Below are 72089 nucleotides of genomic sequence, written 5' to 3' on the forward strand. Positions count from 1 at the left end.
ATTAACTAACATATCATATATACATTAGGCAGTAATAATGCTCAAAAGAATTTCAGTATTATACCAAATTGCTAGGGTAGCATAAATTATTTGTTTCCCCAAGCCGCATAAATAATATTCAAATTTTATAAAATTAAAACTGCAGTCATATAAAACTTTAGCATTGACAAAAAACTTCAAAAATATTTCTACATAATTGAAATTACCTCAAGAAGTACAGTATCTGAAACATAATCACAGAAATTTCTACAATCTTCCGTCTATTTCCCTTTTATATTTTTACACACTAGAGGTAAGACATGGATTTATAATACAAGAAAACAAATAAAAGGCCGAAAGGGATGATGAAAGAATAGTACCTAAACTAGCGTGTTCAAAGTTCATGCATTATTTTATCGAAAGAAAAATGTTACATCTGTCTTACCACATGCCTAGTCAAAAATATTTCTACATAATTGAAATTACCTCAAGAAATACAGTCTCTGAAGCATAATCAGAGAAATTTCTACAAGATTCTGTCTATTTCCCTTTTTTTTTTAACACGCTACAGGTAAGACATGGACTTATAGTAGAAAAAAACAAATAAAAGGCTGAAGCAAAGGGATGATGAAAGAATAGTACCTAAACTAGAGTGTTCAAAGTTCATGCGCTATTTTATTGAAAGAAAAACGTTGCATCCTTCTTACCACACGCCTAGTCACACAGAAAAGTACAAGCTAGAAATTGGCTAGATGTCCTAATTAAACCACACACCAATATACAAGGAAGAACACAAGCAAACCTATAAGAGATAGCAAACACCACAAATTTGATTGTAAGTGAAACAAGTGATTTGATTAAACTTTACGCAATATTCCAACACTGAATCATAACTAAAACAACCACATAAATTTGTCAAACCCCTAATTTTCCAAACTGCAAAATCTAGAAACTTATATCCATCATTGATTTAACATCCTCATCAGTTCTCCAACTAGGGTTTAAACGAAACCATTCTACAATATAGGAGGGTTCAAATTATATTTCAAATCAGAGTGAACATTTTGCCCCAAGGACTCCAGAATCTGGTTGGCCTTAACTTGTTGACACCACTCCCAAATATGATGATCTCTCAAAGGACTAGTTTAAAAATAACATAATCACGCAGCATTTTTACTTCCTACACTTCTGGGTATTAACAGTCTTTGTTGGATTTGCGTGTCCATAAGAGAACACCTAATAACATAGATTCACGCTTGTCTCCACAATGCTAACATTACCGGTTAGTTTTCAGGTTTTTACTGTGTCTAAGAAATTAGGACAGAACCTAACATTAGCACACAATTTTCGAATGCTTCTTGAATTTAGACAAACTATAGTACAACTGTACACAAGAACTTAATTAACTAAAGTAATTAACTCAAAATGCTGACATAGTTACACTCTAATCAAAATGTGAAACATAAAAAATACCTGTTACTAATAGGAGAGCTACTACGGCCAAAACCAGGCAACAAATCATCAAATACCGAAGCATCTTTCTCCTTCTTGACTCTCGATTCTGTCTCCTTTTTACCTAAATTCCCCAGAAGATCATCAAATGGTGAATTCTCTTTCGCTCTCCGTTGTTGTTTCGGCGGCGAACTGGATATCGACGCAAACACATCATCAACGTTGGCGCTCGATTGCGGCCACGTCCCCGCAGCAGAAGCCGACGAGCTCTTCAATCCAGGCAAACCTTCGAAAATATCATCATCGTACACCGGCTTATCCAACGACGGCATCGAATTCGCCTTCGAATTATTCGATTTCGCACTCTGGTCTTTAAAAATCGAATCATGGTCAAACGACGACGACATATTGCCTGCTCGAGAATCCACAGACGAAGTCGAACAGTACTTCGGTGGCCCCTTTTCTTAATTTCCTCTCTCTAAGAGGCCCTCAGTTGAGTGGGTTGGGTGACTACTTTCCGTTTTTGTTTTTTTTTAGTTTTTTTCTTTCAAATGATAGATTGTTTTTGAATCTTTGATCTAGGCCCCGCCGTGTTTCAATTTGGCGAAGTTGCTGACCATTTTCTTAAATTTATTGCATTAAAATTTATCTATTTATTTGTAAGTAAGTATTTAAATATATATAATTAAAAATAAAATAATAATTAATATACTATATAAATATTTAATTGAATAATTAAAATCAATTCTACATAATTTTTTTTTTATTACACTTAAAAATGAGATAATAACAGTTATAAATGTTATGAATTATATATTTTTATTAAAAAATAAATTTTATTTTTATTTTAAAATTAATTTTTTTAATTTTTAATTAAAAAAATAAACACATCAAACTTTTATCGCTGTTTCGAAAGAATTTTTATTTTATTTAAAAAAATGATGAATGAAATAATTACATTGAGAATTTTGGGAGCAAGCTAGACAATTTCAATAATCAGTAATTTTGAAATACTAAATTTTGTTTTCACCCAAAACTTAGAATAAGTTTTGTTTCTGGCAATATATTATCTTACTTATATTATTATATTTAATTTGCCATAAATAATAAAAAATTTTAATAATTATCGAAAATAATTTTAATTTTGTTATATTTTTATTCTTATTTATATGTTTCTTTGATTTAAAATGTTTTTATTTTTAATTAATATAATAAATAATATAAAATAATTACTAAAATAATTATTTATAAAGATATTTAAATAAAATAATATTTTTTATTTTTTTATTATATATAACCAAACATGACATTTAATTATATTTATCCATTTTTATTTTATATCCAATAATTTTAAAAGTAATGTATATTTCTAGTAATATTTTATATTTATCCAATACTTTATTTTTTATTTTTGGGATTATTTTGTTCGGTTTGTCAAATAATAAAAAGTTTTGATAATATTATATTATCAATAGTTATGTGATATGTAATATAAAAGAATTATCACATCAATTTTAAGTATTAAAAAATTACGAAGTTAAGCTTAATTTTATTATGAGTTTATCTTTACTTATTAATTTTTAAGATAAAAATATCTTTATTTTCAAATTATATAATAAATAATATAAAAAATATTTTAGTTTTTTGTTACTTTAAACTAAATACAATATTTATTTATATTATTGATCATTATTAAATGTACTTATTATATATAATTATAATTATATATAATATATAATTATATTAAAAATTATATTTACTTATTTAATATATAATTATATTTACTTATTTAATATGTAATTATATATTATATATAATTATATGGTTAATTTAGGTATTAAAAAATTATTAAAATAATTTTGATTTTATTACAATTTTATCTTTACTTATTAATTTATTAAGATAAAAATTCATTCATTTTTAATTCATATAACAAATAATATAAAAATATTTTAAAATAATTAAAATAAAAATATTAAAATAAAATAATATTTTAATTTTTTTAATACTTCAAACTAAAAATAATATTTATTTATATTATTAATCATTATTATTTTCATATAATCTTTCATTTTAAGAATCGAGCATATAAGATTACCCACCCAAACCCAGACCCAGAATTTTGTCATGTCTCACCCAAGTCCAAGAACCCAACATCATCACAACTTATCCAGCCGCTGAGCAGGGTCCCATCAAGCTTTCTCGATTTGGACTTTAGGAGAACCGATTTTTCTAGTCTGGAAATTAAGGTCTTCAGTGGCTTAAAAATCATTGGGGGAGAAATTGAAAGCAGTAGAGTCCGCCTCAGTTGATAGTAAGTCCTTACCTTCACCTGTTTGGGCCTCAGTTGATAGTAAGTCCTTACCTTTGCCTGTTTAGGCATTGTTGGATGGATTAACAGCTAGTGTATTGCCATCATCCTTTACAAGTTCACCACATCTGTAGAGCCAGACAATTTCAGATAATTTTTTTGTGTGCTCTTCAGCATTCATTCTTAATACTTACGTCCAATGATGTCTCCACCATCGGCTTTTCTTTTCAATTCAATGGTAACTAGGTTTATACATGTATTAAGTTTAGAGTTAAATTCAAATCGAACTAAACTCAAACAATTTTAAGTTGAACCCAAATAGTTTGAAATAAGTCGAGTTCAAGTTCGAGTTTGGCTTAAGTTTAAGTTCGATTCAAGCTTTAAACTCAACTCAGAGCTAAAATGATATCATTTCTATACATATTAGTTAAAATAATATCGTTTTAGTCGATTCATATTAAAATTTTTGAAAAGCACGTATAGTAAATTGAACACCTCTAAAACTCAAACTCAAATATATTTAACTCTCAAGTTCAACTTCGAATTTGAACAAGCTTGGTGAATCCAACCTTAATTAGATCATTTCAATTGAACAAGGCAATGCATTGGGAATATAGTTTTAGTGTGTGTTTTGCTTTTCCGTCGAGTTTTTGGGAAAATAGTATAATTTAAGGTATACATGGATTACAAATGTTTATATTAACATATAAATTATCTACGTTATTATACCAAAATGATTATGTATTTTTTTAAACCGAAAAAAAAAAACTATCGCATTATTTATATTTAAAGTTTTTGGAAGTCAAATGATAGCTTGATAATTTCAATTAAAATAATAAAAATTTATTTGTTTTAATAAAAAAGTATGAAAACTAAAGTTTATTTCCTTTAATAAAAAATAAAATGGTAGTTTGGTATTTTTAGATTTTATTTTCTTATCTCTTACAAAATAATTGGAATTATTTGAAATCATCCTAAACACCCAATAGTTTAATTAGTAAATGAATCTATGGTAACTATGTCAGAATTAATCAACAATACCTTAATTTTTAAAAACTCACATTAACCCCCTTTCACACTAATTTTATCTAATTATTTTATTTTAAAAATTGAATTGATAGATTATACACTTCTTTAAAGACGTATTCTTCTTCTTGACAAAACGAATTTGAGTTATTTAGGGAGAATGACTTAGTTTTTGATAAACTCATTGTCTAGGAACTCTTGGAGTTATTTCTTTAGTTTTTGTGAATTGGGGCCATCATTTATGAAGCTTTTTGAAATAAATATTATACCTGATGTCAGTTCTATGTTGAACTCAACCTTTCTCAAGAGTTAAACTTGGTAACTCATTTGAAAGCACATATAAAAACTTTCAAACCACTAGCATATTGTGTAACTCTGGGCTTGAACTTACTACTTTATTTACAACATGTGTTAAGTACCTTGTATATCCTTTGCCTTACATCTTTCTAGCCTTTATACAACTAACCATCATATTGTGAAAGCCTCTCACTAAAAGTAAACTTGTCTTTGTCATCTAAACTGGATCATGTTTTCTTCCTCCGATAATCAATATCAATTCCATATTTCCCCAAAAAGTCTATTTCCAAAATCATTACATAATTGGGCATGTTGAACTTTCAACTCTTTTGCCTTCATACTTACAATCTCACCCATCAATACATTATCACTAATCACACAATCTTCATCGATCAAATATATCTTTACTCTCTAAGCTACTTTGGTGGGAATCAACCTTAATCTCTCTATTATAACATAAGCTATAAAACAATGTATGACTCTTATCTTAATCAAAATGTATAAAGGGTTGTTATGGAAGAGTAATCAACCCATGACTGTTGATTAACTAGCCTCTGCCTAACCTTGGGCAATTGTGTATTTGACATTTGCACCCTCTTGTGACACCTCTTTCTAGAGACATATCATTACATGAAATATACCCCTAAAGAGATTTGCATGACTTAATTTCTTAATGAAACAATAGAATATGAGCATGTAATAAAATATTTCAACTAATCATGTGCGTGCACAAAGGTATAATAATAAAAATTCATAACTTTATAAATAGTCATAGTAATTCCATAAACAAAGTCTAAAATATAATCATAATAATAATGTCTCAAAGTCTCGAATACCTAAGATAGGTGTCTTATTAATGACTCATAAAATAATACCTAGATAACAATCTTGCCCCTTTGCCTCATGCAACAAATTGAGTTGGACCGTTGGATCCTCACATGTCTTGCTACTCATCCTTACCTACAAAACCACAAAAAATGAATGACTGAGTAATAAACACTCAGTAAATAGTGACTTCTCGATACTTTGTACTAAACATAAGACTAAACTGGCAATCCTTAGCTAAGGATCTAGGTGTCCTCATGCCCTAAACATAAGCTATTCACAAAGACAACTAAAGTCTAAGTTGACCTTAGTATATTTGATGTCTCATGAAAGCAACTAACATCTTGTGTGTCATTAAACTATTATGCCTCGCACACTTGTTAGTCGGACTATCAGACCAACTAGCTATGATACCCTAGTCACACGAAGAAATTGGTCACAATCTCTCCCTTACCATATACGTATAACTATAAGATTGTTAACTAAATTACTATCCTTATATGGCCTATTTTATAGGTACATATGTGATACATCTTGTTGACTTTGTGAAGAACTAAGTATACATCCCTTATCATGCACCCTTAAATTATACTATGTAGATAAGGCGCTTTAGTGTTGAGTTCATATATGCATCTTATGGGTCTATATCTCTCATATAGTCCTATTACTTTCACATCTCTCATCACTTATGCTTACATTTAGTGGTTACCTAGGTGTACACTACTTTTCTAACTTTTCCTATTTTTGACCCATATTTAACTCAATCGAGGTCTATGTTGTCTTTCACTCAATTTGATACTTTTACTATGGCTAGTTATCTTTACTAGATTTGCTAAAACCTCTCTAGTCTCTTTCTTTTCTCTTCCCCTCATTGCATATAACCTAAGGGTAAAATAATCATTTCATTACTTTTGGGTACCTACACGGGCCTATCTTACCTTTCCATCCCTATGTTCCTCATGTCACATGCACATGGTCATGTTGTGATCTTGCATCCCCATGTGTCCCATAATAATCATACACAAGTGTGTTTCTTAACTTAACATAGGCATGCACTTTTAGGGAAACCATAAACGGGCATGTATCCCATACCACACGACCATGTAGGCTTCTCTTTAGGAAAAACGCATTGTTGTGTTTAATTTTTCTCTTATGAGAAGGATACATGGGAGTGTAGGCTATCACACATGACCGTGTAACATAGTCTAGAATTTGTTCCTTATTAGTTTCTTCGTTCTCTCTAGCCAACAATCCATGAATGTTCAATCTTTAATTCATATGAAATAATTCCTAGATGTTTATATCATGGTTCCAATAACAATCAACAACCAACATGCTTATACAAATCAAGTCATAACATCAAATTCTATTAATCATGCTTTATAAAGCTCTTCTCTCATAAACATGCCTCTAAGTTGATATTCTAAGCACTTTCATACACAAACATCGTGATATAATCCATTATATTTCAATGATATCATGACTCCATACATATATGACCATTGCACAAAGTCACAATAATCTAAACATCATCAAACCAATGGAGAAGAGGGTAAAAAAGGCCAACTACTTATTTTCCCTTTGACAATATGATAATCTTCACGTGGCCGTGATGATTTTGGTGTCTAAACTTTGTTCATGCTCCTTTGATCACTCCTTCCTTCTTGATGGCTATTACTTTTGACTTTGAAAAGAATAAGGTTGCAAAAATATGCATATCAAGTCTTACACTTTTTTTATTTTGCCTACGGGACATAACACATGGGTGTGTACTTACTATACATAGGCGTGTGTCACTTTTCTCACTTTAGAAATTTCCGAAATGACCGTGAAATGAATCTTTTCTACAATTCAAATTTTATAACAACACATGGTCATGTGCTCTAGCATACATGGGTGTGTGCCCCTTTTATACTTAGCCAATTTCACCTACTCTACATGAAATGACCTTCCTGTCATGCTAAGGTACGAATGAGTGTCACTCTTGTATCAATTCATGTATTCCATAGAAAACTCATCTTAGTAAAAAAAAAAAAATTAATAATTATTTTAATACCTTAAGATTTCACCATCGAAGTACAAGACTTGACTATACACATTAATCCAACGAACATATTTAAGATTTGAAATCAATCCTTTTGAAATCAATCCTTGCATGTGACTTGGCCCATGAAATTAATCAAGTACTAAATGGAGTTTTGATTTTATATACAATATAATGCCAATGCTGACATGCTTTTGATCTCAAATTTGGGTGAGTTTTTATAAAAAAATTATATACAGTATATATTTTATTAAAAGTATATTTCTCAATTATGGCAAACTACTTTTTGTTATGGCCTATACAATAACAAGCCTTTAGACTGAACTGACCTATTAACTTTAATTAAAAAAAATTATTAAAATATTATTTTAATTATGTTTTCTAATTAGAAAACATGTTAGGAAATCAGTTTGTAATTAAAAAAAACACAAACTTATTTATAATAAGTGAGTTGAGTTCTCATGAGCAATCTTATCAATGTGGGATATAAAATATAAGTTTGGTGGAACCTTATTTATAGTGCGTGAAGATTGTATTCTTTTATATGTGAGACTTTTAACACTTACACTTTTGCACTTTGCAAAGTGCACATATCTAAAAGAATAAAACATTTCACTTTCTTCATCAATTATAAATAAAGGTTAAATAATATGTTCTAACCAAAATAAAATTTTGGGTATCTTATACATTTGAGATTGATTCAAAGAACTTAAACTCATTATTTTAAGTCTAAAATTTTTATTTTTATAAATATTTATAATTTTTATATTATAATTATTAATTAATTAATTATAATTTAAAAAAATTATGAATAGTAAAGGGTGAGCTTAGTCGACCCATGGGCCTAACACTTAGGCCTATGACCAAGCTTGGAAAGCCTATGAGTCGGGCTTGACATGCTGTAGTGTTAGGTTTAGCCCTTGACGCCTTTAGTTAGGGAGAATAAGATAATACTTTGATATTTTTTTTTTATTATTAATATAATCTTGTTTGGTTTATTAGATAATAAAGTATTATGATAATTTTTTCTTACCATACTGACAAAAAGTAATTTGATTATCATTTTAAATTTAAGTATTAAAAAGTTACCAAGATAATCTTATTTTTGTTTCAAGTTTATCTTTATTTTATAAATTAAATATAACATATTGACTACATTTAAGTAAAATATTATCTCAGTAACTAGTTATACATATTAATTTATCTAAACACATTATTTACTAATACTCATCAATCTTTTAAGTTAATCTATCTTTATTATAAATTTTTAATTTTGGTAATAAAATATTTTTTAAGTAGAACACAAATTATAATAGAAAGTTTACCATATAATAGTTTAAAGAGTAGTGTTATGTATATAAATAATATGCACAAACAATAAAATGTCATCATGTGATTGAATAGTTTTAAATTAAAGATAAAATAATATTTAATCATACGGTGATATATCATTATTTGTGTACAAAATTGTGTATATTGTTTATATATATAGTTTTATTGATAGTTTAAATATGTAAAGACTTACCACTATGGATCAATTGGGATTGGTTGGCCCACGACCTTACTTGAAGCACAAGAAAATGGTCTGACCTTAAAGGATTCGATCTGCTACTATAACATGTCAGACCTGACTTATGGGCTTTCTAAGTCAGGTCATGGGCTTAGACATTAGGCCTATGGGCTAGCCCGACCTAGTCGGTTATTGTTGTAGCATTTAAAAAAGATTAAACAAAGCTTCTAACACACAAGCAGAAGCAAGAAAGGCTACTGGCCTCTAGCTAGTAGTTGTTGAACTTTATTTTTTTCTATTATACATCTTATATAAACAACATAAATTTCAATCTCTCAATCTTTCATTATTCTAAACCTCATTTTCTCTCGTCAACTTTTATTTTGAAATAGTCTGAATTCATAAATAATAATCCTCTATGTTTATAATTTCGTTTTCATTTCAGTTTTGCTAATAAAAAATGTTTAACAAATGGATCCATAGTCATATGAATTCAATCAATTTGAATATTATCATACTGACATTGGATCCATAGTCATATGAATTCAATCAATTTGAATATTATCATGCTGACACTGATGACATTATTAATAATACACAATATGAAATAGGTCGAACACCAATTGGTGAAAGTGGTACAACCATAGGTTCGACAAAGAGAAAAAGAAAGCAAAAATCAATGGTGTGGGATCACTTTAGTCAAATACAAGAAACGATCAAAGGAAAAGTAATTCACCGAGCAATATGTAAACATTGCGAGTCATGTTTGACATGTGCAAATATGAGTGGCACGAGACATCTTTATTGACATATTACTGATTATTGAAAAAGAATTTCACATGACCTCAGAGGGTAAAAATAAATTATCTTCACTTGAACGTGATCCATTGGTCCCGATGCTAATTCAGTAGGAGGTTCAAATGATTTCAGGTGTATGAGAGAAATGTCAATTTTTGCATACAATCAAGTGAAGATGTGAGACTATATGGTCAGATATGTTGTTGCTTCTGATTAACTTTTTAGTTATGCGAAAGATGAAATCTTAGAATGAATGATGCAAAATAGCGTTCAACCTACATTTAGAAGAATTTCTAGATTAACTCTTAGGTCAAACATCCTTATAATTTATGAATTAATGAAATTAAAAATGATTGGAGAATTAAGTAATTCTAATGGTGTTATTTCAATAACTTTTGATTTATGAATAATTATAAGTCAATATATATATGTTACATTTAGGCAATTGCCAATTTCATTAATTCTGATTGGCAATTGTGCAAAAAAATTATTTTATTTAGAAATTTAGAATATTTGCATGATGGTGTTACAATTTATCGTTCATTAGCAAAAAAATTTTAAGAATATAAAATTAATAATTCTATTTTTACAATTATTTTAGATAATGTTAAAAATAACAATAGATTTATTGAATTGATGTATAATCATTTATCTCTTATATTTAATGAAAAATTATTTAATATTAGGTATGTATGTCATGTTATTAATTTAATAGATCAAGATAGTTTGAGCATGAGTAAAGAGCATATATAAATAATTAGACATGTCATTGTATACATTTCATCATTCTCATCACATGTATATACATATAATATATTATGTAAATTAATGAGGTTAAGACAAAAAAATTAAAAGTAGATGTTAAAATTAGGTGGAATTCAACATACCTCATGTTGAAAGCACTTGATGAGTGTGAAGTTTCTATAATTCTTCAATACCCAACTAAAAGATTCGTGAAATACTATTTTTTTGACAGATTATAATTGAGAGATTGCTATGGGTCTAATGAATATATTAAAGCCATTGAAGATAACCACAGACCATTACTCAATTATCTAATAATTTGTTCAATTTTGTATAGTATGGTATAAATTAGTGATGCTTATAAAGAATTTAGGTATCATAATACTTTTAAAAATATATTTAGGTAAATGGAATAAAAATTTAAAAAATATTTAAATGAAATTCTTTTACTTTATGTCACCACTACTATCTTTGATCCTAGGGCAAAAATATTAGGATTGAAAAATTTATTTGATGTTATTAATGATAATTTGTTAATTACCAATGCTAATTGCATTGATGATATTACACAATTTATAATGGAAATGTATAGTGTTTACGAACAAAAATATGAAAAAGGTTGGACAAAGTTCAGAAACAAAGGTAAGTTCCGATAGTTCAGACAAAATAAAGTCACGCATATGATTATTCCTACGCAAAAGTAAATAGATTACGGGTCATAGTACAAATTATGATGAATTTTATAATTATATCAATATTGATCATTATCTAGAAATTATTCAACGACATGGTCCTGAGAAATTAGATGTTTTGACATGATGGAAAAGAAAGACAAAAACTTTTCTTGTGCTCGCTGCCATGACTCAAGATCTATTAACCCCTTTGGTGTTGACTATAACAATATAATTCGTTTTTAGTGCAAGTGGATGCATGCTAAATAATAGACAATCCAATTTACACACAAATATAGTCAAAACAATCATATGTACGAAGGACTGGGTCAAAATTGAATTTAAATTACAAAATCAGGTTGCTGAAGATATTTTTGAAGAATTCAAAAATTTTGACGTTAAAGATGAGTGGATAGATGATATATATATATATATATATATATATATATATATATATATATATATATATATATATATATCATGAGATATAAATTAATTTATTTGTATTATATTATAACATTTTTCATAATGTAATTACGGTATTCCTCTGTCACAAGTGATGAATTATCAATAAAATATTCGAGGTACTGTCATTAGTTTTAATAATTGAAAAATGGTTTAAAAAACATAATTTAAAAAATATATATTTTTTAAAATATCAGGTTGGCCCAATAGTATAGGGCCTGACTCGATCTAATACTGTAGAGCCCAACCGGGTTATGGCCTTATATTTTTTATGGGTTGGCCTGGCCTGTAAAGCTTGTTATTGTGTAGGCCTTAGGCTGGCCTTAGTGAGCCTGGCTAAAACCGGCTTGGTCCGTCGCTACCTTTACATGATAGCTTTTATTTTTCAAAACTTGTGAGTTAAGAGCAAGATACTTATTTTGATTGTGTTGTAAATTCACTTTCATTTATATATATATATTTTACCAAGTAGTAATTTTAAACCCGATCTAATTCATCAGTATTTTCAATAATTTTACACAAAAATAAAATCTTTTTATAAAACATTTATTATGGAAAATAAACAACTAACTGTAAGCTTAATTAAGTCTTATGCTTATATTTATATAAAATTTCACTATTTTCGAATTTAAAACTTACCTATTAGAAATATAATTGCATATAATAAACAGACACTTGAAATAAAATAAAATAAAATAATTATTCAAATTTAGCTTAAAAGATTAAAACAAAAATTAATTGTCTTTTATATTACTAATTTTCGATAAAGTTAAACTTAAGAATATATATATACATTGGGGAAACCGATAAATTAGTAGGAGAGCGAAACTTACTTCCCTTATTTATAAAGACCACGAGGGTTGAATTTGAATAGAGCTAAGTTCGAGTTCGCTTGAACTCTAATTCGAACTCGATTCAAATTTGATTCGATTCGTTTTTTATTATTAAAATGTTTGAGTTCGACCGAGTTCGTATAAGATTGACTCGTTTCAGACTCGTTCGAATCCAACCCTAAAGACCACCATTAAGAATGTAATTAACAAATATTTCATACTTATTTTAAGTCCGGCCCTTTGATTCTTTGCTACAATTAGAATGTTTAAGATTCCATTACAGAGTGAATTACAGTTTTCCCACAGAAGTTTAGCGTTAAAACATTTTTCTATCCGATTGATATAAATAATATTTTTTCAATCCAAAAATCAAGTATAAAAAGTAATTTCTCATCTAAAATTACATTCTATTAATGAAACAATAATATCAAAGAGTAAAATTATTATTTTATTCTTATTATTTTATTTTTTAAAATTATCATATTATCTTAAATTAACAAAAATAAAAAATAACCTATTAAATATCTAAATTATATAAAAAACACTTAATTTCATTTCATTTCTTCTCATTTTTTCCCTTTTTTTAATAGATAATGGCATTTTTGTCATATAATCATAAGTTAAGAGGTAAATTATAATTTCTTAACAAATTTTTGAGGGGGTTATTTAAAATTCAAATACAGTTTGGGTGTTTTTTAGAAAATTTTGAAATATTATTTACCCTTTAATTGTTTAAAAAATAACAATTATATTCTCAAATAATTTAATAAAATACAACAATATTTTTTAAAGGTCAAATTATCATATTTAAAATATTTAGGTTTGGTAAAAAGTTATTGTTTTTTTATTTTTAAAATTACTATTTTACCCTTATATTATTTGTTTTTTCAACTGATTTTGAATTTGGGTAAAAAAATGTTATTTAGAAAAATTAGGGTTGAAAAGTGTTTTTAGACCCACCTTTGGTGGAAAAATGTCAATAATTACTCTTCCATTATATTAAATTCCACTGGTTTTCAACAAATTTTGTGACAATTAGCAACAACTAAACTTAAGGTCAGCTTTTTGAATTTTGAATGATTAAACAAGCTTTATTTCAGAATTGGATTCATTTTCAAGATGCTGCCGACCGAATTTTACCCTTCTAGTTGGACTTACAGATTATCGCCATGTGTCACCCAATTATTTAAACTTGTTTTTATTTATAACTTAACGTCAAAGGCCGGACTGGCTTAAACTTGCCTAATATTTTATATACCAATTGCTTTGAGCAGACATCGTTATTGTCAGACAACCTTTAGATTCCGTCAATTGGACTATTATGAAAGATCAAAAGAAAAAAAAAAATATATATAGAACCCTTTTTCTAATTTTGTTATATAACTATTTATAATAAATGGATGAAATGATATTTTTATTTTTGTATGAAATGATATTTTTTATTTAATCAAACCCACAGAAAATTATATTAAAAATGATATTAAAGAGACAATTAATCGTTATTAATTAGCTAAATGTGTCTCAATACAAGTAAATCAATTTAACATATAAATTAAAGTCATTTCATTTAGAAACAATGAGGGGAGTACTTGGCAATGTTAGCTTTATCTCATGATCCCCTCGACTTGTCAAATTTAATCTGACAATCATAAGATTTGCATTTCATTTTTATCTCTAGTAAAATGAGATAGTGATTACAAAATCATTATTGCCAATTTCAACAAGATAATGATCTCTATTTTTCATTTTACATATGTATTAATATCTAGACATATCTCTTATGTAATTTTATTTAATGAACTTTTTTTCTTTTCTTATAAATGAAGGATTGTATAGAGGTAAGAGGGGAGGAGATTCTTTTCGGGTGATTACTGTTCACTTTACTACAATTTCCTAAGATGTAAATAACATAATAATAAATGTACGTTTTTAAATAGTAAATCAAAACCACTTTTAAAACATCTTATCCACTATCTTTTTACTATTATACTAGGAGGGCGGGGCGGGGCGGGGCGGGGCGGGGCGGTGGTTTCAACGAGCTCTATCGAACTTTCTAGTATAATATCTTTTTTTGATAAATCAACACTTTCAATAACCCCTTCACAAAAAAAAAGTGCAAAAAAGCTCTTTTTTGTTTCTCCATCTGTCTCGATCAAAACACTCTTTTTATGACTTCAATTAGAGGGAAATTAAAGATTGCCTTAACTAATCAAACTACTGAAACAAAACACAACATCTCTCTCAAATGGGAATTCAAACTTGTCACCAAAACCCTGTCCCAATAGTTGGAGAACAATTGATCACATCTAACAAAATGTCACAATTACATGACACCATTTGTGGTCTTATCTATACCATCAACACACTAATCCAATGATTGGATAACACTTCTCTCAATCTCCTTCAACCATTGACTATTATCATAAGATCTTGAAGCTACCACGTAGCCACCACTCTGTTTAGCTAAAAAGGTAACAACATGGTGGTTTTGAGTAGCGGATTCAAAATCCTCCCTTACATGTAAAACTTCTCTCGAAATGGTTGTCCTCAAAGGAGAATGCATGCTTGAAGAGAAAGTGTTATTTTCTTAAACTTATCTCATACATATACTTGAGAAGAATATTAATGTGAACATCATAAACATCAACATAAAAGAAATCTCCAACATTCATCATTAAAAACAAAAAACATCATATATTAGCTTGCAAAAAGTGTTATAAAATAATCAAAATAAAATAAATTATCCTAAGAATATATGTGTAGTACGTCAATATATAAACAGGAGGGTTATAACATAACCCCTTTACTGATTAAGCTCCTTTGCAACCACTACTCATCTTCAACATGTAAAACTTAGAGAAGAAAAAATAGGTGATAAATACTGAGTAAATATCCGATCATCTAAGTATCTTTACTTTTTTCTCGTTATATTTAGCTTTCCTTTTCCTTTGGCATATGTAACTCTTGTCATCTAAGATAATCACTAATATCCCTAACTCTAATGACGTGACATATAGTTCATGCTAAAAATCTCTTTAAAACTTGTGAAAACACTTATAAAACATTTTATAGAAAACCTTTTTTCACTTGGATTATGATATGACAACGATCAAGTTAATACTTAGGAGAAAATTAGAAATGATAAGAATAAAGGTAGAACAATTTACCTTGACACTATATTCTATAAGTTTCTTAATCTTGGAAGGTGTGAAAAGGTCTCAAAACTCATCCATACTCTGTCTATCATCTTGAACTAAGTAGAAGAAGGAAGAGGAACTTGCACCTTTTATGAGGTATGGATAGCCTACATGAAGCTACCGTTAATTAATTTAGGAGGAAGGTCATTAAGATTAACCTTTCTTCTAGATGAATCTCTTTCCCTTTATTTGCACCACAATGAAAGGGTCGTTTGTCCCTTAACCATTGAGAATTCAAAAACGAATGAGTAAGAACGTCATTAGTAGTTTTTCCTTTAAGTGAAGGCCTAGAGTTGGTCTCTTTATTTCTACCTTTTTAGTTAGTCAGTTGGAGAAGGCGTGGAGGTAGTGGCTAGTGAGAATATACAAAGGTTAGTGAATTCACAAAAAAATTACACCAAGGGATGAAAACTTTAAAAATAATTCCTATAAGCTTTTTTTTTAGTACCAAAATTAAATGGAAACACATAAAACATTACAAAAATGAGTTGCCCTAATGATATGTTTATACTATAAAGCACATAAAAAAAAAAATACATGGAATTTGGAAAAACTTACCTTTTGCGTAGTTAGTGGAAAAAACATTTTGGTACTATGTACATGTGAGAAACAAGGAAAGTTCCAATGGTATCTACTCAAAAAAAAGCTAAAAGGAAGTCATTGCTGGAAGTTTGAAAGTTTGAGAGTTTTGAGAAATTGGGTTCAATAGGGATTCTAAGGGTTTAGAAGACTCAAGAATACCAAAAGTTCAGGAATAATTGAAAATCTAGGGTGAAAAAACAAGGTTCTATATAGTTGTTTTTATAAGCAATATAGATCAAGCAGGAAGTGATCTCATCCATCCAAGTCAATGACATATGTCCTCAATCTCGTGAGACATACAAATCATACTTAGCAAGACATCATGATATTTCTAACCACCACAATAGGCACATGATGCACATACATTGTATTATATGTGCAATTGGAAATGTCATCATCACAACATACAACAAAACAAGAGATCCTGATTGCCCACATGTCTCTCATTTATACAAAAAAGTGAAGAGTTTCCTAAGTTCTACTCACTTTAGAAACATGACACAATTGTTATAAGGTCAAACTCCTCTTTAATTATACTCATAGAAAATAACACTTATGAGACAACTAGTTGTTCTGTAGTAGTTGGGTGTTTCCCCCCTACATTCAAATTAGCTCAGCATGCGGGTAAAAGTATCTTCATGTAGAAACAGTAGGGAGAGCAGGACTTGACAATATCAACCTTATCCCACAATCTCCTCCTTACCTTTTTTAGATAGAGGATAATGATCACAACATCATTATCTCTCATTTCAACATAATGAAGATTTTATCTTCCATTTTAGATATATAATAAGATCTGGACATACCTGTTATGTAATTTTAATAATTTAACCTTTCTTTTTGTCCAATAAATAACGAATTTTTCTTTTTATGTAATGACTATCTTTAGTCTACTATAGTTTAAGCTATAAATAACATAATAATAGACATAGACTCTCAAATAAAGTGCCAAACTATTTTCAGTATATCTTGTTTACTATATTTTTTGCTTATGCATAATCACACTACAAAGAATCCCATTTATTTGTATTCACCTTATGCAAAATCACACTTGCATACTTTTCGTTGGTACATATAATTTCACATATCAATAGATTTATTAAAAAGGTTTCGAGGTAATAAAAAAATGTTTTATAAATTCTAGCAATGATGCAATGGAGTTATGATAAATGGAGTATTTGTGATGGTTTTATAAATTTTTTTTTTTTAATGGTCAAGGGAAATAATACAATTTTCAACACACGAGAGTTTAATTGATAAGAAAGTCATCATCCAAATAATAACGTTAGAAAAAGGGTATTTTCAAATATTCTGCATTTGGTTATATATAATTATACTTTTCCTTAGAAAGTCTTCAACAAACCAGTTCGATCATTCAACTAATCCTGAGAGAGACAATTCAAAAAGCTTAGCTTGCTTCATAGATTCTTTATCATCATCATCGTCATGAAGCCTTCTAATTGTTTCTCTTTAATCCCCATCTTCTTTTTCATCGCTCTTGTAACCTCACAAACTCAAGATTCCTGCTCCTCCAACCTCATCCTGAACGATCAAGTCCCCTTTGACACAACCACTCTCCATTGCGCTCCAGTTTGGTCTACCCACAACTTCATTCTCAGAGTAAGCCTTTCATTTCTTAATTATACTTTTCCTTTTCTTTTGAGAATCTAGAATTCCAAACACTTCTTTGGTAACCCAGGTGGCGTCGAAATAGAAACCTTCGCCGAACACTACAATTTTTTGCAAGTAGGAAACAATGGCTCTTAACCATGCAGGTTCTCATAAGGGACTGTACTCTAGAAATTTATTGTATTTGTTTTCTTGTACAGTATGCGCAGACATCTCCGAATTTATGGAGCTTCGTTCTGTCAGCCCCTGATTCAAATTCGTATATAGCAATAGGATTTTCACACAACGGTCTGATGGTGGGGTCGAGTGCGATCGTGGGGTGGGTGTCAACCACCGGAACGGGACGATAAAACAGTACCTACTGAGTGGACAAAGTTCAGGCCAAGTGTTTCCTGACGAGGGAAATCTACGAGTCAACACATCAATGATAATTTCTCAACCTCAATCCCAACAGTTGTACTTAATTTTTCAGCTCAACACCGAGCAGCCACTGTCACAGGTGATATACGCCGTCGGCCCGTCGTCCGTCTTCCCGACTTCACCTAATTTCGCTTTGACGGAGCACACTGACTATGTGTCCACTGCCTTGAATTATGCTACAGGTACGAATCATTAAAGCTTGAATCGGTATTTTTCTTAATGAAATTGTTTAATTGACTCTTTCTTGAGGCGAAATGACTCTTTCGAATCCACACTCTGATTGAAACCACACTCTTTCTCACCCTTTACATCTGGAATTGGAATTGGAATTAGAATCAGAATCGGTTTAGGTTTCGATTTTTAGTCAAAACCTATACTATATTTTAAATTCTATTTTCCTTAATTTTGTCAAATGACTGACTTTCTTGGATTTTAGTTTAGTAATATGGATAACTACATCTAATGACTCTTGCATTGCCTTGAAATAAAATTATCGAAAAGTTGAAAGGCTGTTCACCTAACAATCAGACCAGTTCCAAGGGTAGCCTTCTCTTATGAGCATCATTAATGCATTAACCCTACAACCCATTCTATATTTAGATCTTAGTTTCGATTCTTTATAAAATAAAATTGAAACTGGAATTTGATACAAAATTTATCAATTATACAAAATTAGATACATAACCTATCCATAGTAGACCAATTTCGGGTAAAAACCGGAAACGAAAAATGGATACCCGAGATTTTGGTTTTGATTCGTTTTTTTTCTCTTCTCTATGTTTACCCACTTTGTTAATTGGAAGAGTAGAACAATTGTTTTATCTAAAATTGCAGTTTCATAGATGTTTTCAAAGAAAAATAATCTTTCAATTTCTTCGAAGGGTTCAAATAGTATGATTGATTAAAGTCCAAAGTGGCAATACAACACAAATAGGATTTACTCGTTAATAACAATAATAATAATAAAAAAATAAGTCTTTCGATTTTTTTATTAAAGAAATATAAAATGACCTTTGGCATCCCAATTTTTGGGACGTCACAATTATTTTATTTAAAACACTGAAATTTTTAAGATGGTATAATCGCAATCCCAGACCGCCACATAACTTCAGATACAAACTCTTCCTTATCTCCGCATATACCTCTCCACTCCATTTGCTTGATGCCAATTGCTTCAACTACCTGCTCCACGCTATCATGCATGGAATCCATAATCTCCATCTTCACCGTCTCCTTTCAATTTTTTTAAGATGAAAACGTCGTGGGTATTTCTTGAAGTTTGGAAAATTGTAGGGAAAGGAAGAAATAAAAATATAACCAAACAGTTTATACTAACCAATGTGTGGGGTGAGAATAAGAACTTCTAAAACTTAAAGGTGAAAGTTGTCAGTTCATCAAAATTTGGGTGGAATATAGTCGTTTGGTCATTTTTTTATTCATAGCATATTCAACTTGGTATGATGGATTTAATTATTTTTTATTTATTTTGCCAACTGTTTTTAATTTATAATTGTATACAGTTATTAAGGTTTAGAATACAGATGAAGCTTTAATATTACATGTGGCTTGCACTAATTACAGTATTAATTTGTACTAAGTTATAATGATTCAAGTCAGTTATCATCATTATTTCTTTTGTGGAGTAAATCATTTCATTTTCAAACTTCTTTGGTTCCTGTAACTATATTAAATAATTTCGGGGTTTTAATAAAAAATAATTATTTTTGAATGTTTGGTTATACATTTCAACATCCCTTAAAGAAATGGTTCTTTGGTCTAGACTCTATCAAGTGAAGTACTTGAAATTGTTGGAAATTTGTGTGTGAAAACAGGTCAAACCAAATCCGAGAGCCCGCACGCAGGGTTGAGACGGAGCCATGGGATATTAAACATTTTAGGTTGGGGAATTCTATTGATAATTGGAGCCATGGTTGCTCGCTACTCTAAGCAATGGGATCCACATTGGTTCTACGCCCATGCTTTGATTCAGTCTCTCGGATTTATACTTGGATTAGTGGGTATTGTTCTTGGAATTATCTTAAATAGTGAGCTTGAAGTCGATGTCTCTACCCACAAAGCTCTTGGCCTCATCATCCTCGTCCTCGGCAGCCTCCAGGTGATGGCATTTTTGGCGCGACCAGGCAAGATGTCGAAAGTGAGAAAATACTGGAATTGGTACCATCACAATGTGGGGAGGGTTACAATAATATTGGCAATAGTAAACATATTCTATGGGATTCATTTGGGTGAAAAAGGGAATTCATGGAATGCTGGTTATGGGGTGATTCTCTCTATCTTACTTTTGATTGCTGCTGTCTTAGAGGTGGGGATGTGGAACAAAGATTAGGTTAAATCTATATTTTATCATGTAACTTTATACTTGTTTCATTAGATAGATTGATTATATTATATTTGCAGCTGCTCGGATAGAACATTTAAGCATATTCTTTACTTTCTCTTCCTCATAATTGAGCTGCCTAGTGAATTTAATTGAATATTCCATATTAAAGTCTTCCAATTAGGTACAAATTTGGTGCCTCCACTATTATTTTATTCCATGAGCATGATTTTCAAATCTACTTTTATATTAATTAAACATGTTATCAATTAGGGTACAAGCTATTCAAACTCTTCATTGGAGGACGGAAGGTATGATTCCATCAATTAAGGGACAATAAACATTTACATAGGGTTAGATTGATTAACTTTTTATGAAGGTGAAGAGAAATTAAACATAAGTAATATAATAAAAAATTAAAATTGAAAAATGAAATCAATGGAAAATAAAAAACTAAAATATATTTAATTATATCATTAAAATAAAAAATTTAAAATTTAAAAATAATTTATTAAAGTTTGTTTTAGTTTTTAATTTGTTAAAATATTTTTTTTATTTTACTTAATTTTTTTAAGTTTTTAAAAATTCTGAAACTTAAATGTTAAGAACATATTTAACTTCAAAAAAAGAAAAGAGAAAAATTAATGGTATTTAAATCATCAATTTGTCCTGTTCAATTAAAGGATATTTAAATTCTTTTATCCTATGGTAAAATTAATGGCAAGAAAGAATCATTAAATTGTTTCTTTTATTGAGGCATTGTTGTTACATGATTTTTTCAGTTCAATGTTCAGAACTGAAGAAGAACAGAGCAAGAGAAGTGGATCCTAGTTCCATTCCTTTCATGTAATTTGATTTTCTAATAGGAATAGTAGATTTCAATTGGAAAAGTTGGGGTTTATCATATCAAAAGAAAATAATGGTGAAATAAAAATAAAATAGAAAGTAGATAAAGGGTTTGATGAAAAACATACCGTGATTTCGAACAAAAACACTGAAATAAGCTAGCTAGAGTTTGAAATCTGCTAGTGGTGTTCATTTTTTGCTAGAGTTTTTTGTTTGAAGAGTCAATAAAAGGAAAAGGAAATGAAAACAGAAACACGGGAAGAAATGAGCTTAAAAGACAACAAACTAGACAACACATTGGATGTCTTTTGTGAATTAATGGATACAAAATTAGGCCTACCAATGGACTATTTCCCACCTAAGTTTTAATGCAAAAATAAGCACATATTTATGGAGTTTTGAAAACTTAAACACCTACTAATGGATTAACACATTTTAGAATTTTTTGTTAGAGACAAGGATAAAACAGATATTTTACTTTTCATATTAAAAATATATATAATTAATTTCATTTTTCCCTAGGTTTTGAAAAGTAATATTTCACTGCAACTTCAAACTTTGAAAAAGTGACATTTCACCCACACAAACTCTTGATTTTCTTCTCTCTGACAATGGCAACGGAGACGACACCATTCTCTTCCCTTCTCTTTCTGCCACGACCGATGATGTCAAATGATAGATGAAGACTAACCAATGATGAAAATTGAAGACAAAGCCTCAATTCCCTTGCAAGGGAAGCATTGATGCGACAACGTCGTAGTTCTCTAGCACCAACTTCATTTTTTGTCGATTCAGCTTCAGGTGAAGATGAAGTGCATGATGACAAAAAATGCGATGGATTTGAGAATTGGTTGAGGCTTTTTTATCTTTGATTTTCATCATTGATAAGTTTTTATCTATCTTAGGATGTTGTTGGTTGTGACAAAGAGAGAAGGGAGAAAAATAGTGGCTATCATCGTCGATGTGCAATCTCTGTTGTCGGAGAGAAAAAAACCAAAGGTTTATGAAGATAAAATGTCACTTTTTCAAAGTTTGAGGTCGGAATAAAATGTTACTTTCAAAACCTTAGAGGAAAAATAAGATTAATTATATATTTATTAATATAAAAGATAAAATAATAATTTTATTTTTATTTTTATTTTTAATAAAAAATCTTAATAAATATTGATTCATAAATAAATATTTAAATTTTTAAAACTCTGTAACGATGGCTCTGTGCGTAAAAGAAAATGTTCTTGAAAGAGAGAGGCTTTTGGGGGAGTTTGCAAGACAAGGAAAGCACCCGATCCTATTCCTACCTCAATCTGTATAGGTGTGGAGTTGTCTTGTGCCATATGTACTGAGATTTCTCAGGAGACATGGTCATAAGGCCTCCAAAAAAGCTCTCTCTCTCTCTCTCTCTCTCTCTCTCTCACACACACACACACACACACACACACACACACACACACACATATATAATGCTATAAATGATAAGCAGCCAGAGGATGTTTGGGCTAAGAAATAGGCTGCAGAGGATCTTCAATGCTTATGACGTACTTAAAGGGTCTCCAATTGTGACATTCACCGCAACATTCAGTAGTGAAAATTTGATAAATATAATGAAGATTATTTAGTAGTTATTTGTCAATCAAATTCAAATTAAGTTAAATTGAATTAAATTCACTCAAATTCATTATTTATTAATAAAATAATATTATTTTATTTAATAATAGATAAAATAGTATTGTTTTGATAATTGTCTCTTTAGAATTGAGTAACAAAACGATGCCATTTATTTGTTCAATTGATGCAAAAATTCCAAAAAAATTCTACTTTCATTTTGAGTTGACCCATAGATAGATGACTTGACTAGTTGCTACATGTAATTTGAATACTTGGTCATTTCTTTGGTGTCACTTTCTTGATTTTGATGAAGGAGGAGTTTGATCACACAATAGCTACCCCTCAAATTTCAATTTGTGACTAGGGCTTTAGAAACTCTTCACTTATCTACACTTAGAGGAATGTCATGTGAATGTTTAGGGTGTCTTGCTTTGCAACATGTTGTGATAATAACTTCGACACCTTAGATTTAGTGCATTGCATGTGTGCATCGTATGTCTGATGCAACAATTCAAATTGTTCACGTGAATGTTTAGGGTGTCTTGCTTTGCAACATGTTGTGATAATAACTTCTACATCTTGGATTTAATGCATTGCATGTGTGCATCATATGTTTGATGCAATGATTCAAATTGTTAGGGCAATATGATCCATTCATTTGATCAAGTCATTGATAAGTCCAATGGCATTATGCAGAAGTTCCTTGATGTAACGTGTTATTAGTAGTACTCTAGTAACCCTAACAAGTTGGTTTTCAAAGATCGGTTCATGCTAGGGCCGCAATTGAGTTAAGTTGCTAATAAGCTACTTACGACTTGACTCGATTATTGTATAGCCAAGTTTAGCGGCTTTAGTATTTACTCAAACTGAGTTTGAGTAAGCTATTATTAGGCTCGATGGGCAAGCTCAGTTGTATAATATCAATAAATTCTTAAAATTTGAGAACTTACACTTACACATTTAAAATCTTACATTTATCTCTAAAACTTACAATTTAACCTTCTTCCCCTGCCTGATTATATCACACATACAACCAAGTGTCAAAATTTGAATAATTAATAGATATATAATATACAAGGTTTTATTGAAATTTCTTTAACGAAACTATAGTTCACAGTTCTTATCTCGAGCTCTAGTCTTGTGCATCTACCTTAGAGAGTTGAGAATAATACTTGGTTTGAATAAGCTTGATTGTAGCCCTAATTTGTGTTGTTCTCTAGGAGGAACACCACGACTGATATTTATAGCAACCTGATCAATTAAGTTTTTCTTTGATCTTCTTCTGCAGGAAGTCTTGGGAAGGATGTTTTGATTAATGGAAGGACAAAAAAGAACTTTCTTAAGTCTTCTTTTGAGGAGCCATGGGATCATGAACATTTCATCCAAGATTGAAAAAATAGGTGTTTTCACTGTTAAACTTGGAGGATCCTTTATGGGGCCCTTGCTCTAGCACCAATTTATTGATGGAAAATATTGCACAAACAAGAACTATGCAAAACTAGAGGTGTGGTCTTATAAAAGAATTCAATTTGAGTTAAATGAACGAAGATGTTGTTTTTAAATTGGTTCAAGCAATTGTTTGGGGGATTATATTTAATATTATGTTATTGAGTATTCTAATCAAAGTTTGGTAAAATAATTGTAAATGATACATCTCAAAAATAAAGGAAAGTCCCATTTCCTTATACACAATCTCTTATTTAACGAACCAAGAGGTTGGGTTAACTAAAAAAATTACATAAGAGATATGTCTTAGACTACATTGAGTAATAATAGTATTATGATCATTATCTTATATTTGTAGATAATGATGAAATATGATTAAATGGTTTACAAAATTTTTAAAATTTATCATTTCCATTGTTTATGGGAAAAGGGATATTTTGAGTTAATCTATAGATAGATGACATAGATGGGGTCATATGCAATTTGTATAGTTGATCGTTTTTCTGGTGTCACTTTTATGATTTTGATTAAAGAGAAGTTTAATCACACAAAAATAGCTTAATTGTTTTCATCCTTAATTAATTTAAACTCAATTTTTTTTTTTTTTTGATGTTTGGCAAGGTATGAATTATATTCATTTGTAAGCAAATCAAGTGAAAAATGTGAAAAATATAAAATGTGATACTTAAAGGTAGTTTACCCATATCATACAGTTAGGTTTTGATTTTGCCATAACGCCCTCATTAATATCATCCTAAGCCAGCTGCACATCATCAATTAGATGGTGAATGTAAATCCAAGTTGAAAGTTACCGAAATACTAATTTCTTTTGGCCTTACGAAAATGTCAAAAGTTTATTTTGATTTCAAACTCAAAATGGTTGAACATTACAATTCCTTCATGGAACATACATGCATGGTTTATTTATTTATTTTTTTAATTCTTAGTAATTTCTATTATTATTCAAACAAAACAAACGTCTCATCCTTGGTCTCCCAATCATTATATTCAAACCCTTTTTTTTTTTTAACTTATAAATTTAAAAAATCAAATCGTAAGATGTGATGCTGTCATGTTTTATTAACATTTGCAATATGGCTCCAATGATAAAACTTTAAAGAAATTACAATTTATACAATATTTTAAAATTTGAGAATAAAACTCTAGAGGAAAGCAATTACATTTTATACAATATTTTGAAATTTGAGAATAGCCTTTAATATTGACTTATTTTATAGTTGCTGTAAAAAAAATATTAAAAAAATGTGTGGAGTTATTTGATTATGGAGTTCACCTGCCAAGAACTTAACCAACTTTCCTGCATATTCTTGTTCCTTGGATTTTTTTTCTTCAGAGAAGTCCCTTCTCTCCTCTATAAAACTCCCAAATTCTGTAAGTTTCATGAGTGACATAAAGAATGCAATCTTTGACAACATCACAAGACAATGGTAAACCAAAAATCTTGTGTAGGCAATAATCAATTAAATCAACATCAGTTGGATGATGCTTATTACTAAAAGGAAGAAAACAAGAATTGAAAATGATGTTGCCAGTCTTCGCGAAGCTTTCTGAGGTGATCTTTTAAGGAAATCTTCACAAGCTGTGTTGCAAGTTTACTAAGAAGCTATATTGATGAGTGAGAGGTAGAGTTCAACACCAAAGAGTGAAGCACTGGTGATGATGAAGAATATGACAAGTGTGGCTAAGAGTTTGGTGGTTGGTCGGTGTTTAGTTTGCCTTCACAAATCGGTTGATGGCTTGTTTTGATTAGCTAATGGTTGCTAGGTGTCTAGGGTTACGAAGGATTAAATCAAACACAATCCGATTCGAGTACCTGTCAACCCAAACACAACTTGCAATAGAATTAGTGTAAGAAATACTAAATTCGAATCTAATTTTTTTTTAAATGTATTGTAAATTGTGTGCTTTAGACATGACACCTTGGAATATTAGTAAAATAATGAAGGAATAATTATATTTTTTGTATCGAAATCTTACACAAAAATCCTTCATTTAAATTGCTGGCGCAAACCAAGGTGAGATTAATAATGATAAAATCCAGGCGAGGTTGCTGTGTATAAATGTTTCTAAACATAAGTGGACCGCAAGAGACTATCAAACAACCAATAAAATTAAAGTCAAAAGTTTGACCTAAGTATTTTTAAGCCACTGACCATTCCCAACCTAGTCATTGGAGTTTCAAAAGTTACAAATAACAACCGCAATAATTCCTCATTAATTCTTCCTCTTATTTGCTCTCTGACTATTCTTGTCTTCTTCCTTCCTTCAATGACAACCACCCTCCCCATATATGGAATATATAAAGAAAATCTAGAGCTTTGCATCATAGATATTATAAAAGAGTCACTAGGGTTTCATCTCTACAAAACTGTACCATAGTCGAGGGGCTCTTCTGTAAGCATATCAATGATTAATTCCACTTCCTTTTTTTTTTTTTTTATGATTTATTATTTCTTTAAGCTATATAGAAGATTTATAGAGTTATTCTGATTTTTTGCATTCTAGTGCCATCATTTTAATTTTGTGCAGTTGATATATTTTTGTTTCATTTTGATGTTGAAGTTGGATATATGATTAGGTTATCATGTAGAGTTTCATTCAATTTAAAAAACATAGTTGTTTGAAATTTCTTTGATCTCAAAATATTAATAAGTTTTTTCTTAGAGGTTATTTTTTACTTCCATACTCAAGTTATTTTCATGATTTGTGTATTTCTTTAAGTTAATGGAAGCCTGGATTGTGAATTTTGGGTTTCGACTTTAGATAAGTTCAAAAGGTTCTTATATGTTGTTTTCTAATATTATCTTTTTAACTTTCTGGATTGGATCTATTTGTAGATATCGAAATAAACCCTTAAAATTGATTTTGATCTTGATTTTAGAAATGTCATTAAGTTTTCATTTAGGGTTTCTTTCAAGTTTGAATTATATAGTTGTTCGATATTTCTTTCATCTCAAGAATTTTAACTTATTTTTTTTGCCTTGGAGGTTGATTTTGGAGATTTACGGTGATGGATAAGGGCAAGCGACCATTAATCGAGGATGAAGAAGAAGATTTCTTTTCTGTTTTAAATGGTTTACATGAAGAAATGATATCTGGTAACCCTAGTCGAACAACAAATAATTTCCTCTTAAAACCATGGTTAATTATTATTAAGAAATTAAAAATCTAACTTTTAGTTTTACATAAGATCTTGATGGCGCAGGATCAGCGGATGAAACCCCTCTTGTGGGTGATATGAACAGCATGGATGAAGAACTCTTTTCCAAGTTCTTGACCATGAATTTTAATGACAACTCTTCAAACATGGAGGCAAGTTCCAAGGCAGCAACATCAGCCTCAGAGGCTTTGCCTGTTGCTCAACCGCCACGAAATTTAAGATTGCCAAGATTACCAAGGCCAAAATTAAGTTTGAAAATAAATCAAAGACACAGCGGCGATGCATCAATTACACAGCCGCGAATTGTCAGAACTAAATCATTTGTAGTCAGAAAAGCCATGCCTCGTGATGAGCTTGAAATGTTGGCCTTACATGATCCAAAGCGAGCAAACAGGTATGTATGTATGTATGTATATATATATATATATATATATAAACTCATTTTGTTGTGCATTGAGTGATTAATCTTTTTCAGTGTTATTGTTGTTAATCCTCTAAATTCTACTGCGCTTTTGTTTGAATATTGAACTTTTTGATCGATGTGGTTGATGAATGTGATATGTTGATGTGAATTTCTGAGGTTTAATTTTTTTCTTGTCATATTGAAATCATAGATTGTTGTGCTGCGGGGTCTGTTTGATATTTTATGTTTTGTTTTAGCATTTCTAGAATTTCTTCTTTGTACTTGCAGTGGCTTATATTTTATATATATATATAACAACCATATGTACTTCATGGTTGCCATTGAAAACATATGGTTTGTTCTTCCTAGTAAGTACTAGTAGCTTTTTTATTATTCATTTATTGTTTTACTTGGTTGTTTGAAAATTTTGAGAAAATTTTGTATTTTTAAAAACTAATAAATTTAGTTGGGTGATAAATTGTATTATATTACACATTGTACTGTAAAATTAATTTTATGAACGCTAAATTTTCACGTATAAAAATGATAACACATAGATTAGAAAATTAAAAAGAGAGAGTCGAAAACCTGATATAGTTAACCATTATAATTCAATCTTCATCCACACAAGGAAAAATAGGATAGTACATACTTAGAATGTAGCTTTAATTTAAAAGTTTCAATATGTATATAAAATTGTCGTTTCCATTATAGCAAAAGAATTGTAGAAAACTTTCATTCATGCAACAAGAAGGTCATTAGCTGCCTTCAAGTTTTTTTTAGAAAAAAACCCAAAGATTAACAAAATTAGTGGAACTTTAGAACTTCCTAGGTGAAGGTTTGAGTTCAAATATATATCATATTTGTAAAACTTTGACTTACTTAGTACAGTAACTGTAAATCCAATCATTGTGTCCCAAATTTATTTATCTAATAAATACGGGTGAAGTCTCCCAGATTTACTTGTCTAACAAATATGGGTGGAGTTCCTAGTTATAAAAAGAAGTTTCTGTTAGGAAGTAATACTATTACCATATGTTAGCATTTTCGTAAAGGCAATAGCATAAAACATCACATTCACATTCACATAGTTTCAGTTTGGCATAATACACAAAACACCGGTATTCAGCTGCTTTGTCTAATTGAAATTAACAAGATAATTAAGCCAATTGAAGTTTCTCTTGTTAAACATAAAACAAAACATCTTGAATATTTGATATTTTATTTTAATTTTTTCGGTTGTTTTGTTAGTTTAACCATGTAGAATTATGTGTGCTTCTCTGAATATGACACAGAATTATGACAAATCGAATGTCAGCGATAAGGTCAAAAGAGAAGAAGAAGCTGTACATTTACATGCTTGAAAATAAATTATCTGCTTTGCAATCCAAATCAACTGAAGTGACTTCTGAATTGAAAAAGTTGGAGGTATGTAGTTGATGAATGACGAATCAGTCTAATCTATAGTCTAATATTAAAGAAAGAAAAGCTTGTGTCTCCCTTTATTTTACTCTCAAATGTTATTTCTCTACGAAAAGTATCTTTTGAAAACTTTGGTTTTTCATTTTTTATAAGCAGGCAGAATCCGAATCCTTGAATGCTGAAAATAAAATGTTGACAACTCGAATGGAGCTTGCTCAGCAACAGGTTAATTTGCAAGATGGTAGGGAATTCTTCGATTTTAATTACTATCATTTAATATATATTTGATTTTTAGGCATTTGAAGTTCCATCAAATGTGTTAGCCAGCGTTTGCAATATTCCTGAGTCATCTAATCTATAAGATGGAAAATAAGATGTATGTATTAGCTTATGAATCTCATAATATCAAAGACTTGTATTATACAAGAAAACAGCAACTTACACATGCACAGGCACACATGGTTTGCTAACACTAAGTTATGAGAAATTTGGGGGAGCTGTTTGTTTTGTTTTGGTAATCTGTGCTTTGAAATACTTGTATAATTATCATTAATATTTTACTGTCAAGGCTTGTAATTTTGCGTGAAATAGATGTCTTTCTAATGTTTAATTTCCTTGCAGCATTGAACGATCAAATAAAAAGTCAAATCCTGCACACGAAAGCCTTGTTATTGAGACAAAAAAATGCACCAAATTATGGCGGACCCGTCGCCAATCCTTATCCCGGAAACATTAATCCTGCAATGATGAATGCACCATTAGCCGCGCAACAGTTTCCACGGCTCCAGCTTCACCATCCTCACCAGCAGCAACAACAGAACTTTGATTTTCAGCAGCCTAATCTTGGGCAACTTAATTATGGTGTTCAGTATGGTCCAGGAGAACCCAGCCAACCTCAACCTGAACGGCTGCAGCAGCAGCAAGTGAATCCTCAGCCATCCTTTATAGAACAGGTGCTCGCTGCAGAAAAATCCATATATAAGTGATCTGTTTGCATTCAGGATGGAGTGATCTTCTGAACTATTGGTTGTGTTTCCATTACTGGACGATTAGTATGTTTATTTTGTTCTCTTATGCTTATGGTTGATGTTGAGTATGTTGTATGTCTAGTACTGCAACATAACCTCCATTGTTGTTGGGAAACTTAATTTCAGAAGGATTTGTGTTTTTTTTATAGATATTATTGTTATTGGCCAACTTCTAGCATTGGCTATGACATCTCTACAAAATGGGTCTTTCTGTAGTGATTATTGCATTTGCATGTGATGATATACATCATGAAGCATAAACTTTCTTTTAATAGAGCGCATAGTTACTAATGATTAGTTGAATAGTGGTGCGGCTTGTAATATTAAAATGGTGAGTTGTGCGCATAAGAGAAGGCCAAATAGTGGAGAGAAGATTTTTTCTCTCACTCTTGATTCGAGAAAGTTTTTAATCTCTTCTCGACTCTTTTGGAGACAGCCTAGGGCACGAATCATTTTGCAGCAAGTCTGACGGTGAGATGTTGTTTCTTGGACCAACGGTGAGTGATCTGAGTTTCTGCCATTTTCATATGTTAGATCCAAGAGTTATTATAAGTTTTGATAGATTGTCTAAAGCTGGCATGTGTTCTTTCTTGTATAAGAATATGAATCTATATTTTTTTAGATAGTATTATAGTGTTTTTAGATAGTATTTTTTTTTTTTTTAGATAGTATTATATATTATTGAGTTGTTGACGAAGAAAGAACTAAAGTATTTTTCATTTCTTTATCTTGACTTTGGACTATTGTTTAGATTTGGTAGTCTTTGTTTGTTGGCAGGTTTTTTTTCTTCTGATCATGGTATCAGAGCCTCTGACTAATGTTTTATATGATTGAGTTTTCTATTTCTTGTTACACAAACAAAATAGAGTAAGGTATTTCAACTTTATTTATTCCAACCAATGAGGCCAACATGTCTAGTAGTATACTTATGTCTAGTCTACAACTAGTAAACCCTAAGTTAAATGAGAACAGTTATTAGTATTAGAGAACACAAGTTCTTTACTCTCTAGGTGCACATGACCTAGATGACCATTTGATAGGTTTATTAGCTTGTTCCTCACTATTTGTCTTTGTGAAAAATATTTAGGGTAATAACATAGTAAAATAGAGGAACTTATAATATTCAGTTTGGAGGAAGATTGATAGGTGTTTGATGATTTGCTTGTTAGCCTCAATTTTAGAGGGAATGTTTAGTTATGTGTCTAGTTGTATGACCTCAATTGCAATTTGGAATTCTCTTTGAAGTTATTTCATTTCAGAATCAAAGGTTAGGTTCATGCAACTGAAGTCAAAATTATATATATTTAAGAAAATGTCATTGAGCATTCATGAGTACATTAGGAGTATGAAAGAGATCTTTGATGCTCTGCTACCAAATGGATAGAGTTTAATAGAGGATGATTTCATTAAATTTGTGGTTGATGGTTTAGAACCAGAGTATGATCCTATGGTAATACAAATATTGTCTAAGATGACATCTATTATTGAGAAGATGAATTTGACTGAAGCTAAATTTTTGTTGCAAAAATTTGAGTAGAGGATGAATAGTTTTATGAACTATAATGTGAATTTACATAGAGGGATAGAAATGTACCAAATAGAGTATCCAACAATAATGGAAGTACTAGAGGGTGTAATAGATTTCCAAATGATGAGGACTAGGTAATAATGGTATGGGGTGAAGAACCACTTGAAATAATATGCTAGGAAGTTATCAACCTGGTAAAGGCAGGGGTAGGAATTTTGTCAAACAAAGAGTGATTTGTTAGTTGTGTGACAAAACAAGGCATGTAATTTTGAAGTTGTCAACCTAGTAGAGGCAAGGGTCGGAATTTTGTCAAACCAAGAATGATTCATTAGTTGTGTCACAAAACAAGGACATGTAGTTTCAAAATGCTATCATAGGTTTGATGTTAATTTTCTTGGGTACAATCAAAGTCAAGAGCTTGTGGATCAAACAAGGAATGAACCTTTTAAGGCACAAAACTCATCTAGACAATCTAGAAAATCACACGTCTTAGCCTTACTCTTATACAAACAACCCTTTACAATCATCTTACACAAAAGCACAAATGGAAGAAGTATAAAACTCTTTAGCCCAAATTTCGTACTCATAAGATTCCTAAATAAGCACATAACCAAAGTGTAGTTGTAGCTAGTTGTACATGGATTCAGGAGCCATTGACCATGTTGCCTCAATGTAATCAATTAGATGTGCAAAAGGATTATAGGGGCAAGCAACAACTTTCAGTTGGTAGTGAAGAATGATTAAACATTTCTCATATAAGTACAACTTTACTGCACCACAAATGGAAGAAGTACGAAACTCTTTAGCCCAAATTTCCTATTCATAAGATTCCCACACAAACATAGAACCAAAACAACCTTAATAATAAACCAACTGTCCTATCTTCCTCAAATAATTACATAACTAATCCAACCACTACAATTAATCCTAGTTGTATATGGATTCAGGAGTTATCGATCATGTTACCTCAATGTAAATTAATTGGATGTGTAAAACGATTAGAGAGGCATGCAACAACTTCAAGTTGCTAGCGGAGAATTTAAAACATTTTTCACAAAAGTACAACTTTATTACCTTCTTATTTTCATAATAAATTCCTACATTTATAGAATATTTTGTTTGTCCTTTAAATCTCTAGAAACCCACTCGATCAGCATCCCCAAACTTACTCTAAATAATAATGTTATGGTAGAATTTAATTTTCAAAGTTGTCTTAAGAAGGACAAAGACTTCATGACCATAAAAGTTCAAGGAACACTTAGAGATTCTCTATCAGTTGTCTGCTCCACATATTTTTTGACATAAAATATGTTTCTTGCAATATGTTTAAGTTAAAACCTCCAGTTCCAATCTTTGATCAAGTTAATCATTATAGTTTTTAAAACTCTTGTAATTTTGAAAATTTTGATTCTTATAAAACTATGTTACAGGTAAAGAAATTGAATGAAATTGTTTGACATTTAAGATTGGGGCATCCTAGCTCTCAAACTGCTAGAAAATTATGTAAAGATTTGGATGTTGAGTGTAGTAATAAAAGTGCATGTTTCTTTTGTGAAAATTGTCAGTTTGGTAAATAAAAACAAATTACATTTTCTAGTGAATCAGTTTAGAGCCCAAACACCATTATACTTAATACATAGTGATGTGTAGGGGCTAACCCCCCATGGTTTTAGATAAAAGGCTTAGAAATTATATGCATTTCCTTGATGATTTTTCTAGGATGACATGAAATTTTTCTCTAAGGAACAAATTTGAAGCTGAGAATGTTTTTATAAAGTTTCATAAATTAGTTGAAAATCAATTTAATAGAAAATTCTAATTGATTCAAAATGATTGGGGTGGTGTATGTATAAATTTTACATCTTACCTAAAAGAAAATGGGATATGTTTGAGGGATCCTTGTCCCTACACTCACTAAAAAAAAAAAAAAAAGTAGAATGAAAAAATAGAAATATAGTTGAACTAGGATTAATATTACTTTTTTAAACTGTAATGTTTATTGCTTTTTGGTGGCCTGCAATCTAAACATCTATTTTTGTCATAATAGAATACCTACTTCTATTATAGAACATGAGTCACCATTTCAAGTTCTTTTCAAAGAAAAACCACGTTATAAGTATCTTAGAGTCTTTGGTTGTGCATGTTATCCCGATCTTAGGGCATATTATAAGCACAAAATGAGATTTCATAATGCTTAGATTATAGCTTTATTCATAAAGGGCATAAGTGCTTAAGTCAATTGGTTGTTTCATTTAGTGTTCACTTTGATGAAAAAGGTTTTCTTTTTAAAAATGATGTACATTTTTATGAAAATACACTTTCAAAAGCTCATATTTTTTAAAATACTTCATACTTAATTTCAAATAGTATTTTTGTATCAGTAGAATGGATAACTAATAAGAATAACTCTAGTATCTTTCTTCCACAAATATTATATGATTCCATTGTCGTAAAACAACACAACATTCTTGAAAATGTTCCTTTGACAAGTGCCCATCCATATTTTGTCTCAAATAAAGTAGCTATAAATGATTAGCTATTGTCCACTGAAAATTTAGTTTAAAAAAGAAATCAATTGATTAAAAAAAATCTAGAGTCATCTCTTTTATCACCTCAAACAATTGCCCCAATAGATACATTCTCTATGATTCAATTAAAGATAGTTATTCCTCTGTCTTTTAAAAGCACATTTAGTAAAATTAAATAACCTTCTCATCCAATAAACATGAAGACATATCAAATTAAATCTAATCCTATATTTGTACCAACTGAAAAACTATTTCTTCCATTCACCCAAGATAACCAAATCAAAAACATGTTCCTTACCTAAGCCAAAAACCTTTTGAGTTGATAACAACCTTGACTCAATACCTAAAGAACCTAAAATATAAGAGAGGTTTTGACATTTGAAACTATGACATAAGAGTGGATCGCCCTATTAAGGAACAAGACTTGGATTTAGTTCCATATACTCTTTGATATGCATGTTATTGACCATAAATTGGTGTTTAAGACCAAACTAAATCCTGATGGTTCTCTATAGAAGTTAACAGCCAAACTTGTGGCTAAGTGATTCCAACAAACACTAGGGATAGATTATTTCAAAACATTTAGTCTAATGGTGAAACTCATAACCATGAGGATAATTATCACTACGGTAGTTTCATATGGCTAGCCCATTTTTCATATTGACATTAATAATGCATTCTTAAATGGTAAATTATAGGAATATGTATATATGAGTCAACAACAAGGATTTATTGTTTTAGGCAAACTTGCACATGTGTGCAAATTAGTATAAGTTTTGTATGGGTTAAAGTAGGCACTTGAGCCTGGTAAGAGAAGTTGATGAGAGCTTTGTTAGAAAAGTGTTTTAGAAATGTCATTTGGTAATAGCTTGTTCACTTTTCATACTAAGCAATTGAAGGTTTATGTCTTAACATATGTACGTGATACATTGTTTAACTAGAACAAATGCATAGTTTATAGATGATTTTGTAACAAATATGAATAATGAGTTTACCTTAAAAAGGTTAGGATAGTTGAGTTACTTTTTGGGTTTTGAGGCTTTGGAGAGTGCAGACAATTTATTTTTTAACTAGTTAAAAATGCTTTAGATTTATTATAGAAAGGAGAGATGAGTGAGGTTAATTCAATATTAACTCCTTTATCAACTTATGTTAAGTTGTTTGTAAAAGATAATGAACCCTTTGAAAACCTCATCATCTATAGAAACATAATAGGAGCGCTACAATAGTTGATAATGACAAGGCTTGACTTGTCTTTTGTAGTGAATAAATTAAGTAAATTTTCATTCAATTGTAATGGCAAGCATATAAAAAGATTCTTAAGATACATAAAAGGACTTTTTAAATTGTAGAATTTTATTTAGACCAACTCAAGTATTTTAGATAGAAGCATATGTTGATATTGATTAGGCTAAAAATATTGGAATTATGAGGTCCATTAGTAGTTATTGTATGTTTTTTGGCAATAATATGGTGTAATGGAGTTCTAAAAAATAGAAAGTTATTTCCTTGTCATTAGGGTTGGATTCGAGCTGAGCCGAGCTCGAGCTCAGCTCGGTTTATATATAGCCGAACTCAAGCTTATGAAAGCCAAGCTCGAACTCGGTTTGAATTCGGCTCAGTTCGTTTTTCGTTATTAAAACGACATCGTTTTGTATCAAAATTTTTAATTGAAAAATTTGGCGAGTAGCTCAAGCTCGACCGACCTCGGTTAGAGCTGGCTTGTTAATCCAGCCCTACTTGTCATCTATAAAATCTAAATATAGAGCCTTTAATCAAGTTTTGCTAAATTGTATAAGACATATGTTGGTGGAGATTCAAGTTGCATATATCAGTCTTAACTATGGTTTGGTGTATGCTCTTATTGCAAATATTGTGTTTCATAATAGAACAAAGTACATTGAGATATATGTGAATTTTATTGAGGAGAAAATTGATGCTACGATACTTGAAGTTTAGTATGTACCAATTGAATTTCAAGTAGCTTGTATTTTGACTAAGCCTTTATCTACAACTAGATTTTTAGTGTTGAGAGAAAAATTGAATGTTGGTTCATGTATAAAAGAGCAACTGCCTGAGGGAAATTAAGTTGAAGATGAAATACCAAAGGGAGAAGAGTGTTGAATAATTCTATGAAATATCAAAGATGGTGAAATTGACATGAGAAGAATAGTGCAATTTCAGGGAGGAGTGTTTGGTGATATATGTGTAAAAGGTGTAGTTAGTGTGTGAAAAATGGTACAGTTTCATTGAGGAGTTCCTACGTTATGTGCGGAATGGTGTATAGAGATATGTGTTATGCAAATGAAAGATATAGAATGGCAAAAATGGTATGTAATGCATGTGTTTGTTTTTTGAAGTTCAATGAGGAATTGTATGTATGCTTTAGTTTGGGACCTTGTATGTTGTTGATCATAAATTGCATGTGCAATATCAATTTAGTTGTTATATTTTGGTGGTTGTTGCTCTATAATAATGATACTGGCTTGAGTGCTGAAAATGTGCAACTGATTTGTCTAAAAATTGTTACTGGGATTGAGGTTAAAAAAAGAAGTTTTTTTCTTTTGAAAATTACTGTTAGGGTTGTGTGTTGGAAAATGCAATTGTTTTTTGAATGAAAGTTGACGCTGGGGTTGAATATTTAAAAAATGTAATTAGTTGATTGAGTTGACGAAAAAACGCAATTTTGCTTGTTTTGTTGATGTTGGCATATTGCAGTAATGCTTCTTTTCAAGATATGCATTATGTTTTGGCTTAAGAGAGGATGTCAAGAAGCATGAACTCCTTTCTAACAGAGTAAATAGTTACTAATAATTAGTTTAAAAATGGTGTGAATTGTATCATTAAAACAATGAGTTTAGGATGTGTATAGAAGAACAACAAATGATGAAGAGAAGATATTTTCTCTCACTCACGATTTAAAGAGTTCTCTCTTCCCCTTGACACTTTTGAAGACAAACTAGGGCATGATTCATTTTGTGGTAAATTAGACGGTGAGATGGTGTTTCTTGAAGCAATGATTTGTAGTTCAAGTTTCTATAATTTTTATATGTTAGAAATGAGGGTTACTATAATTTTTGACTGACGATATAGACTTTTCATTATTTCTTATATAAAAACATGAATCTATATATATTTTTTTACAATATTTTATATTCTTGAGTTGTTAGTGAATTAAAAACTGAGGTATTTTTCATTTCTTGATTTGTATTTTGACAATGTTAGTGTATTTTTGTTTCTTATCAATAAATAATATACATTGCTGATAAAATGGTAGGATGACTAACAATTTGGATTAGAGTATATAAATGTTTGCATGTGTGTTATCATGGACAGATTGAGAGAATTGACTACCACAAAAATTGGGAAACTTGTGTTAGTTATTCGCGTTGTAACACAAAGTGAGACTCGACTAGAGCATTTGATGGGATTGAAATCCACGGGTTTTGTTTTGGCACATACAACTCATGCATTTTTCAATTTCACTTTATTTTTCCAAGATCAACTAAAATGAGATACTAATCAACATATGTGGAAAAAAAAAAAGCTTCAAAGCTCGTTATAATACCAAAGAATTTTCCTTAGGTATGCTCGAAGCTTCTTGAAAGGTGGGCACTTGAACTTTCAGAATTGAATGTGTGAGAGCACCAAAAGAAGGTGCAAGTCAACAGACATGATTAAAGCTAGATTGTGTGCAGCTTTTTCTATTCTCAGTTTTTGCCTTTGAAGCAGATGTGCTTCTTGTGAGGTTAGAAAATGATTCTTAAACTCTAACCTAGATGTTAGATTTGCAAATAAAACATCATACTCAGGACTAAGTTCTTCAAGAATTTAATTAATAATATCTCTATGACCTATTTCTTGACCTCCTGAAGATAAAACTTCACCATAGCTTTTCATTTTTAATATCTAAAAAAAAAAAACAATATAAATGAGTAGTATATAAGTATGAGAGATTGAACTTTAACATAAGTTAATTGATTTTATGAAATATAAGTTTCAATGTCTAGCGGTATACTAAATACTGTGTGACAATCCATCCAACCAAACGACGAGCCTAACAATCATGATGGCCTAAAGGAAGGTGTTGAAAATTAAAAAGTCTCAGCTCTAATAAAAATAATATAACTGAGTGTGATAGATTGAACTTTAACATAAACCAATTAATTTTATGTAATATGAGTTTTAATTTTTATACTTATAAACGTAGTATATTTCAACAAACACATATTCACCAATTAAAAAATTATCTTTCTTAAGTGTTTTAAGTAAGCTAAGCACATACAATAACAGAGATTTCGATTCATTCACAAACTCCAGTTCCAATGCATTCCAAATATAAGAGACACGTTGACATTTAGATATTGTACTAAACATATTCACAAAAATTAAAGCAAGCAGCCAATAAACTAACATCTTATCTACTCTTCTCCAGTGTAAATAGTCAGGATCAGGCTTTTAATCTTACCAGAGCTTGAGTCAGATTCCTCTACTTGTATGTTGCAGAAATGTGTTGGACATGTTGATAGACCCAACAGATGGTCTTTTAGATCGTGAGCTCCCACAACAAACAATATATGTGATTTCTAAAAATGGTAATTAGTGTGTGTGAGTTTTGGAAAGACTGTAGTTATGTTCATAATATAGTAGGATTATTTTGATGTTATGAAATTAATTAATTTTTTCAAGTTAATATCTTATTGTCAATATATTTTTTTAAAATATTTTTCTTGCAACTATTTATTTTAGTTGGAAATGAGAATACTTTTGTCTTAAAACTTTAATAAAGATAAAATTGTAATAAAATTTAAAATACCTTCGTATTCTTTGATGGAAATAATAATCTGATTACTCTTATATGTTTTACCACATTATTATTGATAATATTGAAATATTTTATTATCGAAGTAATATCAATAATAAAAAATAAATTACTAAATACTCTTAAAAATATAAACTAACAAAATATCTATGTTGGAAAGGACAAAATTCTAGTAGTGTGAATCCAAGTTGTTGAATTGCATATTATATCATATATAAAAAATTTAATTGTTTGTATCATACATTATATTATAGAATATACATTTTTAAAAATAATAATAAAAATATTAATAAATTAATAAATAATTATAAATACCACGTCATTATCTTATAAAAACTTATAAACATCCTCTAAAAGTTTAAAATTTTCTCAAATGTACCTCCACCATGTTATCACTTCTCCTAAAAGGTGTATCAATTCATATTGATATTATATATAGTATTATACAATACACTCAACATATCATATCAATTTGATACACCTTAGAATACAAATTATTTTTCAATTATATCATATCGTCTTGTATTATAAGATATGCATCATACTAATAACTATTGTGTGAACTTGCCATAGTTTGAATGCATGGTTGAAGAGCATCAGGTTTGTTTATCAAGTCTTGGTAGCCATCCACTTCATGTGAAATCCACTCAAGGCTAAACGTTGCCCAACTATAGCCAAATCAAATGACCATCCCTCGCCTACATCCTACAAATGTAACAAAACGCAACATACCCAATAAGAAAAATGAAAATTCAAATCATGGGTTTATACACACATTAAATACATCACTTAGTTTGTGCATCACCAAGTCAACCATGCGATATCCATGGATTCCTACATAATTGACATCTACATGACTGAGTTTATTCATTCATTAAATAAGTATGAAATAATAAAAAAATACATAAATTCAAACCTTATGGATCGGTATAACTTTAGTTTTTGTCTCCGGAGTGTTGTAGTTTCGATGCAATACCAATTTCCCCTGAAAAGAAATATAATTAGCCAATTAGTTAATAAGTAGATTCTCTTCAAGGGTGATACAAATTCCATTTATTCCTTTCGAAGAAATTATACCAGGAGAGAAAAATTAATCCATTCATACTGGATTCACAACATGATATAAGAGTTGAGTAAGCTCATTTTCAATGATAAACCAAATACCTTAAAGGTTGAACTTAACTTTGATATATCTAGTGAGGACAAATATAGTTAGGGTTGTGTTATCATTCACTAGTATGTAAAATATTGATATTGTTTAATAAAATGATAAGGATAATACGATATTGATACTAATATATATAGAAATCTTAAAAGAATATACTAAACTTTATTTATTTATCAATTGAATTGATCTAAATTACAAGAAATCATTCTTTTATATAGGTTTATTTTTCTTAACTATATTAAAGAAACTTATCAAACTAAAGATGGTAGTTTAACTAAAATTGAAAATATTAATTAATTTCAAATTCTAGTAATTTTAAACTTGAGTAAATAAGTTTAATTAAATTAAATAAAGTTTTCCTAAAAACACAAAAACTATTAAAAACTATTTTAAGAAAATTAAAATAGGACTTTTAAAACTATTAGAAAAAATAATATTAATGAAATACTTAGTTAACTTAATTGGACTAAAAAACTTGATTTAAACCAAACTTTACTTAATTAGGAATCCTCATTCTACATGCAAAAGGCTTCAAACATGACCTCACATCTTCATGCCTACCCCATGTCATCATGCCATATCACCAAACAAATTGACACGTCATGTGCCACATTATCCTTGAATGTTTTGTCATGCAACATCATCATGCTTCTCATGGGTTGCATGATGACAAGTTGCTTTCTTCTGTCTTAGCTCAATTTGCTCTTTATTTCACATTTCCTACCCAACCACCATCTTGTCTTCCTTTTCGAATTTCTACACATTTTGCATCTTTTTCCCTTTATGGCTTCACCTAGCTTTCTTGCCACGATTTGAAGTCCTTAGTCCTCATAAACTAGTACGACGTTTAGGCATCCAATCTGAATAATATTCAACCTATTAGGTGTAATGAACTATAATTTCTTAAAGCTCTAGACTTCTTTAAATTGTCTAATGTATCTATCTCTTCTGTTCTAGAGAAGGAAGCATTGTAAACATTGCAATATTTGGTGTCCAGAATTTGATATCATGTAAAGAAATCACTTCACCCAACTAAAGCTAACAGATAAGTCCCCTAACATGTCTCATCATCACTACTTAAAAATGATTAAAGATGGTTTTAAACTATCCTTAATAAATCAAGCATGTCTTTAATAAAGTTGAAAGTCTTCTATGAAAGTCTCTTTAAATGTCATAAGACATTTAAAACCGTCTTCTTTTGATATTTTGATAATAGAACTAATATTATAAATGCCTTAGTTCTATAAAATGTTGACATAAATGAAAGTTTGAAAGATAGTTCTTTGACTATAAGATAGAAGACATTTTTTTAATAAAACTGTCTACAAAAGGTGATTAATGACAATTTTAATCTCTTTTCAAAACGCGTCATTGTTTGATTTTGTAGTTGTTCATGCATGTAATGTGGTTCAATCCCAAATATAGGTGAAGCAAATTGGCAACAAATATGAATAAATGTATGAGGAAAGTCTAACTTAGAACCTGACTTTACTATGTTAGCTAGGGAACCATTACATCTAAATGCTTAGGCTATGAGATCATTGTTTAACATTAGTTACATGTAATGTGGAATGTGGGATACAAATGAAAGAGATCAAAACAATCCAAATACAATTGCAAACACAAAACTTTATAAGCAATGTTATACGTAAACACTTTTGAGTATATACATGATGTGTTATTATATAATAGAGTGTTATTTTATTTTTAATTTAAAATTACATAATATATTAATTGTATACCTATTTTTATATTTAAAATGAGTATGTATAGTTTTATCGATTCTTTATTTTTTCAAAGAAAAAAAAAAACAAAACAGTATGTTGTGTAGTTTGTCTTGTTTATAAAACTCAAAAGCCCTCTACTCATCAAATGTTAACTTAATCCCTAATGAGTCACATAAATATAAGATCTACATTCTCACTCCAACAATAATTCTTACATAATAATGTAAAGCCCTCTAACATTAAGTTCCTGATTTAATCACTCACAGATTGATAAAATTTCTACCCTATCATAGTCACATGGGAATAATTCTAACTGAATGTTGACTTACAATTAAACTTCACTAGACATTATACTTCCCAAAGAAACTTGCATTGCATACTATACTGCAAGATATAAACTCATACTTACCTTTGAAAATTTGAATGATATTGTGACTGACTTTGCGTGATCGAACCCTTCAGCCATGGCTATCAGACCAGATATGTACGGATTCTTCAAATTATATTCCTCAAGGGAATCGGTTGGTGGAAGTGAAAATTGAATATCCACTATATCAAAACGTAAACAGTCATCACTTCTCAGTACTAGAGGATACATCCCACTGAATTCGAAGATTTTAAGTTTTGGTGCAGATATCACAAGGGTTTTATTGTTAGAAGTACAATCTGCAATATTTGAAACAGTCAACTTAGCCAGCTCTGGAGCACAAATGTTGTAACTGTCCAAGGGGATCTGACAATTGATTAATATTAGGTTCTTGAGATTCAAACAACTCGAGAAGAGATCATGATTGGGATTTACATTATATAACCATACTCCAACGAGCTGTAAAGTTGTTAAAGATTCAAAATCAAAAGGATTTGGCATAATTGGACCAACTATGAGTGTCTTCAAAGTTTTACACTCGTAAAACCGTGGAGAGAAAGTGGATACATCTGTGTCAAGTACTTCAACATTGTATTTCTTGGCATAATTGAAAATTCTGCTGACAAGGGATTTGTCTTTTCTCCCGCTGCAATTATACGTAAGGCTATGGAGACGAAAAGGCTTCCGACGCCGTAACACACACCGGATATATTTTGCATAATCTCTCCACTTATTGAAGGTTTTGTCGTCAAATTTAATACTTTCGATTTCAGTCCAATAATGCTCCCACTGCTTAGACAACACGCAAGTTTTTACCGCCGATCTTGTGTCCATCAAAGAGAGGATGCGGCGGATGATATCATCAGGCAAATTACTAAGCCTGTCAACATCCTTTTCATGGCTGTCAATCTTCTTTGTTTTGTGCATACTGATCTGAACTTCATGGGTTGTAGGATTTCGCTTACGGAAATCGTATTTTGTTGCTTGAAGACGGCGGTTTTGAACTTTTGTCATGCTGTATTTTCTTCTTTGTTTGCCCTAGAGAGCCCTAGAGTTTTCAAATCAAACCTGAGATCCATTGTCTATTTTAATTATAATATATATATATTCTAAGTAAAAATGAGTATTATTGGCGTTTAATATAATTCGTGCATTAAATACAATGTTTTGAATTATTATACCCAAAAATTATTAAACACGTATTAAATATGCATTTTTGTTATTTTAAACATTTTTTTCGTTTTTTATGAATTTTTAAAATACTAAAATATCTTTTATATTTTTAATTAATTATTATAAGATCATAATTTTATAAAACAAAAAACTGAATTTTTTGGCATCCGAATTTCTAACACATATTTTACATTTTCAATAGTACTATAAAGGTATTATATGAAAATCTTTTACATGTTTAATTTTCTTAACTCAAGTATAAATAAATCATAATATTTTAGTAATGATTTGATAAAATGTTCATGAAATGATAATTTAAATTTTTTTTAATATTCAATTAGATACTTTATATTTGATAAAAAATTTATAAAATGATTTTTTTGTGATAATTGAATTGCAATTATATATCATGTTATATTAGATTTAATAGTTAATAAGATATTTTATATTTGCCCTGTTATATTGATTTTAACTAGAAGATATATGAAAAGTGTTAAAGATATTGTTGTATTTTTATAAATATATTATTAATAATATATTATATTAAACTCATATATACATATTTCATATCTTTTTCATATTTGAACTTTATGACCTTTTTCTTTTTATAAATATGTTTTTTATTATTTATCGTATTATATTTGTATAATTCCTTTACCCTTTTGTTTGTTTTCATATTTACTAATTATGGTATATATAAAAGAATAAGTTTATATTATTTCCTATTTCGTTCTCTTACTGTTTTTGTAGGTCGAATTTTGTTTAGCGGATGGTCTTCTGTTTAAAGACCACACCCTCATCCTCTGTCATTCCGAGTTTTCTCGCGAATTGTGTTCAATATTTGTGAAAAAAACTAAGAATTTGGGTTTAAGTCAAGGTAAAATTTCCCATTAAAAAGAAAATTTGTTTAATGATTTTGTAAAGATATCTTAACAACTGCTAAATTATCTTGAGATTGACTTTTGGCAAATCTGCTGATAGGTAAGCTCTCAATAAGGGCAAAATATGAGCTAAGGTGAACTGTATTTGATGTCAATATGGTGCATTCAAGGTAAAGACCAAGCTTTTAGGAAGTTAGTTGTTTCTTTTATGTTCATTTATGGCTCGTTGTTAGGAGATTTTCTAAGTTTATTTGTTTAACATTTGATGTACTTAAAGATATACATTGAATCAGGATAACATCAAATATTTTTCGGTCTCAAAATTCTTGTCTTTTTTACTAAAAATTCTTCTGTTGTATTTTTGTTTGTGTGATGTTTTAGTGCAATAGAGCAACAAATTGTTACCAGAGCAACTGTAATGAGGGAATTGTGAGTTAAGCGACTCCACAAACACAAATCAAAGCATAACTACTAAACCAAAATCACAACAATGATCATGTAATAAAAAACAAATACAAACTTCTCGTTTATTATGCCACCAATATTTTATGATGGTAATTATCGAGTATGAGTAGTCAGAATAACCATTCATTTTATTGCATTAGACCTCTGGGAGTTAGTAAAGGAAGATTATATTCTTCCTCCATTTTCTACAAATCCTACAATGGTTCACCTCAAGAACCACGAGGAAAGAAAAACCAGGAAGCCCAACCTAAGACCTACATATTCCTTGTCATGTCAAATATAATATTTACTAGTATCATGAACCTAGAGTTTATAAAAGACATCCGAAACTATTTTAAAAAGGAAACCAAGGTAATGAAAGAACCAAAAATATGCAAATGCTTGATGATTACTCTGACAGGTTATGAATTATAGCAAACAAAGTGAGGTTACTTGGTACAGACTTCTCTTGTGAATGAATTGTGTAAAAAATTATTGTAACTTTACCTGAGAATTATGAGTATAAAATCTTTTCATTAGAAGAGTCAAAGGATATATCAAGTATATCCTTGGCAGAGTTGAGGGTGTTTTTAAAGAAACAAAGACAAAAACAGCAACAAAATGAATAATAACAAGCCTAGTAATAATAACGACATAACAGAAGCAAGGATGGAACTTATCTACCGTGTCCACACAATCAATATTTTAAAAATCGGATCAGATTAATCGATTTAACTAGTTGAATTGAGAACTAGTTTCAAGTCTAGTTTGACTAATATTAAAAAACAGTTTATTTATTAATTTAATCAAACCCGATTAAAACAAATAAACTGATCAAAACCGATAGAACTGGGTTTGACCAAAATTTAGGGTATTTTTTGAAAATTTATTTATTTTTGAGTAATTTGATTATTTTTATTAGATTAAATGAATTTTTAAATGTTTATAAGGAAAAATAAGTTCAAAAATAAAATAAAATAAAAAAGAGGAAAAAGAAGCATTTCATATCCATTGAAATATCTTCTATAAGCAATAACTTGCAAAACTATGTATTTTTTTATATCATAAGATTGAAACATTTTTTAATTTTAATTGTTTCATTAAAATCAAATAAATAATTAATATTTCTTAAAAAAGATATATTCTAATTCTTATAAATATCGATATTCTGATTGATTTTATTTTTTACAATTTTTTAAGTAAAATCTATTCATTATAATTTGATAATAAGTTGAGTCAGTCAGTTTCCAATCAAATCATAAACTAGTGAGACAATCAATTTGATTATCAACCTGATTTAAAAAATATTGCACATAACAAGAAGAATAATCACCTACAAAGGAAGTGCCAGTGTAGGCTAGACGTCAAGTGTAGGAAATGCTGTTAGATTAAGCACATTGAGAGAATCTACAAATCGAAGGGTATAGAAGGGAAACAAATGTTCTCGCAAAACTATATTATGTTTTGCAGCAAACATTACCAAAAAAAAAAAATCTTTAGTGAGAAAAAAATTAATGACAAAATAAATATATCACCATTATAAATAATATTTTTATAACTTTAATAACCAATTATTTATATCTTCATTAAAAATAAACAAAGTTATACTTTCAAGTTTCAACAATGAATTTTTAAATTTCTTGTTTAAAAACTTACAAGCCCGTTGTTATTGGTGTATGAGTATATACAAAACTAGGAGGGGATATGAACTCGAGTAGTGATCTAAACATCCCTAATTTGAGTGTGACTTAGTTTTAAAAACTTCTTATTTAAATTTGGCTCAAATTTAAACTAAACAAATTTAAACTTTATCAAACCAAACTGAATCAGTTTCTGAGACTAAACCAATTTTGTTTGAATCCAATCCTAAAAAAAATTATCTAAACAAAAAAACTAGACCAAATATTTTTATCAAAATTAAATAATATTTAATAGAAAATAAAATTTAATACTTAAACTTTTCGAGTTGATTTCAAAAATAAATAAAATAGTTGTTCGCTTCAATAATTTAATACATTCCATCTTTTTTAACTGACATTTTTGAAACAAAGTCCCTAACCTCTAGAACTCATCAAATGTTGGCTTCCTCTGTTGATGAGTTCAACGATGAAAATCGTCTCCTCTTTTATGCTCAAAATCACAGTGAAACCTCTAAAACTATTGAAGAATAAGTCTTGTTGAAAAAGTCAGTTTGTCCTATTCTTTAGGGATAGTTTACGTTGCATTTATGTAGGCTTTAGTTGATGACTTTAGTTGCATTTTTTCTAGAATTTTGTTGTTGTAATGCCTATATATAAAGGCTCTTGATTTATGAATAAAAGTGTAGTAGATCTTCAGTTTTAGTCTCTCCTTATTTTTTCTGCAACAGTGGTATTAGAGCCACAAGTGAGAGTTCTTGAGAGCCTAAAAAAAAAAAAACTATGAGTTAAAGCATAGAAAGGAAATATGCCAACAACTTTAGTATTTTCCTGTAAAAGCAGAGAGTTTGTAGCAACTTCATTAATTTTTTTTTTTTTGCGACAACAGTAAACAAGCATAGTTGCAGTAGATTTCAGAAATAGAAGAGTTTAGCCAGAATTAGTGATTTAAGTTCCAAGTGAACAATGGCAATAGATAACTTTGTGCAGCCAATAATACCACGTTTTGATGGTCATTATGATCATTGAAGCATGTTGATGGAGAATTTCTTAAGATCTAAGGAGTATTGGCAGGTAGTTGAAACTAGAGTAGCAGAATAAAGAGAAGGAGCAGTGTTGACAGATTACTTCAAGTAGAGACTTATTGCCTTAGTTAGCCTTTTCTTATGACCTTAAATTTCTTGGTGGTAAATACTTATTTGGCCTTACATTAATCGGTAAGTTCTAGCAATACTATCATAACACATCCATCAATAGGGACCCCTTCATATCAAACCTAAAAAAACATGACAACTGTTAGATCAATATTTTTTAATGTCAAATACAACTACTTAGACTTTTTTGCTTCATTCATATAGTTATATTGCGCTAATTAGTTGCTTAGACTTTTTTACTTCATTCTGAAAAACATGACAACTGTTGCATCATTAATATTTCATATTCATATTATCATTGTTAGTCAAAACAGGTCCAATACATGCATTCATTTATAAAGGTTTTATTTAATTACTTATCATGACAACTTTTTGCTTCATAGGTTTGAGTTATTTATCATAGGATCATTAAAAGTTAATTTTTTGTGTATTATATATATTTGCAGTTTATTAAGGCATGGCTAAAAGAGATAAGAGTTGGATGAATCTTCCTAGATATAGTGATAAATATATGAATGGGGTAAATGATTTTCTTGACAAGGCATTTTTCTTGGCAGCTCATGGGAATGTAATTTTATGCCTATGCAAGAAGTGTCATTTATGTTATTGGTATTGTAGAAACACAGTGTATGAGCATTTGATTATTGATGGAATAACTCCAGGATACAATGATTGGTATTTTCATGGTGAAGTACTAGATTCTAGTATGAATATAGATGACATGAGCCAATCTGACAAAAGGGATATGGGTGATGATATAGATGGACTGTTGCATGACACTTTTAGAGGTGTAATCAATGAAGATATTCCATGTAACCAAGAATTTAGAGAGGGTCAAACAGATGAGGCTAAGAAATTCTTTAAATTATTGGAGGAAGGGAAAGAAGAGTTATATTCGGGTTGTCAAAATTTTTCAAAGTTATCTTTCACTATTCGCTTATATCTTTTGAAATGCATCCATGGAATTAGTAATGTGGCGATTACTAATATTCTAGAGTTGCTTAGAGAGGCATTTCCCTATGCAAAATTGCCTACATCTTTTAATGTAGCTAAGAAAATGGTGAAAGACTTAGGGCTTGAATATCAGAAGATACATGCATGTCCTAATGATTGCATGCTCTTTTGGGATGAGAATGAGACATTAAGCTCATGTAAGGTATGTGGTGCATCTAGATGGAAATCTAATGGAAATGTTGTAGGGAATAGTCAGGAAAGGTTATCTAAAAAAGGGTGTCAAATCCCTAAGAAAGTTTTTAGATATTTTCCATTGATTCTTAGGCTTCAACGGTTGTTTTTATGTAAAAAAATTGTTGATTGCATGACATGGCATGAAAAATATTGTACTAAAGATGGAAATTTAAGGCATCTAGTTGATGGTGAAGCTTGGAAGAAATTTAATTCATTGTATCCTCATTTCGCACAAGACCTTAGAAATGAATATTTATTGAGATGTCATTTGCTAATTTGAGATTTTTATGCAGAAAATAGCTAACATCAATATTGAAAATCACAAAAAACAACATGATATGCACACTACTGGTCTAAAAAGTTTTGCCAGTATCTACCATAATTTGATAAGTTTTGTAAAATTTGTTATTAATTCACTTGAATTTGAGTTTTAATGTGTTGCTTGTAACTTGTTTTTGTTATTACATCTTAGCAAAATTCGAAGGAGAACAAAGAATCTCCTACCAAAGTTGAAATGTATCTAGCTACTCGGAAAAAAAAAGAAGGACGTGTATATCAAGACGATAATAGTACTTGAGAAAAAATAGTATGTTTAGCATAAAACAAAATTGTTAGAGCAACCTTTTTTTTTTTTTTTATTTACAAACATAAGTTATTATAACACTTGCAATTTAACTTTTTATGGTTTATAAGCTCGAATTGAAGAGTTGTAATCTCGAGGAGAAAGTGGTGAAATGTTGGAAGAAGTTACAACTGAATTGGGGCAAAAACGACCTGGTCGTGTGTTATTAATGGGTAACGTTGTTACACCAATTGACTTGAGAGGAAAATGACCATCAAAGGATAACTATAAACTTCCAGAGGAGTGCATTGAATCCATAAAATCAACATTGGAAAAAAAAGTAAAGGAGAAGTTAGAAGTAGAGAGGGCAATAATTGCCCAAATGAAAGAAGAATTAGAAGTTGAGAAGGAAAAAATGACTAAAGAAATTACTGAAATGAAAGAAAAGATGGAAGCTGAAAGTGCAACAATGGCACAACAGATCTTGTTAGTGCTTGTGAATCAAATAGCACAAGTTAACCCAACTATGAATGTGGATGCACTTGGTTCATTGATTACAGGACTTAATTCACTTCAAGGTGGTTCAACTATACAAAACAACAAAAGGTAAAAATGTTATTTTCTTTAAAAGTTAATATCATTTATTTTATAAAATAATTATGATAAACTTGTTTGACAATTATTTAGACACTTTAATATAAAATTTTTTCCAACTGCAATTTAACTTGTTTTTACTAATGGGAAGTTGTAATGTAATTGTTTTTTCTTCAATTTTGTTGGTTGTTGTAGTGGAATTTGACCATAGTGGATCATATTTACAAGCTTTTAGTTTAGATATAAGATGGGTTATAGATTTTGTGATATGTGAGCATATAATAGTTTATTAATTTATATTCTAATATTTGGTTAAATAATAATTTAATTGTTTTTTTTTTTTTTTTTTGTTTAAGGATGGTGATTGATGATGCTGGAAAAAGAGTAAACATTTTATGATTATGGAGGAGACTTGTGATTTAGGCTTCTTTTGAGGACGTCTTTTATCTAAGGACATAAATTCTCTTTATTAATTATGATGAGATATGTTAAATGTGTTTATGTTAAGTACTTATTATAAAAATTTGAATTTCTTGACTTTGAATTAAAAATTCTTTTGTTACAATACATGATTTTGTGTTATATCCTTCTATTTCTTATTTGATTACTTAGTTTATTATCTTTAGGTCATATATTATTTATTTAAAATAGGGAAAAAGGAAAAATATATATAAAAATACCATTGCATCATGTACACAAACTGTTGTATTAAATACATATAGCTAATGCAACAACAAATATATAACTGTTGTTTAACCATTAAAATTGTTGTCTTTACAATATTACAAATCGTTGCAATAACTAAATAGTCGTTGTTTAAGCATGACACAATCTATCGTCTAAAATATTTGAAACTGTTGCTTAATGGTTTTTAATAATCGTTGCATTAGCTTAATAACCGTTGCTTAAAAATAATATAATCTGTTACTTAAGGTAGCATATAATCGTCACCTAATCTCTCTAATAATTATTGCTTTAGTAAAATAGTCATTGCTAAAAAATAACACAATCTGTTGCTTAAAATAACTTATAGCCATTGTCTAAAGTTCTTTATAATTGTTGCCTTTGGTAACTGAAACTGTTGCATTTGGGATTAAGCAAATTGTTAACTTAAATTACACCAAAACCGTTGCATTTGAATTATTAATGTAGCGGTTATTTTTACTGTTGGCTAAACGGGTATAAATCGTTGCCTTTTACCTAATGCAGCGGAGGCATTTGTGGTGGCTATGATTTCATTGTCTAAAGTCAAAAGTTACGGTTTTATGGGTTTTTAACAACGAAATTTAACTGTTACATTAGACCTTTTATGGTGTAGTGAACCACCTAGCTATGTGAAGCTTGGAAATGAAAATAAGGTATATAAACTTAAAAAGGCATTATATGGGCTAAAACAAGCTTCATGGGCATGGTATAGTCGAATTGATGCTTATTTCTTGAAGGAAGGTTTTAAAAAATGTCCATATAAGCATACACTTTTCATTAAAATGGATGATGGAGGAAAAATGCTTATCGTGTGCTTATAAGTTGATGACCTTATTTTCACTGGAAATGATAGTGTTATGTTTGACAAATTTAAAAAGTCCATGATGGTTGAATTTGATATGTCTGATCTTGGATAATTGCATTATTTTGGATATTGAAGTGGTGCAATTTGTAGCTAGGATTTTTATTTCCCAAAAGAAGTATGTTCAAGAAATCTTAGAAAGGTTTCAGATGAAGAATTGCAACTTTGTGAGTACACCAACTGAGTTTGGATTAAAGCTTTTAAAGGATCCTAAAGGACAAAAGGTGGATAACATTTTTTATAAGCAAATCATGGGAAGTTTGATGTATTTGACTACAACACGACCTGATATAATGCATGTTGTGAGTTTAATTAGCAGGTATATGGAATGCCCAAAGGAGATGTATCTTTCTGTTGCAAAACGAATTCTACGATACTTATAAGATACTGTTGATTATGGGTTGTTTTACAAGAAGGAAAGAAAAATAGAATTATTTGGCTTTATAGATAGTGATTATGTTGGCGATCAAGATGACATAAGAAGCATTTCAGGATATGTTTTTATGGTAGGATCAGGGGTTGTCTCATGGTCTTCAAAGAAACAACCAATTGTCACCCTATCAATAACAGAAGTTGAATTTGTTGCAGCAGCATCAAGTGCATGTCAAGCCATTTGGCTAAGGAAGATTCTTGAAGAACTACAGTTCAAACAATAGGAGGCTACTTTAATTTATTGTGACAGTAGTTCAACAATTAAACTTTGCAGGAACCCTGTTCTGCATGGAAAAAGCAAACACATAGATGTAAACTATCATTTTTTAAGGTATCTCACGAAAGAAAAAGTGATTGATCTTGTTTATTACAAAAGTGAAGACCAGGTTGCTGATATTTTTACCAAGCCCCTCAAGTTGGCTACATTTCAGAAGCTAAGGAAGTTACTTGGTGCTTGCGCACAGGATAATGCTTAGTAAACTAATTGTTTGCTAACATTCAGTTTAAGGGAGGGATTGTTGAAGAATAAGTCTTGTTAAAAAAGTCAGTCTGTCCTATTCTTTAAGGATAGTTTACGTTGCATTTATGTAGGCTTCAGTTGATGACTTTAGTTGCATTTTTCTGGAATTGTGTTGTTGTAATGTCTATATATAGAGACTCTTGATTTATGAATAAAAATGTAGTAGATTTTCAGTTTTAGTCTCTCCTTATTTTTTTTGCAACAAACACTCGTCTTCGAATCGTTAGTGGGTCGAACTGTTTGTCCTTATCATAGCATTGATGATGGTCAACTGAAACTCATCTTCTCTCTGGTGTCTCTCTTATCCTATGTTCCTCTTCAACTTTTTATGATTTTCAATTTTTCAATTTATACTAAAGTTATTTCGTTATTATCAATAGAAGTTATTTTGCTTGAATGGTGTTGCCTCTTCTCCCCGAAAAATAAGTATAATGAAAAAAACTAGAGTGTTTACATCTCAAACTTCCTCAAATTATTGATAGAAAACCAGAGTTTCTTTTTGCTTCCCGGACTGGTGTTGCTTCTCCTATTGTACTTCCATTTTGTGTTTTGCTTGGAAGGGAATGGTTTGTGGCTGCTGGGTTGGCTTCTCCCGGCCTTCAGTTTTTCAGTGTCTATAATCTTTTTTTTTTTTCTTTTTAAGTGTGTTTGTTTTTGTGAGTTGCCTTTCTCTATATTTTTTTGGCTTAGTATTCCATATATTGTGGCTACAGCTTTTGTTTTCTCTTTTTTCTTTTTTCCATCGTTATTAACAACACAATCTTTGATTTGAATCTTATGTGATCATAATGTTTAATGATACGCAATTGTCTTGAATTTACTTGACTTGGGTAATATTATTTCACTAGTTTATTATTTGCATTAATTGCTCAATATTCATTAATATTACAATTTATATTAATTTAATTAATTATGTAATACTTAATTTATACGTATTTATAACGACCCCTCAAAATTTTAGTGGTGTGAATCGCGATAACCAAATCTATATTGCACTGTAGGATTTATCCTTTTAAAAATAATAAAAAAATTGAGAAAATTTAATACCATGCCATCATTTTAAAAAAATCACAACCATCCCCCAAAATTTCAAAAGTTCTCAAGTTAACCCGTAACATATTATCACTTTTTCAAAAAGGTATATTAATTCACATATTAAATTAGAATTCTTTAAAATATATATTTTTTACTTATGTCGTAAAATACATATAGTATATTTAAAATACTAATAAATATAGTGTGAACTCGCCATAGATTTGAATCCATGGTTGAAGAACACTAGCTTCCTTCATCATATCTTGGTAGCCATCCACATCATGTAAAATCCACACGGTTCTAAATGCAGTCCAACTTTAGTCAAATCAATTGACCATCCCTCTCCTCCCTCTCCAACATCCTACAAATGTAACAACGCAACATACCTGATAAGAAAACCTAGACTCCAAATCATGAGTTCATACATACATTAAATACATAACCGAGTTTATACATCACCGAGTCAAACATGCCATGTCTATGGATTCCTACATAATTGACATATACACCACCGAGTTTATTCGTACATTAAATATAAGAATGAAACAATAAAAAATTAAATTGATATGGCAATAGACATCAAACCTCATAGTTCTCTATAACTTTACTTTTTGTCTCCAGAGTCCTATGGCTTCGATGCAACAACAATTTTCCCTGACAAAATATCGGTAGCCTAGTAGTTAATAAGAAAATTTTTTCCAAGGGTGATGCAATTCTATTTATTCCCTTTGAAGAAATTACACCAAGAGTGAAAAATTAAACCATTCATAGTGGATTCACAACAAGACATAAAAGGTTTCTTTTTTTTTTTTTTTGATAAATAATTCAAATTAAGGTTTTACAAATAAGAGTGTTTTGAATTACAAAAACTCACACTCTTTTATATATATATATATATATATTTATTTATTTTTCTTGATTAGATTAGAAAAACTTATTAAACTAGGGTATTAGTATAAGTCGAATTAGGAATATTAATTAAAATCAAATTCTAGAAAAATTAGAGTTTAGATAAATAAAGTTAATTAAATTAAATATAGCTTTCCTAAATATATAAACACTCCTGAAAACTCTTTTAATAAAATTAAAATAGAAGTCTTAAAACAATAGGAAAACAAATATTAATGGAAGACTTAGTTAACTAAATTTGATTAAGGAAAGCTGAATTTAACCAAACTTCACTCAATTAAGAATTTTTATTGCATATGGAAAAGGCTTCTTACAACTCCACATCATCATGCACACCCCATGTCATCATGCCACTTCACTAAAGAAGTTGACACATCATCCTTGGTTGCCACATCATGTCACATCATCATGCTTCTAATGGATAGATTTTCACTTGCTCGTTTCTTCTGTCTTAACCCAATTTGCTCTCTGTTTTAGACTTCCCACCAAACCACCTGCTTCCTCCTTTTCGAATTTCTACGAATTTTGCATCTTTTTCCTTCTTGCCTTAATCTAACTTTCCTTCTATGATTTAGAGTCTTTGGTCTCCCATCAACTAGTAAGACACCTAGGTATCCGATCCAAATGATATTTAACCTATTTGGTGTAATGAACTATAGTTTCTTAAACCCAGACTTCGTTAAATTGTTTAATGTACCTATCTCTTCTCTTCTAGAGAATGTAGCCTTGTAAACATTGCAATGTTGGTGTCCAAAATTTGATATCATGTAAAGAGATCACTTTATTTGTAAAAGACATAGATCAAAACAAATAATGTAGAATGTGGTATACAAATGACATGGATCAAAACAACTGAGATATAATTTCATACACAAATACTTTATTTGTAAAAGATTTGACTTGCAACCTTAAATTTTATACTATGCAAATATTAAAATATTAGAACTTCGGACCTAACTTCGAAACTGTTTTATGACACTAGGTATTCAACCCTCAGTAGTGTAGCTTGTCCTGTTTATAAAGCTCAAAGGCCCTCAACTCATCAAATGCTAACTTAATCCCTAATGAGTCACATAATTATAAGTTCTAAATTCTCACTCCAACGATAGAGTTCTCTACAACACCATATTTGGGATCTGACTCTAATAAATGTGTTAAGAATTACCCTATTTAACCTAATTTTTTACATTTAATGTAAAACCCTTTAACATTAAGTTCCTAATTTAATCACTCATAGATTGATAAATTTCTACTCTGACATAGTCACATCCCAAGAATTCCAAATGAATGTTGTCTTACAATTTAAAGATCACAAGACATTATACTTTCTGAAGAAACTTGCATTGCATACTATACTACAAATAATAAACTCATAGTTACCTTTGAAAAATTGAATGAGATTGTGACTGACTTTGCGTGATTGAACCCTTTAGCCATGGCTAGCAGACCTGATATGTATGGCTTCTTCAAATTATATTGCTCAAGGGAATCAATTGCTGGAAGAAAAAATTTCATATCCACTATATCAAAACTTAAACACTTATCACTTCTTAATACAAGAGGATACCTCCCATTGAAGTAGAAGATTTTAAGTTTTGGTGCAGATATCACAAGGGTTTTACTGCCAGAATTACAATCTAAAATATTTGAAACAGTCAACTTAGCCAGCTCTGGAGCACAAATGTTGAAGCTGTTCAAGGCAAACATCCGACAATTGATTAATAATAGGTTCTTGAGATTTAAACAACTCGAGAAGAGATCATGATTGTGATTTATATTCGATAACCATACTCCAAAGAGTTGCAAATTTGTTAAAGATTCAAACCCAAAAGGATTTGGCAAGTTTCCCATGTTATAATTTGGACCAAATTTGAGGGTCTTCAAAGTCTTACACTCGTAAAACCTTGGACAGAAAGTAGATAGATCTGTTTCAAGTACTTCAACATTGTATTTCTTGGCATAATTGAAAATTCGGCTGACAAGGGATTTGTCCTTTCTCCCGCTGCAATTATACGTAAGCCTACGGAGACGAAAAGGCTTCCGCCGACGTAACACATGCCGGATATATTTTGCATAATCTTTCCAACTATTGAACGGTTTGTCGTCAAATTTAATACTTTCGATTTCGGTCCAATAATGCTTCCACTGCTTCGACAACAGGCAAGTTCTTACTGCTGATCTTGTGTCCATCATAGAGAGGATGCGGCGTATGATATCATCAGGCAAATTACTAAGCCTGTCAACACCCGTTTCGTGGCTGTCAATCTTATTTGTTTTCGGCACATTGATCTGAACTTCATAGGTTGTAGGATTTTGCTTACGGAAATTATATTTTTTGGCTTGAAAACGGCGGTTTCGAACTTTTCCCATGCCGTATTTTCTTCCTTATTTCCCCTTGTGCTTTCGAATCGGATCTGAGATCCATTGTCAATTATTATTATGATGTATATATGAGATAAGAGAAAAAGTTTATATTATATTCCTATTCCGTTCTCTTACTGTTTTAGTAGGTCGAAATTTGTTTAGTTGATAGTTTTCCGTTTGAAGACGCACCCGACACTCTGTCATTCCAACTTTTTTCCGCGTTCTATATTTAAAAAAAAAAAACAAGAATTTGACGTTACCTAGTAGAAGTCACAGTAAAATTGACTTTAAGTTTAAGCCAATTTTCTTTTCGGAAATTTTAATAAATAGCCAAAATACCCCTCAATTAAGCAAAAATACCCAAATACACTATTTTTAAGCAAAAATATCCAAATTCCCTATTCCTAAACAAAAATGCCCAAATTCTCTATTCCTAAACAAAAATGCTCTAAACTTTTTTTAAAATATAAAAATTACCCTTCTCCACATCTATATAAACTCTCCTCACTCACTCTTATTACACACACTTCTCATATCACTCAAACACTCACTCTCATTCTCATTTTTATTCAAGATCAATTAGTAGGGGTTCGTTCAGACAGAAGAAGTTCGTATTTCTAAATTCGATTCGAAAAAAGACTATTCATGAGAAAAAGATATTTATACAAATCTTAGCCTAAAAACTTAATTTTATTTGTTAAATCTAGTTTATATGTCATAATATAGGGGTTAAATGCAATGTTAGATAAATATGAGGGTATTTTGATAATATATAATATATAAAGAATTTAAATAACATGTTAAGAATAGATATGTATACTTTGATATAAGACAACATACAAAGGGTGTTAAATAAACAAAGAGATAATTATGAGGGGTCAAATGAAATATTATTAAAATATGGGGGCATTTTGATATTAAACATTGTAAGAGCATTATAAATGAAATTTTAGGAATAGATAGATGTATTTTGATATGAGACAACATAAAAGGGTGTTAAATGCAATGCAAGGTAATTGTAAGGGGTAAAAAAATATTTAAAAAATTATGGGGTATTTTGAAATTACATAATACATGAAGGATTTAAATAATAGATTAAGAGTAAATAGATGTTTTTTGATACAAGAGAATATAAAATAGTGTTGAATAAAAGTTTAGATAATTATAGGGGGTTATATGAAATGTTAAGAAAAACATAGGAGTATTTTGATACTTCATAATATCATGAAATATTTAAAAACATGTTAAGAATGAATAGATGTATTTTGATAATAGGAAACATACGAGGGTATTAAATGAAATATTAAATAAGTATGGGAGCTAAAAAAATGTTAAAAAATATAAGGGGTATTTTGATATTAAATATTGTAAGAACGCTTTAAATGAAATGTTAAGAATAGATAGATACATTTTGATATAAGATTACATAAAAGGTTGTTAAACAAATTGTTAGATAAATATAGAGGTTAAATGAAATATTAGAAAAATATAGGGGGTATTTTAATATTAAACATTGTAAGAACATTTTCATTGAAATATTAAAAATAGATAGATATGTTTTGATACAAGATATTATACAAAGATGTTAATAAAATATTAGATAATTATAGGGGGTTAAATAAAATTTTAAAAAAATATAAAGGGTATTTTGATATTAAACATTATAAAAACGTTTTAAATGGAACGTTAAGAACAGATAGATACATTTTGATACAAGATAACATACGAAGGTGTTATATAATTATAAGGGGTTAAATGAAATATTAAAAAAATATGAGAGATTTTTTTATATTAATAATTGTAAGATTGTTTTACATAGTTATTATAGATTTTTTTGCTATAAATGAATAATTATTTTCAAAAACTTATCATTACAGAATTGATAATTAAAATGGATGGTTATACATTGGTTCGTTACCAAGGAGAATGGATTCAAGGTGGCAATAACACAATGAAATACGTTGGAGGATCTAAACAGTTGATTAAAATTCCTTATGAAACAACATTCGAGGGATTTATTGAGCTTTTGAAGGACTCTTGCGGTATTGATCCAATGAAAAACTACCTTCAACTATCAATAAAGCCAAGAAAAATTTAGCGCGACTGCATCATACAGATCCAAAATGATGAAGATGTCTAGGGTCTTATTGATATGTCTCAGTGCTTACAGGAATATATTCCTATTTTTGTTACATGTATCCCAATTGAAGGGCATGAGGAAGAAGATGAAGATGAAGAAGAAATTAGTGGAGTCAAAAAAAGAATACGATTTGGAAAACTTGATTTATTTCAGTAATGTCATGTTGTACATTGCAAACTTATGGGCTCATGGAGAAAAAGATAGAGTTCCCGATTGGGGTGACTTTGATGGAAATGATATACCCGATATTCCTTCTGAAGATATAGAGCCTGAGTATATAGCATCAGTTACCGAGGGTATAGATAGTTTGCAGCTTAAAGATCCTATTTTAGGTGGTGAAAATTACTCTGGGCTATTTTTTGACAATGTCCCCATTGATCTGTTTAGGCGGCTTCTTGATTTTCCTCCACAGCCATCAACATCATCAGGTGATTCCAGATCGATCTGAGAAGAGAATGGTGTAAAGGTTGGTGATATCTTCTATAATAAAATTCAATTGAAAAACGTGAAACAATTTGTCTTACTTAAAGGATTTCAATTCATGATCAAAAAGTCTGACAAGAAACGATGGGAAATTAAATGCAAGGTTGAAAATTGTAAGTGATATATACATGCAACCAAGTCCAAAGTCGGTGAAGTGTTTTAAATCAACTTTATGAATCCTACCCACATATGTTCAGTTGATCAAATCATGTCACATCACAGACAAGTAGGGGTCCTGTTTAGCCTGGCCTACAGGTAGCTTAGCCTGCAATTTTTGCGGCCGTGACAAGCCCATGGATTGATTCGGCCATGCCCTCGTTTGAAAACCAAACCCATAGATTGATTCAACATAACTCACTATTGCAGTCAACAAAAAAAAAATTATATAATAACTCTCTGTCATTCTACATTTTAAGAACTTTGATAATAAAGAAATTTAATATGTTGTTGATGAAGAATCTCAATCACAATCACGTGAAGATATAACACCACCAGTAAGGAAAAAAGGAAAACAGATATCGATGATGTAAAAACACTTTAATCAAATTGAAGAAACCATTTATGGTAAATTAATTTGACAGATAATGTGCAAACACTATGGTTCATATTTAACATATGTCAGTTTGGGTGACACCATCATCTTCATCATATTAATGAATATTATAAAAAAAAACCACACCACTTAGGAGACAACAACAAATTATCTTCACAAGGTTATGATCAATTGATGAATTTGTTACAAGTAATCCAGACAGTTCAAGCAGACAGAAAATGACAAACTTCATGTACAATAAATAAAAAATACACAACTATATGACTAGGTACATTGTTGCTTTTAATCAACTTTTTACTTTATGTTGAGAATGAAATATTAAAATAAATTATTCAAAATAACACTCAACCAGCATTTAAAAGAATTCCTAAATCTATACTTAAATATAACATCCTTAGGAATTATGAACTGATGAAATAAAAATTATGAAAGAACTATTTGATTTTAATGGTGTTAATTCTATTACTTCTGATTTATAAATAACTACTAATCAACATTTACGATACAATTACACAAATACCCATAATATTAATTTTGATTTGTGCAAAAAAGTTATTGCACTTATGACATTAGAATATCTGCATTCTTGTGTCATTATTGATCAAATATTAGCAAATATTTTTAATGAATATAAAATAAACTACTATACTTTTTCAATTAATTTGATAATACTAAAAATAATAATAGAGTACTTAGGGTGGTAAATCCATAACTAGTAGTTGTTCAATAACAGGAGAGACCTCAACTCGGTGTCCTACACTTTCAAATGTTTTTCGATTCTCCCAGAGAACCTCTTGAACAATTTGTCTTATCATTGAACTATCAATCTATGGTGTTACACCTATGTTAGAAGTCTATCCCCTTATCTCTCTCTAACTACCCTCATGGGTCGGAACATTTTGATTGTTACCAATAAGCCTCCTTGACCTTTTTATCTTGAAACAACACACAAGCTTAGACAGATATACCACAATTTCAAATACTAGTTAAATAATACTTACACCAATCAACACTAGGAAGCGGTTAACGTTGCATGAGGGGCTACTTAAACACTTATTTGGATTAAAACATTTAACACCTTTTTGGGTTTTCAAAACCATGCTCTGATACCAAAAATGTAGCATCCCTCTTTTGATACATACCCCTACTTGAAATATACACCCAAAACGACATGTTAACTTTAAACTTTTTCCAAACCAACAAAAAATAGTAAATACATGGCAATAAATAATATCACACAATCCCAAAAAGTGTACTTAATAAAATATCAATAATATAGTAATTTCAAATTCATAACAAGGTGTCTGAAAATCCAATACATAAAAATAATGAGTGCATAAATACAATCCCAAGATAAACATGTAATAAACTGGCCCAAGAATGTAAATGGCCAAAATACCCTCTTCTTATTCAACATCCCGAGTTAACCTACTAGCTCTTTCATTGTCCCGTAGCTCTAAAATCTTACTTATAAAACCATAAAAGGAACACAGTGACTGAAACACACTCTATAAGTAGGTGACCTCTTAACACCTTGCACACAACATATATGATAACCATAATTCTCATTAGTGTTCTATTTCCAATCTCTATGTGATGTTTCGAATGTTTCCCCAATATCTCAAATACCTATTTGAACTTCTTCAATGTCTAGTGCTCATTCTCTAATGGTGGTGTCATCCCGAATGACTAATATCAAATGACATATATAAGTGTCTCAAATGTCTGGTGAAAGCATGCGACATGCTAGACGCCAAATTTAAAATGCACCCAATACACTTGTCAATTGAGATTCGAGCTTTGGTACCATATCACAAGAAGAGGAAAAACCCAGACTTTTCTAATATCACATACGCATCCCATATGTTAAGGCTCCTAGTGTTAGTGCATGCACGAATATCCTTGATATGAAGATGCCCAACGTTAGTGCATAATCATCAAATAGGTATCAAGGTCACAAGAAATAGCCTTAATGCTCTCACAAAAATAAAATGATACATCATCATCAGTTTTCAATTTGGAATCACTCTAATCAAGGTATGTGTCGTCAAACACATTGTCAAGCACCAGTAATTACTTATCACCTCAATTTGCGTTTGTTAAGGCCATTATATTCATGATGGCCTTTGTTAGGGTGTTATTAATCATATTCCTCATATCTATCCCTCATAGGGATAAAACGGTTATTTCCATAACTATGGGTAAACCTTGCTAACTTCATACATGCATCATTAACTTCATGCATGTTCACTTCCAATTTTCCCTTAACATACATGAGAGTGTATCCTTCATACACGGGGGTGTACTTGCTTAACCTACACAAGCAAGTAAACTATATACACGAGGATGCAACCTAGTGTAGAGTACACGATCGTGTGTATCATACCACAGAGGCATGTGCTTGATAACACACCTATTAATTAACCTAACACACTAACTATTTATGCCTAATTATACATGGTATGTATCCTACAATACATACATGTGAACTCTTTTAGGTTTTCCAGTCACCTAAAGCAAAATGTACAACTCCAAAACTCATACCAATCTATCACTTAACTAGCCTAAATGTATCCTTAAATATTTTAGTTGTAATCTCTATATACATGCTCATAAAATTCACAATAATTAATGATCACTTCATTCAAATACATCAATTCAATCATCCATCATACTTTACATCAACACATAGTGAGTACTTAACCTTTCATTTCGATTCCCATAGCAGAATAACTAAGTAAAACCAAACACTAAAATCTCATGCCAACATCAACATATATGCATCAGTGTATGAATACTTTGTAATCTACATACTTTGTGCCTGCAAAGGATAAACAATCTATTTGTATACATATATATCTTCATACATATTCCATAAACACATACTCATATAATCATTTTAGTTTTCCATGTTCATACCAATTCTAGAATCCATCAAAAAATCATCTCACAAAGCATTGCAATCAAATGAATTGGGATAGGAATTAAAAGGCCATACTACTTACCTTTCCTCCACAGAAAAGCTTAATATTCATGTGGCAACAATTAATTCCCAACGATCCTTTGCGTCCTTAGGCTTCAAGAGCTCTCAAAAACCTTCTCAACTTTCTAAATTTTTTTTGTGAATATGATAGCAAAAGTGAGCCAAAACGCATTTGGACCCTTTTTATTTTTAATTGAAAGCCATAATACACGGTCATGTAATTCATATAAACAGGCGTGTATGTCGTTACCCATTAATGTCATTTCTAAAATCACTATGAAAATAGCTCCTTATCTAAACATTCAAACATGTTGACCACATTTGAGTGTGTACCTCAACATACACAAGCATGTGTCTTCCAAACATAGCCAATTTTCACACAGCACAAAGGAAATCACCATTTTGTCCTTACCAACATACACACAGGAGTGTGGCCACATAGCCTGTAACTCCAAAATCACATATACATAGAAAATTCAACACAAATGAAGAGGCAAAAGATAAAAATACCCTTGGATGTACCTATGGTTGATGCAAATTCAATCAACATTCTCTAAATTTTTTTTTGAATTCTCTTTATGTTTTGTATGTTTCAAAACAATAATGAATCAAGATACGTTTTTCCATCTTCAAATTACTTGAAAAAACATTAAGTTTAATTATTTATGAGATTATGATTCACATGCGCATGATAGTTTGATGTTTAATTACTTATTCATGAATGAATGTAATTATAACTTACACAAAATGCATATAGTTCATGGGGATTTCTAGTTAATTTGAAGGCTAAAGGATTGTTTCCCATCCAAGTTTTGATGTGTTCTCAAAGTCACACCCGTGACGTTTGAAAAACCCAAAATCCTACCTATTAACCAATTTTCATTTAAAATCTCAGTTAAGATTAGGGGTGAAATCGTTATTTAACTAAAAAAATTTTAAAAACTAAAGTTTTACTCATTTTCTCCTCTCAGTTTGAAAATCTCACAATTTCCCTTATCCAAAGTTTGAAAAATCAATATTTCCCCTTTAAGGTTTGCAAACTGTCACCGAAGAAAGTAAAGTTCGTTGTCGCCAATCACGTTGGCTCTAATGGTGAACTTTGCTTTCTTCGACGATGGTTTGCAAACCCTAAGGGGAAAATATTGATTTTTCAAACTTTGGGTGAAAAAAATTGTGAGATTTTCAAACTAAGGGAGGCAAATGAATAAAACTTTAGTTTTTAAAATTTTTTTATTAAACAACGGTTTTACCTCTAACCCTAACTGAGATTTTAAATGGAAATTAGTTCATAGGTATGATTTTGGATTTTAAAACCTTACAGGTGTGACTTTGAGAACGCATCAAAACTTAGGTGGGAAATAGCTCTTTGGCCTTAATTTGAATGTTCTATAATGCATGAAGATTAGTGTTTTTAATGTGTATATTTACTGAACAATACTAATGATATCGTTAGTTCATGTTTCAGTTCTTATATGCTTTTTCTTTTTGTGGCTTGTTTTTTGTCAGAAGCTTGGAAGCAATGTTGGGCATTCTTATCCGAGAACTTTATATGAAAATAGAACGAAAGAATTATTGTACAGCAAGTGTTTCACAGTGAAGTAGATTTTTTTTTTCCCTTTATAGATTAATGATGTTTGAGTTTTCCTATTTATCTTTAGTAACCTCCCATTAATATTTTTGGTTATTTGTTGGTTGAATGAACTCATTAAATCATAGTTTTTTTGTAATGAGTGGGGTGGTTGGTATTTTTCTTAACTAATTAGTAGTGTGTTAAGGAAACAGTTGCACATATGGACCATGTAATGCTTCATTACGATGATATTTTATCAGTTTAATCGTGTTTAAAATAATAGAAATCGAAATCATTCATCTCCGCTAGGCTCCCTATTCCCATTAGAAGTATGAATCCGATAGAGCAATGCTATGTGTTCTAATATTGAAAATTGAAGGTTTATCATTGTTCCAAGGCCAGGGGAAAAATTGAATTCAAAAATGTTAAAAATGTCGAAACCCTAAATTCTACCTGTAAGTCCAAAAATTTTAAATAAATTAAATTTGAACTCCACAAATGAAACCCCAAAAATATTTAAAAAAATTGAGGCCCAAGCTTAAACATGTCCAGAAAGATTGACAAGCCTACATCTAATATTATTCATAAAAAGGTTGTCAAATCAATTTGCAAACAAATACCTAGTATATATGCAACACCACTCGAACTGCCCAAATCATTGTCACTTAAAAAGTTGGGCCAAAGGACTATTTCACCCCCAAGTTTAAGTGTTATCCCAAAGTCACACCAGTGAAGTTTGAAAAACCCAAAATTCTACCTATCCGTTAAAAATTTTAGTCATGGTTAAAGGCAAAATAGTTATTTAATAAAAAATTTTAAAAATCTAAAATTTTGTTACATTTACTCTCCTAAGCTTGAAAACTCACAATTCCCCCCTCATCTGAAGTTTGAAAAATCAAAATTTTCCCCCTAGAGTTTACAAACGTCATCGAAGATGGTCATCTCCTGTGGCGTCAGCTTAATTCTCCCTATCGATCACTTCTCAAACACCGACAAAGGTTAATTTCTTTGACGAAAATGACCGTCAGAAGTCTTAGACGAAGACGACATGGTTGTCTGAGACCTCCGACGATCGTTTTCATCTCAGACGAAGACGATTTCATCTTCGTCAGAGGAATTAGCCTTCACCGGTAGGTAAGAAGTGATCAGTAGAGAGAGTTAAGCCAAGAGGGAGAGTCAACACCATTGGAGACGACAAAATTCGCCATGTTCAACGATGATTTGCAAGCCCTAAGGGGGAATTTTGACTTTTTAAACTTTAGGTTGGGGGGATTTGAGAGATTTTCATGTTGAGGGGGGCAAACATAATAAAACTTCAGTTTTTTTGTTAAAAAACAGTTTTAACCTTAATCTTAACAGAGATTTTTTACAAATGGATAGGATTTTAGATTTTTCAAATCTCACGGGTGTGATTTTACAGTAGCACTTAAACTTGCGTGGGAAATAGTCCTTTGGCCTAAAAAGTTGGAAGGCATCTGATTTTCTACACACATCAAGAAAAAGTGTTGCCCAAAAAATATGCACCATATCTTATTGTCATCCAAAGGCTAAACACCAATCCTGTAACGTTGCAGTTGCCTCCTGATCATTAGTTTAAAATAACCTGACCTCTAAATTACCTCTTTAAAAAACCTGCACGTTTATTACCAATACCAGCTTTGCCGGTATAATATGTTGCAAAGTTTTCAATTACCAGTTGCAACATGCAATTACATATTAGATGGATGCAGTCCAAATGAAACTGCATGCTTAGTTCAATCTAGAGTTAAAAAACTATTCGGATCATTTTCCATTCACATTTCCTCACACAACTATGTATGTACATACTACACAATACAAGTTCCTACAATCAACAATCCACCAAGTGAAGGACGGTAATTAAATAATATAAATCTTTACATTCGACAGTATCAGAACGAATGGACATTGAGAGTCTTCTTTAACTGAAAATAACTTTAACCAACTAACCAGCTTTATTCATGTTTCAGAATTGATTTGAATTTGAACGGCCCAACTCAAGGAAAATAATCAGAAGCATCAGCATCATGAACTCATTTGATGGGATGTACGGGGAAGGATGGAGTTGGCGAGTTCATCATTAACCTTCACAGGAAGTGGAGGCATCTGCTTCATTATCTCCGGCATGTCATTCAAGCTGGCAATAATTATTCAAATCATAAGAATAATTCTGTTACACCATTTTATAACATAATCTTAAAAGTCTGATAATTAGAATATATATAGCATTCCCTATCTATCAATCCCAAATTCTTGCACCTCAATTCAAACCAACTGAAAGCACTAAACATGATGATTAAAATACCATAACAACAATGTTACTGAAATGGTAAGGTGATGATGCTGATATTTATACCACCCACATAACTACAACTACAGGCAGCCAGCTGAGAATGTTCAAGATGTCTATCCCGTAAAAAATAGTGTCTAATTAAGAATAACTTAATTAAACAGAGGCAGAGACATACTCGTTCAGGATTGAGAGGATGTTGTCCCGAGCCTTGCATAAGAGATCGAAATTATCACGTATCTGCAAGTCAAAAATTAAAAGAATATGCCAACAGTTTTGGCATAAATCATTTTCTACTAAATACCATTTTATCAAATGTTGTGCCAATTCCCTCAAAAGACAAACCATCATATTTTAGAATCATTCAACAAATTTGATTAATTAGTTAGACCAAAATATAGAGGGTCTAAGACAGTCAATGGGCCATCTCTTGTGGGTCTATGGTCCACCAAGAGATCTGTATGCTATAATTCTCAGTAAGTAAAAAATCACATCTATTAATTTTTGGCATTTAAGAACAATTCAGTATAATACCATGTTGACATATAAAATGAAGAGAACTGAAATCTAACAAGAATCATCTGCTACTTAGATCATATGAAAAGAACATACTACAAGTATTTCATCTCTTATATTAAACACGGTAAAAATATTTCAATTTCAGCAATTGTCCAAATGTTCCATTAATGAAAGCTACATACATGTCCTAGTTCATTTCAAGAACACTCTAGTTTATAGATGGTAGCGACCGAAGCAAAATAAAGAGAAACAAAGATTTATATAGAAAGAAAAATGGAAACAACAGCTCAGATGAATATCAAGAAATATCTAATTACGTGAAAGTTGTTAAGCATCAAACATTATATTTCACCTGGAAAGTTGCGAAATTTGCAGAAATTTGGTTAAACATTTGAGAATTCTGCTCCAGAAGCTCTCCTGTAACACCGCCAATGGCTGGAAAATATAGTATTTTAAGTATCAGACTATAAAAAAGCTGATAATGGAAACTAAATATATTTCTTAACTATTTTCCATCCACTAAGGTCCATTGGTTCTCACCCCAAAGATTTATCCAAGTTTGATCAAATTCAATAGTTTTTCCCATCAAAAAGCAAATACATAAATGGTAATAGAGATGACACCAATTTTTCACTCATCTAAATTTATATTTGATAAATAAAAACTCACTCATGTTTTCAATGTCAATAATCAATTTAACATAAGCCCTCTGCAGAAAGTGTCTGCACAAACCTTTATATGAGATACCATCATCGGTGTCTATAGGAATCACTGACGGAGCATATGAAGGACCATTTGGGCGAGTTGTTAAATGAGATGATGACTTTGCAGATGAATCTGTAGCCTTTTCCTATAAACACAACCCCACATCAAAATTCAATAAACAGATAGGCCAAATTAACAACAGACAAAAATCCAGTAGGACCACCAGAAGAAACTGTTGGACAGTTTCTTGGTAGTTCACGTGTCCATTTCAGACAAGTGTCAACAGGGAAACTTTTCTGACATCTGGGCATGGTCAAATACTCAAGTTAATTTTTGGGTTTAATTTCATCTATAGGAAATCCACATATAGCATACCTTTATATTACTATTAGCTCTATATAAAGTAGGACGCACTCAATGTTTCTGTTTTCAAATTCCATGTAATAGTGACCTATGAATACAGTTATTATGTTGTAGCTTCCTAAATAATTATAGTGCACTTAAATTCACATATTAAATTAGAACACTTTCTCATCTCCGAAGTGTTTCCAAAACTTTCATCTATAAGACAAACACACAAATGCCAAACAAACAAACATGAAAGTATTGTGAAACATGTTTTCATTAAATTCAAATCTAGCAAACAAATGTGTCAAAAGATAGAATCGCATGAAATGTATTGTACCAGATATGAAATAAGAACATACTTTTCTGTCTTTGTTCTTCCTTGCTGAATTATGATCCTCTTTCCGTCTCTTGCCATTTTCCTTTTTCTGAAATTAGGTGCAAATCTAACCAATTAGATTGTTGTAACATGATACATGTAATATACAGAATATCCAACTGTAAGCATGTGCAGTGTTTTGCGTAATATATAATATAACATTTATGTCAATAATACAAATGATTTTATCAAATAATAATAAAAAATGAAGAAAAAGAAAACTAGGTTAAGCCTTTTTATAACAAAAGATGGTTTAAAACAACAAGAAGAACAAATTTAGGAGAAGAGACCTGAAGCTACAAAACCAAAAAACCACTCCTATATGGCCCATGTTTAGTCAAACTATCAACCTCTCAGCCAGAAACAGAATGCAAATAAAGAAAAGAGGTCATACAAATCATTAGTTTTAGTTTGTCACAATACAATGCATAAATATTACTGTACTCATCCTCATATCCACAAATTCATGGTAAACTTTAGAGAAAGTGATGGTCTAAGAATTTCATATGGTAACTCTACAAATTTTCAGTTTCATTTTAGACATTTACATTCTTGTCACGAAATGGATATTCTAGAATCATTACAAAACATTTATTTTACTTTTTATCTAGTATAATTGTCTATTTCACATACACTTCTATTAATATAAATGAAACTCCAATTTTCATTACATCGGTACAATAGGTAAGCATTAAAAGCACCAAAATGCTTAGCCCATTGAGAAGAAATATTTACTTCTTAATAAAACATCAACCACTAAAATATGGAACTTACAGTCATCCATCTACATCGAAGAGCAACATCGCGAACAGTTTTGTCCTTCAGTTGCATTGCAATTTTAGCATACCGAACAAGGGTTGAATCCGAGGCAAACCTACAACAAAGGTATATCACTCTATTTATCAACTGTTCATTTTCATACGCCAAATGCAAGACATGAGCCAAACATGGTATAAATTTATGATAATATAAATCAAGATGCTCCGAAATGTTAACAACTCTACTCATTCTGCACACAAAAATACTCATCTCCAAAGATGTGAAAAAAATTTGTCAGAATGAGACACATAGATATGCAAATTTTCAAAAACCAGTTTGTTTAACGTATTTTCTTCCAAGAAATGGTCAAACACGTGTAACAAATAGACTAAAATGCTTTATAAATACCATCCCTCCAACCCCCAAATGATTAATAAATACAGCCATAAAAAAATTGCATCCAAATAATCACAAATAGCTGAATAAGAGAATCTTTTAACTAAAATCTGGTTCCCATGCAAGGAAATCATACACCCTATAATTATCATCATTCATAGTGCAAGAACTATACACATGGTTTGGTGGAGAAAGTAGATACTAGATATTTAAAGTGCACCACTCAAAGTACCCTTACAATTACCGCTCACAACAGTATAAATACCATGTTCAACATGGTAACAAAAATTCACTACCACCCACAATTGGTACTGTTAACTTAAATGCCTCCTGTCAATCAATTCACAAAACATAAGACATTAAACCTAAATTTTATGCTAAAAATTAGCATAATGAAGTTATAATACACTAAATTTTCACTTATCCAATCAACAAAAACCCTCAAACAAACACAAGCTGAACAAGCAGCCAAATGAGTGTCAAAACAGTTGCATTCAATTGCTTTAAAAATTACAAGTTTTCAAGGCATAACCTAACAAAAACACACTCAAGAATAACAAAATCAAAATTAAATATTTCAGATAAAAAAAATACATGAATTCACCAATATTAACAGGAAAAAAAAATACTAACTTTGACAGCAAATCTTCAAGAGTCGACTGTTCATCGGGGGTCCACTCAAGTGAAATACCGGAATTGTGCCGCAACGCGGAGGTAGTCGGCGTGGTATCAGTCGCCGGAGTGTTGGCACCGCCATTAGCCGACGTGGACTTCTGCGCCGCCGAGGAGGCCTCCTGGTTGTTTCCTAACGGGTTCGCACTTGCAGCCATCAAAACGGTGACCAAGCGACAGCCAATCACGATTCAGATAATTCAACGTCTGTCTGTTGCGAATTTTTTAAGTGACTTTTAATCAGACAAGTTGAAGAAACTGCTGCGAATCTGGCAATTAGTTTCCCTTTTCTTAAATGTTTTTCAATATTTATACATTTTTATCCTTTATAAGGATCCCTTTTTTTTTTTTTTTTTTGGTTTCGTAAGTTAAATATTATCAAATAATTAATTTGAAAATTGAATATTATAAAATTCATTTTTTAATTTTTAATTTGAAAATTGAAAAAAGTGAACACATGCACAAAAAGGACAAAAAAATGCATTAAATATAAAGAAATATTTGTTAAGATAGGACACTGATTGGATAACAAATAATAATTAAAGCTAACATATAAAAAGACAAAAATTAGCAAAAGACAATCTTATCCATGGTTTTGATAAAGTATTCATTGAATTGTTAGATC

At 30.3% G+C, this 72089-nt stretch overlaps 6 protein-coding genes across 6 annotated transcripts in view; 2 read left to right on the forward strand and 4 right to left on the reverse strand.

Annotated features, from left to right (window-relative positions):
• The window catches only part of LOC123196606 (protein split ends-like), a 13266-nt gene extending 11322 nt beyond the window's left edge, over positions 1-1944 (reverse strand). The window contains 1 exon segment of the mRNA XM_044610660.1: positions 1453-1944. Coding sequence (XP_044466595.1) covers positions 1453-1838 — 386 coding nt within the window. The 5' untranslated portion in view covers positions 1839-1944.
• A 16162-nt stretch (positions 1945-18106) lies between these two features.
• On the forward strand, positions 18107-21278 carry LOC123196979 (cytochrome b561 and DOMON domain-containing protein At3g07570-like). Its single transcript, XM_044611143.1, is given in 4 exon segments — positions 18107-18354; positions 18564-18699; positions 18702-18965; positions 20616-21278. Coding segments are annotated over 4 exon segments (1089 nt in total). The 5' UTR covers positions 18107-18180; the 3' UTR covers positions 21131-21278.
• A 6771-nt stretch (positions 21279-28049) lies between these two features.
• LOC123196607 (probable transcription factor PosF21) lies at positions 28050-31010 on the forward strand. Its single transcript, XM_044610661.1, has 5 exons — positions 28050-28137; positions 28245-28593; positions 29898-30030; positions 30181-30265; positions 30646-31010. Exons 1-5 carry the CDS (start codon positions 28050-28052, stop codon positions 31008-31010), a joined length of 1020 nt encoding a protein of 339 aa, XP_044466596.1.
• Positions 31011-40539: 9529 nt separating this feature from the next.
• Positions 40540-44206, reverse strand: LOC123196608 (F-box/LRR-repeat protein At3g26922-like). The gene is made up of 3 exons (XM_044610662.1): positions 43235-44206; positions 40847-40915; positions 40540-40635 (listed from the first exon to the last, which is right to left on the reverse strand). Exons 1-3 carry the CDS (start codon positions 44204-44206, stop codon positions 40540-40542), a joined length of 1137 nt encoding a protein of 378 aa, XP_044466597.1.
• Positions 44207-54635: 10429 nt separating this feature from the next.
• On the reverse strand, positions 54636-57658 carry LOC123196609 (F-box/LRR-repeat protein At1g06630-like). Its single transcript, XM_044610663.1, has 4 exons — positions 57075-57658; positions 56669-56978; positions 54965-55033; positions 54636-54740 (listed from the first exon to the last, which is right to left on the reverse strand). Exons 1-4 carry the CDS (start codon positions 57656-57658, stop codon positions 54636-54638), a joined length of 1068 nt encoding a protein of 355 aa, XP_044466598.1.
• A 9488-nt stretch (positions 57659-67146) lies between these two features.
• Positions 67147-71773, reverse strand: LOC123195527. The gene is made up of 7 exons (XM_044609292.1): positions 71426-71773; positions 70412-70511; positions 69621-69686; positions 68941-69058; positions 68561-68643; positions 67868-67929; positions 67147-67536 (listed from the first exon to the last, which is right to left on the reverse strand). Exons 1-7 carry the CDS (start codon positions 71620-71622, stop codon positions 67425-67427), a joined length of 738 nt encoding a protein of 245 aa, XP_044465227.1. The 5' UTR covers positions 71623-71773; the 3' UTR covers positions 67147-67424.
• Between the last annotated feature and the right edge of the window lie 316 nt (positions 71774-72089).

Source organism: Mangifera indica, chromosome 14, assembly GCF_011075055.1.
Source record: "Mangifera indica cultivar Alphonso chromosome 14, CATAS_Mindica_2.1, whole genome shotgun sequence".
In the NCBI taxonomy this organism is placed as follows: domain Eukaryota; kingdom Viridiplantae; phylum Streptophyta; class Magnoliopsida; order Sapindales; family Anacardiaceae; genus Mangifera; species Mangifera indica.

Excerpts from the sequence above, each read along its gene's own strand:
- LOC123196607 (XM_044610661.1), top strand. The coding sequence starts at position 28,050 with ATGGATAAGGGCAAGCGACCATTAATCGAGGATGAAGAAGAAGATTTC. Across the intron at positions 28,138-28,244 it reads ACATGAAGAAATGATATCTG|GATCAGCGGATGAAACCCCT; the intron begins GTAACCCTAGTC and ends TTGATGGCGCAG. Across the intron at positions 30,031-30,180 it reads CTGAATTGAAAAAGTTGGAG|GCAGAATCCGAATCCTTGAA; the intron begins GTATGTAGTTGA and ends TTTTATAAGCAG.
- LOC123196608 (XM_044610662.1), bottom strand. The coding sequence starts at position 44,206 with ATGACAAAAGTTCAAAACCGCCGTCTTCAAGCAACAAAATACGATTTC. Across the intron at positions 40,916-43,234 it reads TATCATTCAAATTTTCAAAG|GGGAAATTGGTATTGCATCG; the intron begins GTAAGTATGAGT and ends ATTTCTTTTCAG. Across the intron at positions 40,636-40,846 it reads AAGTTATACCGATCCATAAG|GATGTAGGCGAGGGATGGTC; the intron begins GTTTGAATTTAT and ends TTACATTTGTAG.
- LOC123196609 (XM_044610663.1), bottom strand. The coding sequence starts at position 57,658 with ATGGGAAAAGTTCGAAACCGCCGTTTTCAAGCCAAAAAATATAATTTC. Across the intron at positions 56,979-57,074 it reads TTGCAACTCTTTGGAGTATG|CTTCAACATTTGTGCTCCAG; the intron begins GTTATCGAATAT and ends TGCCTTGAACAG. Across the intron at positions 55,034-56,668 it reads TCTCATTCAATTTTTCAAAG|GGAAAATTGTTGTTGCATCG; the intron begins GTAACTATGAGT and ends ATATTTTGTCAG.
- LOC123195527 (XM_044609292.1), bottom strand. The coding sequence starts at position 71,622 with ATGGCTGCAAGTGCGAACCCGTTAGGAAACAACCAGGAGGCCTCCTCG. Across the intron at positions 69,059-69,620 it reads GGAAGAACAAAGACAGAAAA|GAAAAGGCTACAGATTCATC; the intron begins GTATGTTCTTAT and ends TTGTGTTTATAG. Across the intron at positions 67,537-67,867 it reads ATCCTCTCAATCCTGAACGA|CTTGAATGACATGCCGGAGA; the intron begins GTATGTCTCTGC and ends AATTATTGCCAG.